Source organism: Bolinopsis microptera, chromosome 5 (assembly GCF_026151205.1).
Source record: "Bolinopsis microptera isolate Bmic1 chromosome 5, MBARI_Bmic_1.0, whole genome shotgun sequence".
NCBI lineage: Eukaryota > Metazoa > Ctenophora > Tentaculata > Lobata > Bolinopsidae > Bolinopsis > Bolinopsis microptera.
In genome coordinates, this window is record NC_087076.1 from 4,886,722 (window position 1) to 4,958,810 (window position 72,089).

The window sequence follows — 72,089 nt, forward strand, 5'->3', positions numbered from 1 at the left end:
ATAGCCTATGCAGCCAAGAAAACTCGTGAGAGTGTGGAAGCCCCCAACCCTGACCACAATAGGCATCCCAGTTTCCAGTACTATTCGGGTGGCCTTAATCCACAATGGCAAATCGAATGTGATTATCATCGGCTCACTGTAGGATAACTTAAGACATTCAACCAGAGTAGCATGTACCGTCGAATAGCTGTCTGGGGGTTGGTCAATAATCTATTGTTTGTTAGTTAACCTTGATATTTGTTAATTGAAGTTATTTCCCGAGTAAGATTTGAAATAAGCGTTAAAAATAATTTGGTGTATTTTTTTCGAAATTTCAATAAAATTGAGAAAAATTTCGAAAAATTCCATTTATTTCGAAAAATAAAGCCCCAATTGTTCTGAAACTATCATTCGCCTGCCATAATGTGGCCATTGCGGTCATTTTGCACCCCCTATGAGGATCTCAAGACCTTCGGGAGCCGAATAACCAATATTAGGGGTGGGGCGTATGGGTTCCTGGAGAAAAATGACTATAAAAATTTTTGCCCAAAAGTTTCAGCTGGACGGTTTTTTTTGTGGTTCCTGGGACTATGGACAACACATTCCAGTAGACAAACCTTTGTTACGAATTTGTTCACAGAAAAATCAACTCTTGCCCTAACTAAGAACACCTCATTCTCCCTGAGGATATCGAGCAGCAAATTGAGCAAGAAATCATGAGTTCATCAGGAGCAAAACCCGCGCTATTCACCCCAAATATTGCTTTTGAGAATCTGGCATCAAATCAGGTTCAAATTTATGTGAAACCTGTACTGTCAAGAAATCTAGCAAGAAATGCTGTTAGAACAGGTTTTCAAGCGCTTTCCCAACTTAAAAAGGGAGGCTCATCACATTTGCCTTTCTCCAGCAGCTTTCTTTCCTCTCTTCCCCCGTCGTCTGGAGTGTGTGATTTTTGTCGATGTCCGAGCTCTTATATTTATCATTAGTTTATGGTTAACTTTCTGTGATTGGACTCGGTATTTTCGTCCCAGTCGAGTGGGACGATGCTTGCTCGCCAGTTAAGCTTACTGCAGTAGATAACACTAATTTCTACAAACTGTAGAATATTAAATATAAAATGTGTCCAGTATGGCGCAAGCCGCAAATGCATAATTTGATTATTTTTCGACGCTGTCGTCGGGGTGAGAGTTATCCGAAATAACTGCATGCCCCTACGATTGCGTCACCACTGGTGAGCAAGCATTTGTTTGTTGTTTAGTTGTGTTGAAAGGGAACATTACTTGATTAATTCATCCATTCGGATTTTAATAACGATGAGCTATGATATATATTATACCGTTCATCTAAGATTATTGGATCAATTTTATTATATTATAAGATTTTATAAACGAACTTGGCACACAAAAGATTATAATGCGGAGGTTGGCTGGCTCTTTTATAATAAATACGACACTCCAATTTACAGAATGCTTGTTATAGAATAAAACAAATAAATATTATCAGACTATACATGCAGCATGAGTAACTAGGCCTCCCCCAGCCTCGGATCTTAGGATTGGATTTGCAAAAATTCCTAAGACAAACTGCTTAAGAAAAGCTAAGACTGCAAAAAAAGCTGAGACAAAATTTAAGCGAACCTGAGATGTCAAAATAAGCTAAGACAGCGAAAAATCTTAAGACAAAATTTAAGGAAACCTAAGACAGCAGAAAATCCTGAGACAAAATTTAAGGAAACCCAACACAGCGAAAAATCCTAAGACAAAATTTAAGAAATCCTGAGACAGCGAAAAATCCTGAGACAAAATTTAAGAAATCCCGAGACAGCGAAAAAACCTAAGACAAAATTTAAGAATCCTGAGACGCGCGAAAAAACCTGAGACAAAATTTAAGAAATCCCGAGACAGCGAAAAATCCTGAGACAAAATTTAAGAAAACCTGAGACAGCGAAAAATCCTGAGACAAAATTTAAGAAAACCTGAGACAGCGAAAAATCTTTAGATACAATTTATACAATAACCACAAGAATATGCATGGATATTACATCTTTTAATTTCTTGCAAAGAATATAATAAATACAATATTACTAGGTATAGTAGGAATGTCAATAAGTCAATAGAATTTGTTTGAAATCTCTATGTGCCTGCTAATGAAGTGAGTATCCCAGATCATATCTTTACAGGTAGGACTGTATAATGGGGGCCCGATGTTATAGCGGACATCATCCCCCCCCCCCCCCCTTACCCCTTCTTACCCCCAGTTCCATAGCGGATATTATGCCAAATTATTGGACGGAGATCGTCAACTAATATTTCTTCGGATATTTCTCCGGTTTGCAGTTCCATAACCTTATCCGGAAACCATCTACGGTAATTTTGGTGATTCTCACTGAGCAAAGTGCAAAGAAACTGCCACAAACTGCTACAATCTCCGAGAAATCTATTTATTGACTAGCTTGCTAAAATTCATCGTCAAATTACCGCTGCTCGAGTTACCTAGCCAGGCCCATTTCAGTTTTGAGTATTGGAGTCGGTTATCTAGTCAAAGCCTAGCTTTTTTGTAACTTGCAAGTGCTTTTGCGGATTGTCGTGGATTTCGGCAAATAGTCGTGGATTTCGGCGATATTTTCAGATTATTCTTCAATGTCCTCAAACCTGAGCACTGGGACTACTTAAGTTTTTGCTACTATCTGAATTATTTGCTCAAGCTACTGGCTCGCTAGGTTCAAAGGTTTATTTCCTATTTATCATGAAAAAATAATTGTGCTGGGTAAAAGTTTACACGGTGTTAACGCAGGTTTGAACTCCCGACCTCGCGCAGAGCTGGCCGATCGCCTAGCCGCTAAGCTACTCCGGTGATGTACTCATGAAATTTTTGATGTAAATATATATTTACCCCTTTTTACCCCCAGTTCCATAGCGGATATTATGCCAAATTATTGGACGGAGATCGTCAACTAATATTTCTTCGGATATTTCTCCGGTTTGCAGTTCCATAACCTTATCCGGAGACCATCTACGGTAATTTTGTTGATTCTCACAGAGCAAAGTGCAAAGAAATTGCCACAAACTGCTACAATCTCCGAGAAATTCCCGGAGAGCTTCATCTCCGTATAATACAGTAGACGGAGCCGGAGAATCATCACCGTAGAAATGGACCTCCGTCTAATAATTTGGCATAATATCCGCTATGGAACTGGGGGGTTAATCTATATCTGATTAAAAGCTACAAAAAAATTCCAGAAATGAGATGGCTGGTTAACACCTACCTTTGGAAAGCTCTGATGAACCTGCCCGTGGAGAAATAAACACACTTAACTTCACCTCAATTGAGCAATAACTATAATTATCGCTTATTACTTCATTTATTTTGGATGTACAGTGTGCTTCTCTCACAAAAAAAGCATCAGCTGCTGCACGCTCCACCTACGACCACTCATTCGCAGTGAGAGCTGGAAGACTCTGGAATGTTCTCCCCAAAATTGTCAATACTCAAAGGACTTTGACAAGCTTCAAGACATCTCTTGGAAACTTCCTAGACACCCTTCCAGACAAGCCCCCTACTCCTGGATACAGTGCAGAAAACTCTAACTCGATAATAGACTGGTGCAGTCAAGGAGGTGGTCCGCAGATTGCGTGATGGCCGTGAAGATGCCTACTTCTAAACCTATCAATAGGTTCAATAGGTAGGTGCTTCGTAACTAATTTATCATTACAAAGTTTACTTTCTAATAAGCTAAAACGACAACTAATCTTTCGTTTTACTCCCTACTTTACTGGTTTACTCGTCAATCCAGGTATATGAGAATGTGTGAGAATGGTCTTGAAACTCTGAAAAGAGGGAAGCAGTTTTGGGGACGGGGAGATTGAAGCGGGTGGGCGACAAATGAAGCCCCCCCCCCCCCATTGTAAGCCCCCCGGCTTACAATTGACCCCCCATGCAATTACACTGAGTCAATTGATCTCAGTATAATAACATGGGGGTTAATTGTCGTACTAAGCCCTAGATTGTATCTGCTAATGAGGTGAATATCCCAGATCATAGCTTCACAGCACAGTGGGCCACCATGCTGTAATTGACGAAAAATTGAGTTCTTTTAAAAGGAATTAAGTAAGTTTTGTATTGCAGTAAAAAATCTTGGCTATTAGATGCAAAAAACCATAGTTGAATTAATTAAATGGCTTTCGCGCAGCGCATCGGCGAATTTACGAAATTTTTTGACTGCCAATTTTTTCACTTTTGGCAGTCAAAATTGGCATAACCCATCATTATATTTCTAAAATTGGCTTAAAACACCGTATATTGACTCCTAATCAAGGTGAAAGTACTCTCTTTGCTTCAATTCATGCAAAAAAACCATGTAATCATATCATTTAAGCTGAATTTTTGGCACGCACTCAATTTTAGGCCTCATTTTTGACTAATTTTTGCTTAAATTTGGCCAAAAAAAGTTTATTTGCCTCAGGTTGCCCCACTAATGCATGGTACCATCTGAAAGCTCAGACGATTCTCTAAACAATGGTAGAAGAACTGCTCTGGGGTTTTTTGGGGCTTTTTCAGAAAAAAATTCCAAAGTTGAAAAAAGGCCCAAATTTGATGGAATTTAGACTTACCTTGCAGATTTGAAAAAAATTATTTTTTCTCAAACAAACCCCATTTTGAACATCTTTCTCACATGGCTCTCAATGTCGTGGCCTGGTGCCATGAGGTTATGGGGTACTAAAAAGTGGTCTGTTTTGGAAATATCATCAAAAAATGCTATTTTTCTGGAATTTTACTGGTATTTTCTGACAATTTCAGAAATTTCTGGCATTCGCGCCCAATTTTCTGGTTTCAATTTGACATAACTTTGGCTACGATCAATATTTTTTCATAATTCAAAAACTAAAATGATCAATAGCCCCAGGACTATCAATTTAAAAACATTCTAAACACATTCAACGATTATCTTTAGCAAAAACTCGAATTGGATGCCTCTAGACCTACATTTCAGCCATGAAAAATTTCTATGGAATGAGCCAAAAAAATTTTCTGTGACTTATAAAGGACCAAAATTTGTTTAAAAATCAATATTCAACTGATTTGAAGTAAAAAATAATGTTTGAAATGATCTAAATTGATCACTGATGGTCTATTACAGTATGACCCCCTATTCTGGCCCACTGTGCACAGGTAGGACTGTATAATGGGGGCCCTGATGTTATAGTGGACATCACTTTCCCCTCCCTTATCTGATTAAAGGATACAAAACAGTCAAGAAATGAGATTGGTTAAAACCTACCTTGGGAAAGCTCCGATGGACTAGCCCGTGGAGAAATAAACACACTTAACTTCAGCTCAATTGAGCAATAACTGCCTATTTATTGCTTATAACTTCATTTATTTTGGATGTAGATTGGGCTTCGTTGTGAGATACTATACCTGAGTGATTACTCCGAACTTTCTAAAAAGCTACAAAGTTAACTTTCTGAAAAGCTACAAAGTTAACTTTCCTACTGTACTGGATTACTCGTCAATTCAGGTATAGGAGTATGTATTAGAACGGTCCTGAAACTATGAAAAGAGGGAATTAGCGGTTTTGGGGACGGGAAGATTACAGCATCAAAAACGGGTAGGATGTAGGAGCCTAGGAGGGTAATTATAATAATAAAGGTACTGGGGGATTGAACAACTTACTTACTTTCGGCGATCCTCGATCGAACTCCCATTCACTGTCTGCCTCCACACGTCTTGATCGCACATAACAGTTCGAAGGTCGTCCAACTGGAGCCCAGTGTCACGAGCTACTACGTCCAGGAAGGTGAGTGGTCTCCTTCCACAGTTCCACGGCCGGACTGGGTAAGTCGCCAGGGGAGGATAGAGGAGATAACTTGGTCAGAAGCTCTCATGCAGTGCCCAGCAAATCTGTTACGCCTTGACGCAAGCCGTTCAATAACGGAGGATATATGTGCAGGTCATGTATACTGTATAGGCGTGCAAAACTAGGGCTTAGTACGACAATTGACCCCCGACAATTAACCCCCATGTTATTATACTGAGACCAATTGACTCAGTGTAATTGCATGGGGGGTCAATTGTAAGCCGGGGGGCCACCCGCTTCAATCTCCCCGTCCCCAAAACTGCTTCCCTCTTTTCAGAGTTTCAAGACCATTCTCACACATTCTCACATACCTGGATTGACGAGTAAACCAGTACAGTAGGGAGTAAAACGAAAGATTAGTTGTCGTTTTAGCTTATTAGAAAGTAAACTTTGTAATAATAAATTAGTTACGAAGCACACTGTACATCCAAAATAAATGAAGTAATAAGCGATAAATAGTTATTGCTCAATTGAGGTGAAGTTAAGTGCGTTTATTTCTCCACAGGCAGGTTCATCAGAGCTTTCCAAAGGTAGGTGTTAACCAGCCATCTCATTTCTGGAATTTTTTGTAGCTTTTAATCAGATTAACCCCCCAGTTCCATAGCGGATATTATGCCAAATTATTAGACGGAGGTCCATTTCTACGGTGATGATTCTCCGGCTCCGTCTACTGTATTATACAGTTATACGGAGATGAAGCTCTCCGGGAATTTCTCGGAGATTGTAGCAGTTTGTGGCAGTTTCTTTGCACTTTGCTCTGTGAGAATCAACAAAATTACCGTAGATGGTCTCCGGATAAGGTTATGGAACTGCAAACCGGAGAAATATCCGAAGAAATATTAGTTGACGATCTCCGTCCAATAATTTGGCATAATATCCGCTATGGAACTGGGGGTAAGAAGGGGTAAGGGGGGGGGGGGATGATGTCCGCTATAACATCGGGCCCCCATTATACAGTCCTACCTGTAAAGATATGATCTGGGATACTCACTTCATTAGCAGGCACATAGAGGTTTCAGACAAATTCTATTGACTTATTGACATTCCTACTATACCTAGTAATATTGTATTTATTATATTCTTTGCAAGAAATTAAAAGATGTAATATCCATGTATATTCTTGTGGCTATTGTATAAATTGTATCTAAAAATTTTTCGCTGTCTCAGGTTTTCTTAAATTTTGTCTCAGGATTTTTCGCTGTCTCAGGTTTTCTTAAATTTTGTCTCAGGATTTTTCGCTGTCTCGGGATTTCTTAAATTTTGTCTCAGGTTTTTTCGCGCGTCTCAGGATTCTTAAATTTTGTCTTAGGTTTTTTCGCTGTCTCAGGATTTCTTAAATTTTGTCTCAGGTTTTTTCGCTGTCTCGGGATTTCTTAAATTTTGTCTCAGGTTTTTCGCTGTCTCGGGATTTCTTAAACTTTGTCTCAGGATTTTTCGCTGTCTCAGGATTTCTTAAATTTTGTCTTAGGATTATTCTGCTGTCTTAGGATTATTCTGCTGTCTTAACTTTTGCACCTGGCCTATAGGACACCAGAAACTAGACCAAAAATTCTTCATAAAAGAGCACACCAAACCGATATTCAAGCATAATAATATTCTAGCTGTACAAAATCTATATACATACCACAGTTACCTGGAGCTCTACAAGATAATGAAATTCCGTGCTCCAATATCCTTACATGAGGGTTACACATGTTCATCAAGGAAACCCTGCCTTCTAATCTGTCAGGCAGACCCACCTGACAATCACAACACTAGATCAACCAAAATTTTTAACATTTTAACCCCAAAGTTCAGAATGACTGATTTTACTACTAGTGTAATGTGCTTGCGAGGAAAGCTAAAACGTGCGCTACTAGCTAATCAACATAACCACGCCCTGCTTGATTGGACCGTAAAAGACTTTGACTGCACAAATATTATTTTCCAAACATTATAACTGGCTGGTCACACACATCTAAATTAAATTACCCTAGGCTACTGTTTTCCAAGTCTTGTCCTGTGAGTAAAGTATGTGTGAGAAAGTTTTAATAAAATGAATGTATATTTTTGAATTTTTAAATTTTAATTTGAGAATGAAGTATAAAGAAATTTTTAATTAGCATTGTATAGTTTAAAATATTTATAGCTTATTATAACCATTGATAAATTTAAGCCATAATCTTTCGCCTGCTCTCCAATATCCACCTTGAAGGTGCATTTTTAATCCTTGAACTACACAATATAAAATCAAACATGTTTTAGTGTAGACTTTTTGTCACAACAAGACTGCAACCTAGATAGTAAAAACTTTAAACAGAACCCCTAATGTCTGCTAACAATTTTTCTTATAGTCCTAATTTGAGCCTTGTATCTAAAAACTTAACTGAACTAGCGTTTTGGTGTGTGCAAAAGCTCCCAGGCACACGCATTCCTTGCCCCGTTAGTAACCTGTCCTTCCAAAACCAAACAAGCAGTCAAGGACAAAAAGTCATACACCAAATGGGCATTATATTTTATAAATTGTTTTACATCTTTTATTCTGTAAAATGTGCTAAAATTAAATTTCTTGTTTCATTGAATTTCTTGTTTCATTGTGTCTCAGGAATTTTTGCAAATCTAATCCTAAGATCCGAGGCTGGGGGAGGCCTGTAACTGGTGGATAAGCCCTCGGTAAAAACGGATCCGGAAAAGTCATTGTGGCACTCGGGTCCTTGGTATTGTCGTCGGTATATTGTCCATAACCTACGTTCTGCTTTCATAGTTTAAACAATAGTGAGTTCTAAACATAAATATAACAGCTTTAAACCGACTAAGTATGAATGAATGAAATACCTGACAATCTACACTCTTATAAAAATTAAAAAAAGCATGAGTAACTCGTAGTGATGTATGATTTCTAAAAACTTTAAATTAAATTTGGCGCCCACAGGTCCTCATGATCATGTGATCGCCGCATGAGGTTCTGTAAATGCGCAGGGCACCTTCGAGCTTATATTATTCACCTTACTGAAGCAGTCAACCAACGCGCGGCTTTATTTTTATGATTTTATTTGATTGTTATTAATAAATACCAAAATTTAAATTTGTTTTCCTAAAAAAAAATTGTTTTCCTCTAATTATGTCAAAGACTCAGGCAGTGGAACAATTCCTTGATAACTACTTGAAGTGTGAGATATGCTACATCAACACAAACCACAAGCTGTTTACGAAAGAAAGGAAAACAAATTTTTTTTTAGGAAAACAAATTTAAATTTTGGTATTTATTAATAACAATCAAAACATATCATGTCATAAAAATAAAGCCACGCGTTGGTTGACTGCCTCAGTAAGGTGAATAATTTAAGCTTGAAGGTGCCCTGCGCATTTACAGAACCTTATGCGGCAATCACATATATTCATGAGGACCTGTGAGCGCCAAAATTAATTTAAAGTTTCTAGAAATCATACATCACTACGAGTTACTCATGCTTTTGGATTATATAAGAGTGCGGATTGTCAGGTATTTCATTCATTCATACTTAATCGGTTTAAGGCTGTATATTTAGAACTCACTATTGTTTAAACTACGAAAGCAGAACGTAGATAATGGACAATATACCGACGACAATACCAAGGACCCGAGTGCCGCATTGACTTTTCCGGATCCGTTTTTACCGAAGGCTTATCCACCAGTTACTCATGCTGCATGTATAGTCTGATAATATTTTGTCTTATCTCTAGCAAGCATTCTGTAAATTGAAGTGTCGTATTTATTATAGAAGAGCCAGCCAACCTCCGCATTATAATCTTTTGTATGCCAAGTTCGTTTATAAAATCTAATCATATAATAAGATTGATCCAATAGTCTAAGATGAACAGTATATCATAGCTCATCGTTATTAAAATCCTAATGGATGAATTAATCAAGTAATGTTCCCTTTCAACACAACTAAACAACAAACAAATGCTTGCTCACCAGTGGTGACGAAATCGTAGGGGCATGCAGTTGGTTCAGATAACTCAATTTCAGATAACTAGCATTGTTGGAGTTGTACTTTTATTAGTTGTACTTATATTAGGTATCATTAAAAATCAGCTTATGGACATTGTTCCAAAAACTGTTATGAGTTTCTTGGTGTACGGCTTTAAAGAGGAACTCCACAAAGAGTTGACGGATGTTACATACATGTTACATGGTAAGGTCTCCTCCTAGTCGTTGGAGTGGCCTGCATCACACACATCGCGTTGGCGGCGTAACATATGTCTCCACTGTACTCGGTTGGTAGCCAAAGCTGCTGTTGTGTTGTTGTCGATGTTTTCAACACCTGTAAACTTAGCAGCATCTTCGAGTACGCAGGACTTCCAGTTCTTACGGGGTCTGCCCCTTGACCTCTTTCCATAATTTGGCTTCCAGTTCAACAGAAACCTCGGTAGTCTAGAGTCTGGCATTCTAACTACATGTCCATACCAACGTAGCCTGGCAGCACTGATGAAAGTCTTAACAGACTTGATGCCAGCCCTCCTAAGAACTTCTTTGTTGGTCACATGAAAGAACCATTTAATCCTAAGGATCCTTCTCAAGGAGGTTTGATGGAAAACCTCGAAGCGTTTCAGAATAAAACAAATATTCAGAATAAAACAAATATTATATTCAAATCTCTTTATTCAACAATATTAAATCATTATAGAACCTAATTTGTGGCTTGATCGTTATGTTAGGGCTATTCTGTTAGCTGATGCTGACAGGCACTGCATGGGGCAGAGACTTAGGACCATTACGCTGGAAGCTTACAATGACCCTTTTTGAACCCCATGGCAGTGCTAGTTTTATTATGGTACAAATTGTAAATCGAAGTTATGAAAACGATCAAGTCACTCCTGTTTTACACTATAATAATAATAATAATAATAATTTAAACTTATAGATTATAGTGGCACAACAACTTAAAATGCACAGGTGTGCCACGAAAACAAGTCAGGATACAAGAAAACCTGAAAAGCAATCCACATTTAGGTTCCAAACCATAGAAAATTGTAAAGACATGATACACTAAATTACAAGGTTAAGGGTATGCACTTAACAGTAGAAACGTTGAAAAAGTAGTAAATTAATTAATATCAAAAGCACGTTTAAAAAGAAACGTTTTCAGATACACTTTAAAAGATTCCAGTGACATGCAATTCTTAATTTCAAGAGGCAGCTCATTCCATAATTTAGGGCCAACCTTCTGAAACGATCTTTCTCCATACTGTGAATATACTCTTGGTTCAGTCAAATAGATAAGATGATTATAAGTGGCATATTTAAACATATCACTTAAATAATCTGGTCCCATACCATTAAGACATTTATAAATGTAGACAAGAAGCAATAACTTATATTGAATTCTGTAACTAATAGGCAGCCAATGAAGGTCTTTCAGAGTGTCTCCTAGATGATCATATTTATATAGTCCTACTATAGCTTTAGCAGCTGCATTCTGAACGAGTTGGAGTTGGTGGATGAGGTTGTCACTAATTCCATAATAAAGAGCATTGCAGTAGTCCAATTTGCAGACAATGATGCTGTTAATTATAAGCTTGAGCTGAGCTTTACTAAAGAGATATTTTCTCCTTACTACATTCCTAAGGAGTCTGAAACAATGCTTTTTGAGGGACATGATTTGAGGCTCAAAAGTAAGATGATGGTCAATTTGAACACCAAGGTTCTTTGTTGTGCTGACAAATCTGATACAGGTATCATTTGATAGCTTAACTCCCCCTATACTGACCTGGTTTAGAACTTGAGGTGAGGCAATGATAAGTATTTGTGTTTTTCCAGGATTAAGTTGAAGGCAATATTCAACCATCCAGCGCTGTATGGTCCTAGCGCAATTCACAATTTGGATGCCCAGAACATTTACCTGATCACAAGGTTTGAAAGTTTTATATACCTGGTGGTCATCTGCATATCCTTGCACATTGAATCCAGATTTCTCGATGGTCCTATACAGAGATCTGATGTATATGTTGAATAGCACCGGTCCTAACACAGAACCTTGAGGTACACCAAATTCTAGAATGATCGTATCACTAGTAGAAGAGCCTATTCTGGTTCTTTGAGTGCGGCCTACCAGGAAACTCTTGAACCATTTAAGAGCAGTACCTCCGATATGGATCTCTTCAGAAAGAATTTTGAGTAATTTTCTGTGTTCCACTGTGTCAAAGGCTGCAGATAAATCGAGCATCATGAGAACAGTGGAGGATTTGCTATCACATGCCAGCAGTAGGTCATTTGTTACTTTTAACAAGATGGTCTCAGTAGAATGGAACTTCTTATAGGCAGATTGCTGTGGAACATTGAGATCATTTTTAGCCAGATGTTCATTTAACCTTTTCAGCACAACTCTCTCGATGAGTTTACCCAGAAAAGAGAGGTTAGATATAGGTCGATAGCTCTTGAAGTCATTTGGATCAAGTTTGTGGTCCTTGATGGTAGGAATAATGTCAGCAGTCTTCAAACCGTCGAATGTGCCCTTAGCTAGAGACTGGTTCACCAGTTTGCACAAGACAGGAATGAAACTTGTGATATTGTCTTTGAGGACAGTTGTTGGAAGAAAATCAGATGGTGCACACTTGATTCCACTTTCTTTGATCATTTCAGACAGCTCATCCTCTGTGCATGGTTCAAATTCATATAACCGACCTTCACAGTTGGAATTGTTCTGTTGATTCATAATGTGTTTATCAACATCAAAATCTTCTATGCTGGGGAAATCTTTCCTAATGTTCTTGATCTTTTCATTGAAATAGTGATTAAAATCACTGCAAAGTTTTGAAACATCTTCTGATTCTGGGAGAGGAGTATTCTGATGTCTGTCAAGCTCACGATTGACAATGCTATATATAGCTTTAACATCATGTTGATTTTTGTCAAGTAAACCTTTATAATACTGTTGTTTTTTAAGATTAGCCATGTTTGTTGTTTCATCTCGGATCTCTTCAAAGAGTATCCTGTTCTCCTCACTTTTATGCTTAGTTCTCTCGGCTTTCCTTCTAAGTTTCCTTTGATCTTTGTACTCAGAATCAAACCAGGGAGCATGGGGAACAAAGCTTATAGTCTTTTGGACCAAAGGTGCATGTTCATCGAGGACACTACCAATGCATTGGAAAAATTGTTCACAAGATTCAACAAAGCAGTCTGCCAATTCATAGTCAGAGGAACACATCAGTAAATCAATCGCCAACTGATCACAATCCACGGTTTTAAGCTGTCTAGTATTGATTGTTTTAGGAGCTTTGAGGTTAGTTTGAAACTTCTTGGTAGCAAATATGATGGGGAAGTGATCACTCAGGGTACAGTTTTTCAGGATTTCAATTGTAGACGTTTCAATCAAGTTACTCTGGTCAAAGAGCAGGTCAATAGTTCCTCCACTCATGTGGGTCGGATTTTCAATAAGTTGCTTGAAACCATAAGATGAGGTGGTCTGCAGCAGTTCAGTTGAGTTTACAGTAATTGACTCTGTGTGAATATTGAAATCTCCTCCAATTATTATATAGTCACTTTTCAGACTTGCAGAACCCAATAAGTCATCAAGTTCCTCAAAGAACTTCTTTGAGACAGGGCCAGTTCGATAGATGCATAGGACAAGGATCTTCATGTCAGGAGTGCACTTTATAGATCCAGCGATGAATTCAAAGGTTGTCAGGTTCGGAACTTTCAAATTAACAACAGAGAAATGTAATGCCATGTTGTAAATCAGAGCAGTGCCACCACCTCTGTTGTTTGCTCTGAAATCATGAACAATACTGTAGCCATATGATTTTATAACTGCTGTTGTAGTATTGGCTTGGTCAGATAACCATGTTTCAGTTACAATAGCAACGTCTACATCATGATCTTGAAGTAAGCACATAATGTCGTCACACTTATTATTAAGACTTCTAGCATTCCAGATCATATATCGAAGTTGATGCAATTTCTTTGGTTTGGAGGAAACTAGTTTTTTGAATAATAAGATAGGGAGGCTTTAAGTTTCTCTTGCTGAACCCGGTAAGAAGGACACTCAGTAGAAAATGCAGCATGTTTACATAAATCATCAGGTGAGCCAGACTTTTTGCAGTTGATACAACAGTATGTCTATCAACAGCTACTTAAAACAACCTAGATTGTACAACTCACTTTGAAGATTAAACTGTTAAGTGATGAGTGATTGGGCTCATTAAACATTTTAGTAGCGGAGACATGCGGATCAGCTTCTTGAGGTTCTAATGGTTCATTCAGACAAGAAGTTTTACTTTTTCAAATTTAGTTGTTCAAGCTGCCTGAGTTCAGAAAGTTTGCCAAAGGGGCCCAGGTATTCTTGTCACCTTTACCCTGAGACGAGAGAATGACTTTTTTTACCTTTGATTTAAATACACCATGAGTGATTTCAAGGTCGTTCAGTGCCAACATCTGACGGAATGAATTCCAAAGGCAACTAGATTTGTAAACGAAACTGTTTGAGGGCATGGTTGTTATAAGAAGAGTTTCTTTGCCGGGTCTTTTAGACAAACAGAAAAGTTCAAATAGTGCAATTGGTGTTCGATACTTAAAGACTTTAAAAAGTTCATTGCAGCAGTGATACGCGTATAAATTATGCAATGTCATGAGTGATTGACGGGCAAAAATTGGCTTGGTGTGCTCTCTCTCAAAGAATTTGCTAGTAAGTTTCTGTTCACTGATAGGTCTAGTCCTAGCACATGTCATAAATTTATCAAGGTATGCTTTTTTTGTCACCAAACATGATACGAACACACTTTTTCTGGGCTACAAATAGTGGTTGAAGTTTATTATTACTTGCACCTCCCCAAACGGTAATGCCATAAGATAGGTGACTTTCAAACAGTGTGTGGTACAGGTCCTTATGGATAGATGATGGAATTTTATCCTTAATCATGTATAGCCTCCCAGAACAGGATGAGAGTTTTCTAACTAGTTTGTCTCTATAGGGATTGAAAGTTAGGCCTTCGTCGACAATTACTCCCAGGAATTTCGTTTCCTGCACCTTTGAGAGAGATAGGCCATTGAGGTAAAGTCTATTTTCAATTAATAAAGATTGATCATCAAGTTTTCTTTTAGCTGTATTGAATTCTATATAGCAACTTTTCTTGGCATTAACATGTAATTTATTAGCCAATGTGTACTCGTGGACTGATCGTAGGACCCTATTAGCATTATTGTAGGCCCCCAGTGGAATAAATTTTAAATATGACTAGGAATCCATTTTGGGAAGAAAAAAAGGCTATATATTTTTCGGCCGCTTTGCGGCCGACTTGTCACTGGTCAGCTCTTCTCCCAGGTCAAGATTAGTTTGAAATGCTTAGCGTATCCATTAGAATAATTACCGGATGAATATGCAATTGCAAATTTTGAAATTAAATAAAAAATTTCTGAGAATTCTTTAATTTATTTGAAACGCAAGGAAATATTTTTTAAAAGAAGTATAGACCCTAGCCCACAGACGTCTCCGTATTATTCTTCATACTAACTCGGTAGATCGAGTTCTATGATCTGTCTCTCATCAGCCTGATGAACGATTCGCTACTCTGAAAGTGGCTTCGACCTTGTGTCGATATTTATGGCCTGACTTTGGATCTGAAGCTTGCTCCTGCCAGGTTAGATACAATATTGGACAATAAACAATGATAAACTTCGGACTTAAAGCGGGATAGGGATGTATAATGGAGGGGGTTGTCTGCACTGTACTCTAGATGATCTAGGATGTGAAGCTTGCTTAAGCCTAGAACACACGAGTTCCCCTGATATAGTAGCAATGGCTAGATTCACTTCCTTCCCACTTGCACTGTTGTTGACTTGTAGCTACAATATTAAATTGATTCGTGGAAATCGGTCTCGGATGTGAAGCTTCCTTAAGCGCCAAACCCTGAGAATACTGTATTACTCGAACTTCGAGAATTTTCTAAATGAATCTAGACTAAGGAGCCAACTTGAATCCATAAAATTTTGAATGCTACATTTTAAAATACCGCTCTATATTTACACCGTTCACCAGTTAATATGGCTGGGAGGATTGGGAGGATTCATATTAAATTGTCGATTGTTTAAGATTAACTTGATATTTTAGCGTATCAGAGCTGAAATTTTGCATGACTATTTCAAATGACTATTTTACATGACTATTTTTTCATATTCCGGGATGTTGAGGAAGGAGGAATGGATAGCTCGCGTTTTCTGCGCGTTTTTTGGTGTCTGAATGCGCAAAAAATAGTCAAGCAATCTTATAGGTAAGAAATAGTCATGGAATCTAGGAATGCGCTCGATTCGAACTTCGAGTCGATAAAATGATGTAACATCGCGTTAGCCCTGAGAGCGACCAATTTTGATTTAATTTTAAATTAATGTGAATATTTTTTCCACAAGAATCTTTTTTACCGGTTATCAACAAATTTTGACTAGGTGTTAAATTCCTGGAAGCCTGACTATAAGGCCTCTGCTCTAGTTTTGGCAACTACAAATATGTTTGTATCATCAGCAAATAAGACATAGCTAGTGTTATCGAGTTGAGAGTTTGTTAAGTCATTTATGTATATTAAAAACAGGAGAGGCCCAAGGCAGCTCCCCTGTGGAACGCCATAGAGAACAGGAAGTCTGTTTGATACTTCGCCCAGGACGGACACACACTGCTCTCTGTCCGACAAGTAACTTTCCAGTAACTTAAGTGGCACTCCTCTAATCCCATATATTTCAAGTTTCATCTGCTTTTTGGTGGTGTTCCAGCAATATATATATTTAACCGAAAATATGTTCATTGGAAATATGTATAAGAAAAATTGATTGACGATCTCAACCCATCGAGATCGTTGCTTTGCGAAGCAAAGCAACGATGGACGGTCGGTTCGATGCAAAGCAAGAATGCTAGATCGCGCGGCGCGTCGAAGCGGCGAAGTCCTCCAAAAGAAAAATTGATTTTTAATTTTTTTGCTGCTCATGCTGGTTGCAACTTATTATATGACATGCGCGGCACTACGCCGAAAGACTCGTAGTTCTGCGCTTAAACTAGTTTGAATATCGTTAAGGAGAACGAAATTTTGTTAGATAATTTAGCATGCTGACCTTGTTATGCGAGAAATTGCAATCATACCCATTCCGGTTCCAGACATTGGTCAGTACTTAAACCAAATTCGCAGTTGGCAAAAGGAGCCAGTTGTAAGAGCTTTACTAGCACCCAATTTACCACCTCTGGGGCACACACACACACAAGCCTAAAACCAGCCGAACACTTAAATTTATTATCACATCGAGTGAGTGGATTGATTCCCAGGACATTTTTCAGCATGCAGCACTAATATGAAGTTTTATATCGAATTTAAATTTGACAGATGCAATATGGAACGTTATTCGTTCTTTAAAAAAACTTGTATTCCTTATACATGGAGGGGGGGGTAGTAGAGGCTCTTACGGGCATTGTCTGCTCGATACGCTAGGGACCCCAGATACACCTTACTAGACGTATTTTTGACCGTAGAATCGATTAAAAGTAGTTTCAAAATGATTGGACTGAGTTAGCATCGTTAAAATTGCCAAAAATAGGCCAAAAAAGCATGTTTTTTTGATAATTTGAACAAGTTAATTTTGTTGGCATTTCGGCAAAATTTGCATGAAGGTAGCTAAAAAACAGCCGCACAAGATGGATAAAAAATTTTAAAAATCCCTCTATTTTAGTGCAGGCAAAACCCCAAAAAAGTGGTAAAAATTTTGACTTTTTTGCTTGAAGTTTGAATAATTTTTTGCAGTTGTATTAAATCAACCCAAAAATAGTCACATCGTGTTTGCCTAAATTTTTCCTTTCCGAGAAGTACCCACTTCATATACTTTATCGAAGTTTGAATATTGTCACTCCGCAAGCGTTTTTGCCAAATTTTCGACGCGCACTACGCACAAAAGCATTTAGTTGTTATCAATTGGCACCCGCGCGTTCATCATAAATTTCAAACAGCTATAACTCAGCGCGATTATGTCCGTTCTGGCTCATATTTTCACACCAAATAGAAAATAATGTCATCTTATTGCTGACAAAATATGAATATAATTACTCTATTTGCCTTAGAGTAATAGACTGTCAAAGTTTAAAACGCGCATTGGTATAGCACGTAACTAATAAGGCCAAATTTATACTTCTTAACATATTATCGATCCTTAGACATCATACTATTGTGTCCAATTAGCGGTTAGGTCTCTAAACTCGTAGCAGAAAACACATCTTTTTGCCCGTAAGAGCCTCTACTAGGGGGGCAAAGTCAGTACCCATACGTTGGGTTGAAAAACAATTCATTTACCATCCGAATATAATTTGTAACGGATGTCTATTTAATTGGGTATAAAAGGTCAAACTGCACATTGTAGTGGGCATAAATTATACTGTTTTGCATCGTTTAAAGGAATGAATTTTTCATCTTAGAATTTCTTTTTAAACATCTAATACAATGTGTATTGTGTAACCAGAATTTGTATATTTTTAATTTTTTTATCTATAGTTTTATACTGTATGCACAGATTTTAAGAAGAACAAATTAGTACAAATTTACAGAAAATAATTACTCTTACACAAATTCTAATTTGAAGTAAAAAATTGTCTTTTCTCAACAATAATTCTAGAATGAATTTAAGTTTTGTCCAAAATGTTTCGTCTGCTGTTTACTTTTTAGAACGGGGTCCATATATAGCATTGGCATGGCAGGGGTAGTCTTTAAAGATGGCCACATATGTTACAGTGATATGTCTCATACACAGTTAATTTATCATTTCTCCAAGATTAAATGCAAATGTCGTCTTATTTAATCAAGGAGGCATGTCACTGCATCAGCCTGCTCTAAAGCCTGTAGCATCTTAGCAGCTTTTTCTCTCTTTTCTTCGATAAAGACATCCTCTTTCATTAAGTCTCCTACTTTCTGTTGGTTGGCCAATCTTTTAATCAGTTCTTTGTGGAGGTCCTCTTTGAAACCATAAACCATAAAGCTCATAACCGTCTTTGGGACAACGTCCATCAGCTGATTTTTGATGATGTTTGAATAAAGTTCCAACAGTGCTCTTATCCTTTTCACATTTTGTTTTTCAAATGGGAGATTTTCGCCGTCTGCATCTAAACTCTCAACCTCAATCCTTTGTCTATCTTTTGCAAAGAGCTTGTGGTTTGTGTTGATGTAGCATATCTCACACTTCAAGTAGTTATCAAGGAATTGTTCCACTGCCTGAGTCTTTGACATAATTAGAGAAAGGCAAATGTGATGAGCCTCCCTTTTTAAGTTGGGAAAGCGCTTGAAAACCTGTTTGCTGAGCTGCATTGTGATTTCTGTAATAGTCTCACAGCATTTCTTGATGGATTTCTTGACAGGTTTCACATAAATTTGAACCTGATTTGATGCCAGATTCTCAAAAGCAATATTTGGGGTGAATAGCGCGGGTTTTGCTCCTGATGAACTCATGATTTCTTGCTCAATTTGCTGCTCGATATCCTCAGGGAGAATGAGGTGTTCTAAATCGGTCCCAATCGTTCTTTCAAACTGTTGAAACAAATGTCTTCCACCAGAAATTTCTTTACCATTAGGCAATTTGATAGATTCTTTTCCATCTATGTTGCTGTCAAAGGTTTGACAAAACTTATATAATAGTTGGATTAACATCTCAAAGGGATCATCAACCTTTGTTCCCAGGGAGTCTAAAATGTTCTGTTGGAGAACCTTCTGCTCTGTTATTCGGATTATTAGTTCAGGAAGACATTCTTTGACATTTTCTAGCAGTATTTTGCACAGCCTTTTAGTAAGGTATGGTGTGCCCATTTCTCCTGAAATGTATTGGTAGTGGGACTTAAAGAAGAGCTCCTCCTCTTCTAGGCATTTATCTATTGGTTGTTCCTGATCTATTTTTGCCTGACTCCGGTTTATGACTCCTATTATCCCAAGCTTTACAGGAATAGACTTTCCCTCCAGCACCAGCCTATTTTCTGTTGTCCTTTCCATTAAATCAGCCTTTGTGATGACTGCTACTGTTCTTCGACTTTCTGGATCAACTTGTCTTGCTATCTTAAGTGCTTCAGAATTGGCAAGATCGACATTACCAGGTGAAACTGCTAAGATAATGCTGTTAGGATTTTGCACAAAACTTTTTACCAGGTTGATTGTTTGTTCTTCAATATTTTCAGGCTGACCATCAACTGGAACTTTGACTACCCCTGGAAGGTCAACGAGAGTCAGGGTTGGCAAATCCGATGAGTAGATCTTCAGTGTTATGGGGTCAGGCAGGATATTTTTGCTGTTGCCACAAAGCCTATCAGTCTCAGCAACTATTTCATCTCTTACTTCATCAAAGTCGGTATACTTTTTATCAGGATTGTGCAGGAAGCATGCCCAGGATTGGTTAGAAATATTTTCCTGTGTGATCTGTATGATAAGAGGTCTTCTTGTCACAATGCCACCTCCTCTTGGCAGAAAGTTCTTTCTAACGATACCCTCAAGGACAGAGCTCTTTCCAGCACTTTGGGAGCCAACCACCACTATTTGGGGTAGCTTTATTGAATCAGGAGAAGATCCAACAGTGCTAAAAACGTCCTGTAGCTCATTTATTACCTTGAGGAAGTTGTCCATTCTGAAGGATTACAAATTTATTATTCTGGGACTACTGAAAATAATCATGCGATTTGCATTCACCTTCAGATTTTAGTTGACATACGTATAAAGTAAACTTATAATCAGTATTTTGGCTAAATTAGTAATCGATTAAAAAATTAGGAAAAATGTTTCAATCAAGTTGTTATTTAAATTGATTTCGATTGTCCGAGAAATTGTGATTCTTAGTAAGTAACTGTCGATGTTCTCAGTCATACTGCTTAGAATGTTGGCAAAATATATTAATCAAAATTAAACTATCTCCATGTTATTAAACTTTTAACCATACCAATTAAATTATCAACCATACCAAAATAAATTAAACATAGCCATGAACTGTCGTACGATTAAAGAAGCAAAAATAAGAGACAAACCAAATGACAACTTTATTTAAGGTAAACAAGAACAGTGAAACGTTAGTGAGATTTTAGCGGATAGAATGACGGGTTTACTTAGCATACTAAGTTAGGGAATAATAATAATGCCTCAATGTTAAGTTATGTCGAGTGATGAGTGATAAGTCAAAAGCTGCTGCTTTTGGGCGATGATTTAAGCATATTGTTATTCTTAATAAACAGATGTCAATGTTTTCACTCCTACTACATATAATTTAGACTAATTATAACGATCAACCCAAGAAGAAACTATTAAGCAGGATGAACTTAAATACACAGAGCCATGAACGGTCATATAATAAAATAAGAAACATGTCAAATGAAAAGCTAGAAAGGAACAGCTGGACGTCAGCGAGATTCTAGCGGATAACTGGTTTACGTTTATGCTATGTTGTGTGATGAGTGATAAGTCAAAAGCTGCAGCTTTCGGGGAATGACTTAAGCAAGGTAAATCTTTATCTTTTTTATCGCACAGCTGCAGCATGAGTCATACCTGCTCAATATATGAAATAACGGATTCGATATCATTATGTGCAACGTAAACCATCTATTGAATTAATAAATCAGAAACTCGATATGCCTTTCAAGTCACCACTACCAGTTACTTATTTTAACGGGTACTCCGCACGACTTCTTATCTTATCTACGCAAAAAAAGGGGGCAAGTCAGATGACTTGCAAAGTAGGAAGTTTGACATACTGCACATTTCTTGGGTTCAAGTTGTCACTGCGTATTACCATAATGTTGTATGAAAATGTATTACATATTGTGGGATATTGTACACAATATTGTAGTGTCTGTGGAATCCTTATTACCAAAATAATTTATGCACGGAGCTTGTTGAGGTCACAACATATTTGTGAATGTATCTTACTAATTATATCTCACCCAGGATAGGTATGAGTGGAATCCTCTCCGCTATAAACCGGACGGTGGGTCCGGTGATGCTGATGATCTACTCTCCTAACATGGTCATGTTCATGTGGTATGCAGCCGCGCACTGTGATGGAAGTTTCACTGAACTGGCCCGGAGGATCCTTGAGAAGGGAGTGGTGACTGGGGTTGCAGATATCTGGAGTAACGTAACTCTAGGTACACCTGTCGTTCTATACGCTATATTTGGGTACATGCTCTTTGCTCTCTTTCTCCAAGCAACATTGCCTGGCCCCCGATCAGAAGGCCCTGTCACTCCCAAGGGTAATGTTCCAGTGTATAAGGACAATGGCTTTCTGTGCTTTCTCGTGACCATAATCTCGTTTATCGGTCTGACTGTCTACTTGAAGGGGATTGGTTTGACCCCCACAATTGTGTATGATAGATTTGATGAGGTCCTGGTCACCCTGACCCTCTTTAGTTTGGTCTTCTGCGCTGTCCTCCAGTTTAAGGGATACTTCTTCCCCTCTTCCAGTGACCATGGCAGTTCGGGTAACCTACTCTTTGATTTTTACTGGGGCACGGAACTTTATCCACGAGTGTTTGGACTTGATGTGAAGGTCTTTACTAACTGTAGATTTGGCATGACGATCTGGCCGTTACTGTGTCTTATCTTTGCACTGAAAAGCTATGAGTTACATGGTTTTGTGGACAGTATGTGGGTGTCGTGTGTCCTGCAGATGGTGTATTTCACTAAGTTCTTCTGGTGGGAGGCTGGTTACATGAGGACCATTGACATCATGGTAGATAGAGCCGGGTACTACATCTGCTGGGGCTGCTTGGTCTACATCACTGGCTTCTACACATCAGTCAGCCTTTACCTTGTCAACAAGCCAGTTCATCTAGGGGGTACCCTTTCTGCAATTATCCTGTTCCTGGGTGTGGTGTCAATAGCTATCAACTTCCTGGCTGACAAACAAAAGCAAGATATCAGAGATTCTGATGGGAAGTCCCTGATCTGGGGCAAGCCAGCCAAGGTTATCCGAGCGAAGTATGTGCTGGAATCTGGGGAGAAGCGGGAGAGTATCCTGCTGGCATCTGGATGGTGGGGTGTTGCCCGACACTTCCACTACGTTCCCGAACTGCTTCTGGCCTTCTTCTGGACTGTTCCAGCTGGATTTGAGAACATCATGCCATACTCCTACGTTATCTTCCTGTTCATTCTCCTGACTCATCGTACGTTCCGTGATGACGAGAAGTGCGGTGCCAAGTACACCTCCTTCTGGGACACCTACTGTAAACAAGTGCCCTATAAGATGATACCTGGTGTCTTTTAAGTAAAGTTTTATATTGAATTATTTTATATGGGACTTTCTGGGAACAAATAGTGACCCTTATATTTTTTGTACATCGGTTTGGGCTACTCAATTTTTACTTTTTAGTACAGTTCTATGTTTATATGGCTGTGGAGATTTCCGAATGCTATCGTTTTGAGAATGTTACTACATTTTGTACTTTTTATTACTTTTATATCAAATTAATATAGTTGTAAATTAGTAGTAGTAGTTATAGTACTATTAGTGCGTGGTGAAATTACATCAAATATAATGAATGTGATTTTATCTTCTAGCCTCTAGGGTTTACTAGTAGCAACTCCTTTTATCGGGTCTTGATCACAAATTCATGTGTATGCAGTTAAGTATGTTGTTTCAGAATTTCTTGTTATGATTAATGATTAATGCTTTGATTTAGTTGATTTGAAAAAAGCTGTTTTATTTTTCTAAAAAACGGTTTTTTGCAGGTTATCGCCCCATAAATAATATTAATAAAACTGAAGCATTTGAATGTACTGCTTCAGTCTGTTATCTTCAGACTTACAAGGCCATTGTCGATTGGAACTTTGCATCATACAATTAATTTTTTCGACAAAGTAGACAAATTCTGCTCATCATAAGTATAACATGACGGATAAAGAGTAAATAGTAAAACCAAGTTTTTATTCTACTTGATGGCACATAATGTAGGGGATCACGGCTGTCACGTGCACGGGACGATTACATTTATTTCCGACACCTCTTACCCAGCTATGTGGTAATAGTGCTATTACACACAGAATCACCATTTGGTTGCGGCTGTTGCGGAATCGCATAATTTACTGCACAGTTTCCACATTTGTCTGTCATTATGTTTAAGCCGCACATTTGTTTGACAACAGCCAATAACTTGAAACTACTTATAATAGTTATAACCACTAATTTATTTATAACTTATAACTAATTATTTATTCATAACTTAATAACTACCAATTTATCTATTTAACTACTAATTTATTTATAACTTTACTAGAAAACCCGTGGTCACAGGGAGGACGCTAATAGTATTTGTTGTTAGTAAGTTTAAATCTCGTCAAAAATTATCCTACACTACCGAAGATACAGCCAATTAAAATATTTTTCGTACTAAACACAGTGTAATATCAACAAAACGGATCAAAATTACGTTAAAACAATCATTGCACGTACACGTGCGTGTAATAACCCTCGTTACCATGCTTACTTTGCAACTACCTATTTCTCATCTTATTTGCACGTGGGCGGTCGTACAGCATACAGAAATAATTCTTTGAATTATAGTAGAGACTAGAAAACCCGTGGTCATCAGTAATCGACCGGGATTCCCGGCGCCGTGAAATCTCGGCACCGGGGGAGCTATTTCTTCCCGGCCCCGGCCGATTTTCAATTTTTTTGCCGGGAATTTGGCCGGGAATTTTTGATCGAAATCGGCCTAAAACTTTCATATAAATCTTAAAATGGATTTTCAAAAAATGGATTTTCAACATTATATTGTCATGTAAAAATAAGTTCAGATCCTAAGTCCTGAAAAGTTGTAACTTGGCCGTGAATTTAATGGCCCCGGCCCCGGCCAAATTCCAGAACGGCCAATTCCCGGCCCCGGCAAAATTTGGACATTCCCGGCCCCGGCCAAATCCTACCCCCGGTCGTTTACTGATATCCATCCCAACCGAAGATACAGCCGATTTAAATATAAAACACTTTAGACACAACGTAATTACCACAAAACCGACGTTAAAACAATCTTTGTACGTGCATGTGTGCATTAAAACACCGTTGCTATGGAACGTTTTGGTTGTTACCTAAATTCCTATTTTTCGTTTGATTTGCACGTGGGCGGTCGTACAGTACATATAGAAATAATTCTTTGAATTATAGTAGAGACTAGAAAACCCGTGGTCACAGGGAGGAAACTAATAGTATTTTTTGTTAATCATAATGAGTTTAAATCGCGTCAAAATATCCTACACAACCGAAGATACAGCCGATTAAAATGTAGCTCGTACTGAACACAACGTAATTACCACAAAACCGATAAAAATGACGTTAAAACAATCATTGCACGTGCACGTGCGTGTAACGAAACCGTTACCATGGTTACTTTTCAACCTTTTGCTTTTTGCCGAATTTGCACGTGGGCGGTCGTACATACAACATCAGAAATAATTCTTTGAATTATAGTAGAGATAACTACTTATTTATTTATAACTACTTATAACTAATTATCTATTCATAACTTTATAACTACCAATTTATCTATAACTTTATATAACTAATAATTCTCCAGCAGGCATGTTTGGATGGCTGATAAGACTGATTGTGTCCTTGCTGGACATGTTGAGAGAAACATTGGCTCCTGTTTCAGGGGAGTCAGCAGGTATGTTGGAATTTTAATCTCATTTCTTATTTTCTGGGATCATCTCCCGCTCAATTTGAATTTTATTGGTATACATTTTGAAATGATAACAATAATAATCTTTTTTCCACTTTTTATGATTGCTCTCAGGAAAAAACTGTCATAAGTTACATAAAAAAATCAAATTTTCAAAATAAATTAATGATTTCACTTGGTCTATGATTGATTCAAAGAATAGATAGACAAAGTTAATTAAGTTTTGTAAGAATCAAGCATCGAAAATACAATTTTTAATAAATAAAAAAGAAAACAGTCAAAAGAACATACAAGGTCACGGCAAGGAGATAATTTCAACTTATACGTCACGTTGGAAGCACTTCGGACCTTGTTACCTTGAATTATTATGCATGCACATATTATTCACTACTGTAAATAAATACTATATTATATGTTGTTTGTTTATCTCTCATCTCAAATGATAAAATATTTGCTGTCTACTCTGTCAGTTCGTAGTTACAAGCGCACAGTTCACAGAGATGTTTGTTAGCTTTCATTTCTCTCACCGTCACATATAGATTGTGAGTCGTCCTTCCGTAAATCATCTTGTTGCCCTTCTAAGGGATTGAACTAGTTACGATTGCAATGATCTTTTTCAAGATCTCAGATCAAAAAAGAGTGTTCCAAGATGTTAAACTATCTTCTTAGTCCCGGTATAAGGATCTTAGAGAACTGGAGGTTCCATTTCTTGTGTTAGCAGCTTCACTGATCCATTTTTTTACTCAAAATAACAGTAAGTCTTCCATTTTATACCTTCTCTCTTTTCAACTGATTGTCATCTTTATCTACCATAAATAAACTCAAACTAAATCAACAACTACAACTTCATGCAACTACACACACATTACTTAAACTGATAGTTGACTAAGAAATATGTGTAATAAAAGAACAGTAACACAGATAGTCGCAATATTTCCCGAGTTGTGTCTACCTTTACTGCAAGGTTCAGAGAGCTGGGTGTAGGAGAGCTCCCAGTTTGGAGGTTCCACTAACAGGAAGTCAAAGGTTTTCAGGTTGCCTGTATTGTCTGCTGGGTGTATTCCTGACCGGGATTATTGATCGGTGAGAATGAAATAAGAAATAAGATTTTAGTATGTCAGAATACTGAGTACCCTACTAAGCTACTAGTTTTTAGTCTATTGGAGAGGCAATTGTGGGGTTTTTTTCTCGCCAACTAATATTACAAAATATTTGACGCTTTCCAGTTTCCCATCATACATGATATATGGCATATTATGTAAGGAAATTTATTTTAGATGAATCACAAAGAGATGATCAGCTAAAATTAGAAAGCAACTCACGAAGTAGGGAGCAGAAGAGGTTGTAAAGTTCTGTGTTCATAACCACGTGGTCGGTCATGTGACCAGTTTTAGCCTTCTCGTTAAACCCCGGACCGTGTACTCTCACGTGACCTTGCATTTCAGGCAGCTCGTTATCGTACCTGTTTACAGGTCAAACCATTATCGTTCTAGTGTAATTCTAATACTTTAATTAAGCATAATTTTGCGTCTTTAAAATGACAAATTTTGATTCTTGAACTGTTATTTTTCAAACACGTAGATTACATGATATTATACCGCACCCATGTCCACTTTTAAAATGAGATGGGTACTGGTTCTGTACCATGGCCTCATTATCCACCATCAGAACAATCTCCGGCAACCCCTCTTTTTCGAGCCCGCACAAGTTGAACCTGTAGAGGGATTGTTTGTTGGAATTAAATTGGCTTCTATGAAACAAGAAGTGGCATACGAAATGACCGAAATATGATCAGCATAAGACAAGGCTAGCATTTTGCAAGCTCCTCCTAGAAATAATATTGGTTATATCCATGCCATCCTTATGAAAGTATGAGATTGTGTTGATGACATGTAATGTACCTGCTCGGGAGGGAGGCGGTGTCGGTAGCTACAACACCCTCCATTCCGTTATCAACAAGATATTCATTTAGATCCTCAACAACATTCTCAATCTCGTCTCCCTCCCTTATGTACCACATTCCAAACGGACCTGGTAACAGTTTACCAGTCTCACCCCATAAAGCTACACATTTGAAAATTCAACTGAGCTCTTTGTCCGTATTATTATTTTGGGTTTCCGTTTAAATCAAGCATTTTCAATAACTTGAAGCTACGTTTTAAGATTGTCTAAAAGTTCATAATTTTGTAAATTAGGTTCATTTGTATGCTTAAAAGTACAATGTTAGACACGAAGCCTACCTCCAATGAAGAGTTGAGCACGATCCTCCAGCTCCTTACTCAGCGAGAATCTCTCCTCAAAACTAGCCATCCCGTGATCTGATACTACAATTATATTGTAATCTCTGTCTCCTGATGTTGTTATTGTAATTATTTGCGAATAAACCATATTGGATTATATATAATTTAGTTTAGGTAACTCTTAAATTCATCTTATTTGTGATTTGGAACTTTTGCCAGGTTGTTAACAATATCTTGGTATGTATTGGCTATTTTGTCGCACAAATATTTGGCATTTAAGGTGAAGCTGCAGCCTGCAAGGTTTGTGCCAACAAAATACCATACAATTAAGGAATTAACAGATAACAACAGTATCAAGAAGTATTAATGATATTCTAACCCAAAGAAGATAAGAGTTGTGATATCTGTTCCTCCACCATATTGTGAATTCTCTCTACCTCGGCTCTGTCACTCAACCTTGTAACATGTAACGACCTGTCTGGTTCGTTAGAGTACACCATATATAGGTCACACCTAATAAAATTAAACATTTGAATTAAATCTAATTATGTTAATTCACTTTGTAGTTTAAGGAACTTTTTATTGCAAATCTCTGTATTGATCAGATCACGTCATGCTATTACCTTGTTTTTTCATCGTCTATATTTGAAATAAGGTCTTTAGTTTTCTGTTGGAATGTTTTGGTAGGGTTAAACAAAGAGTAAAAGTCCGGTTTTATACCGCTATACGAAGCAGATGCTCCAATCCACATATCCGTATAGACTCGCAGTCCTGACTTCTTAGCCGTTATCCAAATCTGTATTTAAATGCTGTAATCATGTGATGCCCATATATGGTAGTATAAGAAGTTAACAGGTTGATATTGTGCTGTAATCTTATTGATGTGAAGAGGGGTATGATTTATCAATCACCTCATTTAGCGCTACATCCGGAAGAAGTTTAATTTTTAGACTTTTAACTGTTATTAATATTACAGTTTGATTTTTACTGATAAAATTAAATAAATAGTCGATATCAGCGCGGATATTGTACATTTAAAAGAAGCACAATGAAACTCACCGGTTCTCCCCTGAACCAATCAAACTGATCGTGTTGTAAGTTGTTAAAGAGAAATGTTGCGTTTTTGTCTTTGTTAAGGAATTTGTTGTTTATAATGCCGTGTTGTGTCGGATACAATCCCTGATATGAGGGTAAACACACATTAAGTATCAAAATAATTGAAACTATGCAGTTTGTTATGTGTCAAACGTAGTTTGAGCAATTCAATTATCAGTTGATTATTTTATGTATTTGATGTTTTGCCCAAGGGATGATCTCGAAAGTTTTTAAAGGTCATGTAATTATACCGTTGCGATAGAGAGAAAGTTAGGGAAGGTTGCAGAGGGAAAGACTGGCTTGATGGGAAACGCTAAGAAATTTTCATCAGTTTTGTTCTTGAACTTCTCGTATGCCTGGTATGCGTACCCATCAACTCCCAGTATTATTAGAGGTATCCTGGAATTAGTCGTGTTGAGAGCATCTGTTGATCTGTTTGGAGTTAATATTTTACCATAATTTAACAAAGAGTAGCATGCAAAAGAGTATAAGAATGCATGAAGTAGTTGTGAACATGAAATTTTAATATTTTCGGGGAGGCCAGTTTAAAATTAAATTTGCTAGTTAAAATTCATTTCGCATAAAAAAGAGGAGTGCAGGAACCTTTTCGAATAGCTGCGATAAACAGTCGCTAAGATGAAAACTACAGTCATAAACCGAACCATATTTCCGGGTTGAAGTGTCTTCTCCTACTTCATAGAACGAGAGTAAAGGATTGAATACAGAAGTGAAGACGAGAACGATAAAATGTTTTTTATTTTTATTGACAGAGGTATTTAAAAGAATTGATTAATAATTAAGATATCCGGGTTTTGTCTCCTGTAATCCTTCAATCGAATCTAGACCTTGCAATTTATTGTAACCCTACACGATACGTATATATCGCCTGGTCACGGACAGTAGCACGCTAGGATTAAAAATGTAAACCTAGGTACACAAGGTACCGGGGTAGGTACACAAGGTACCGAGGTAGGTACTAGGCTCTAGAAGGCCCTGGCCATTGAAGGATGGCCATTTGAAGTCCAGAGAAGGAGGAGAATGTTAAGAAATAAAAAACGCAGTGAAGTCGAAAAACAAAACAAAAATCGATATCAGCTTCTAGGAAACGGTGCTGTAACGAAAGGAGATACAATTTCACTGAGGTGATAAACACTGTAATAGAATTAGGAATCGTATTATCACAGCTAATAAGCTATCGTTTTCCTCCTTTCCTGGAAGATACGGCTTGTTTTCAGATACAGTTTACTGATAATTATCAGCCACGCACTTGCAGTGAAGTCAGTGGCGTGACACTGCACAGTTACACGGTACTGGTTATTTCACAGGAAACAGGAAATGTAAAACGGGAAATGCAAGCCGTGGAATGAAATGCTAAGGGTTTCTATTATCTTATAGGATTGAACACGTCTACCAATTGTTGAGAAAACGAAAAAATAAAAATAAATTATTTTGAATAAGCAGCAAAGGATTATAAGGAGCATAAACAGGGATAAACAGTTTGGTTTAATTCTCGAGAAATTCGCTATTTTGTATTATCTTATACAAACTATTTTGAAAAATATGCCATTATTTCAGAATATTATCTCCACCGGTACCGGGTACTACATGACAACCTCGTGTCCTAATAAACATGGTAACCGCGTGTCTTAGCAACACGTGATAACTTCGTGTTCTAGTAACCTATATTGTAGTAATTTAGATGCCCCAGACTATTAAAGTAAGCTTGAGTGAGTGTTTAAAGAATGGTTTAAAAAACTAAACTTTTATAACCCGTTCATGTAACCCAGGTTAAAATTGAACAATATGGTCGCTATTTGACAGCGGTTGGTTACGCCACTGCAAAACATAGACTGTATTGGAGCTTCTTATCTAGAATGGAAACAGATTCTTCCTATTATGGAGCTAGAGTGTGGACTAGCTAGACCTGGTTAAATTTCCATCCCATTTCATAATACTCAAATTATTAATATTCAATTGCAGAAATATTTGACGGAGAAAATTGTAAAATGATCGTAACAAATCCAATCCACAGATGAGCTGAATATACATTATACGTGCACCAACAAGCCCGCAAACCTGCGTGGTTATTGTTTTCCCTGAATTATGAATCCATTTGTTGGCCACCTGGTCATAATGCCGGACATGTTTGACAAAGTCGAAGTATCACTCAACAAACCAAACCGGGTTAAGTGAATAAGGAGTAGGATTGTTAAAACTGTGCAGGGATTCTTTACAGAATCACGCCGCAACTTATTCTCTATCTCGTTCCTTAGCAGCAAATTGTAGTGATCAATTGTCTCAATCAGCTCCTGTTAAGATTACATTTACAGAGTTTATTAAGAAAATCATTCCTACACCCCTGATGTGACAAAATACCAAATAAATAACTGATCCTCGTTCATCAGAAAACTAAATCTCATACCTGTAATGTTGCTGGTACTGTTCTTGAAATATTTCACTGAAAAATGTTGAGTTAACCCATTTTGTTTTCACAAGCGTCAAATATTTTGATATAAGTGTTCGGCATTAGTTGACCATGAGAAGCATGTGATTGATTTCATCTGTTTTAATTTGTACACATCTTCTGAGTTAATCTGTATCTGGATTAGCTCATGTGATCTAAGTTGTTCTCAGAATGAAAATTCTGGAAAATTGATTTCTAGGAAATCTATTTTCTAAATTTCGTACCTGCAGGTAAGTTCCTGGATTGGCTAAGTTGGAGGATATCTGGAACACACAAAATACAACGAATTTCATCGTCTTACAAAGGTCTAGATAAAATGCGACGAATTGAAGAATGCCTAGTTAATTCTAATCATCAAGAATTACAGGTAATTTTATTTTCTCCCACTTAAAAAAATCAAATTCAGACATTCAGTCTGCTCATGATGGTGCCAATCCTTGCGTACAGCAGGATGACATAATTATTGGCGCGTAGACAATTTTGCGTGAAATTTTAGCTTACCGAAGCTTTTAAAAACGATCATTATCCTCTATACTACAGTTAAGTCTAAAAACGAAGTCTGAAAGAAGGTATTATTGGACTTGAAGCCTTCGGCTGCTTCCCCTGATTTCTGGGATGCATCCGCTCGACTAAAATGTATTTCATAAGTTAGGGGAGAAAGAGAGATTTTATAAAAGCTATATTTTTCTATATGTTTCGCTATCGCCTGAAGAGCTGTACACTTTAGTCTAAAGAAAAAGTTTTGACAATTTATAATTATGAGGTGGTCACATTTCACAATATACAGATATATATTTAATATGAAATATGAATATTAGCAACTTGATGAGGTGGTCCCTGGCTAAACTACAAAATTCAGGGAAACGTCTTCTGGCCCGGCTAGCAGTATTGCGCGAAAGTAAGATTTGTAGAGAAATCAGCGCATCACGTATGTTTATTTCGCGCGCGCATGCGTCGCGTATATATATACGTACTGGTATATTAAATTACGGGGTTTGCATGCCATCTACTCGGGTATTGAAACCTACACAATCCCCGGAGAATTAAACATTTCATTTCTAATAACAATAAATAAAGTTTTATCACCATTCACTGCTATGAATTGTCGCGAAATGTTGAAGGATTGTCCTTGGAATAAGGATTAAGGGTCGCCTATTAAGACTTTTTTCGAAGTTTCGAAATTGTTGTACACTAAACTTTCACTTGAAACATACTAATCCATGTAATGCAACAACTTTCAGAATTTCAGAAACTATACAAATGTTTCTGAATTATCGGCTGCTATAATTAACGCAAAGGAGATTGTTCCTTCAAAAGACCCGGAGTTTATTGCAAGAATAGACACAACTTTCCATCCGATGTGCGAGATAAACAAACTAACCAAAGAGGCTACGACTTTGAAAAGGTAACAGAACATGTTACAACTTTTATTCATTATATTGACTTAAAATACCGATAACCAAAAACTAGTTAATACCATCGAAGGTCGTTCGGGACCGTTTTTTTGGCCCGTAAAATATTACCCAGCCCCATTCAATTGATGGCTAGTTCATATGCATGTATAATGTATAATGTATAATTTATAATGTATAATGTTGTTATAATGGTTTAAACACAATTTATTATCTTAGCGTTTTGCGGTTTTGGTTTCAGTCATATTTTTAGCATCTTGGTTGATAAGAATACTCTAGGTTTTATTTTGTTGGCGTAAAAGTTAAAACACCGAGAATACACCGATTTACACAGGAATAGGACTAAGCAGAAATTCCGGTCCATCCACTAAAATTCACTTAAATTGTGGACAAGACAGCACCAAAAATCTGACACGACCCCCATTATCCAAACTCTACTGTAGCTGACTTTAACATAGTGTGTATCCCAGTATCCGGCTAGAGAGACCACCATATTCTCACTGCAGATCACCTTGTTGAACAATTTTATGATTTGTGAGTGATCAAAAAAACGTTTCTGTCTCAGATGCTCGTCCTTTGAATCTAGATATTTCTGAACGTTATTCTCTACAAAGGTCTCTCTTCTCCCTCTGGCTGGAGGGCCGCAATATTTAGATTTTTCTGGACAAAAAGTGCTCATTCTGGATAACAAAGTTTCCAAATTATTTTTGCCGAGCATGTAAGTCGCAGCATTCGATACCCGAGCCAGAAATTCATCTTGCGTATTTTCTAGACTGAATTGAATAAACAGCAAGGTATTCTTTAGATTCCATACATTGTTTGTTCCACAAAAGTGTTCATAGATCTGACATCCTGCCTTGCTTTCCAAACATCTCTCAGTTTTTGTATCCATGGCTGATAGCAATTGTGGGGTTGCACTCATAATCGCATTCAACATACCATTTCTGTATTCTTGGTTGTCTGGAAAGTCCCTGATCTGATTACATATCAGAAAGTGTGATATGATCACTGACACCCTGAAGATGTGTCCGTCCGTCCTTCCGTCCGTTTCGGAGAGGGTAAGAGGCCAATTAGGATCACCGGTGCACAGATAAGCTTCCAGAACTTTCGATGTAGTTTCAGGATCAATTGATGCCCTGTGAAAACAATTCAAAATATAAAAATTATTCAAAATAAAAAATCTGACTATCTAAATCAAGATCAAAATCAGAGTCACTAAATTTGAATCTGTAAAATAATTCTAAAAGTGAACTACCTGGAGACTGCAATCATCATCAGAACAACTGTCAACATTGCAGGAGACACCTTCTTCATTTTGTTGTTATAAGCTCGAAACTATTATTAAACTGAATTAAATATTGTGTGACTTGTCTAAACAGTAATCAGGGTGCCTGGTATGGTAGTTTCAATCTTCAAGATGCAAAGTTTGGTGAGCGATAACAAACACACTGCTAATAATTCATGAAATGGTCTTACTCTGAACTGAGACGGCAGCTGGCGAGCGCTGGCAGATCATTTTGTAAGACATACCGCTAATCGAAATTATCAGCTTTACCAATCGTTCTAACTAAGAAGGCAGGTGTGACTCGTGTTAATTAATATTAGTGGAAAGAAAGAGGTGAGAGTGCGAAAATGAGAATTATAGACAGGGTCCAGAGGCATCTGGTGAGGTTGATCAGTTAGTGCGGCTATATTTAAAGATAAGTTGAGCAAATGAGTAGTTGAGCTGTACTAACTTTATTTTACGCACCTGTCCCTTTATAAAACTATCTTATCTTATATTAGTAAATTACTGTGAGAGAGACTGCAGAGAAAAGCTCGCTGAGCATGTGTATTATAATTATGAGGGATACAAATCCTTGCCATAATTAATATGTAATGTATCACGGTTGAGGGTTCAGTGTAATAAGTTATTACTTTTTATCCACATTTTTCTAGCATTATAAATTTTATTTACCTCAGATGTCCTTTCTAAACAAATTATGAAATGTTTAAATGTTCCTATCCTGAACAACCTGATATTTTATTGGTATCTTTCTCTAAAGAAATAAACATGTTTGTCCTTCACAAGTTGCTCTCCACAGGACAGCGTACGATACAGATAATGAAGAGCACGAGATGATGTTGCTCAGCTTATGGAACAGTTTAAAGCCCGACAGAGAGTTGGAAGACAGAATCTCGGACGATTGGGGGGATATAGGGTTCCAGGGAATGGATCCTGCCACTGACTTCAGAGGTCTGTATCTAGAATACTAGCTGCGTTTTAGTTCATACCAAATTTACATGTTTTTAATGTTTTTTCTTTCTTAAAAAGTTAAGATATAGCGAATTGCAAAGGTAACACTAGGCACAGATAACACTTTTTTAAAGACTCTTAGCTGTATTTTACCCTCACGTAATCCATCTCAGGAATGGGGATTCTAGGCCTGCAAAATTTGCACTATCTGGCGAAATACAAGAAAACTGGCGCGCAGCTGCTCTTAGCTTCAAACCACCCTAACTACGGATTCTCTCTCGCTATCACCTCAATAAATCTGACTGCAGTCCTGATGCAGATGCTTGAATCTGGTCTTCTTAGGTGACATGTTTAATGCCTTGTTCTACGCGTTTAATGTTAGACTTTTAAATTGTACGATACTGTTTAGCAGAATTCAAAATTGTCTTGAAATAAAGCTTTACAGCTTTATTTAGCATTTTTGTGAAAGGTTACGAATGGAGGTTTTTGCAGAAAAACGTGGATTTTGGAGATTGCCGTAGGTGGGTCTGAATATGTCGTCAGTCCTTCCTTACTTCCGTTAGTAACCATGTCAACGGAAAAGCCGCGCGCGTGCGAGAGGATTGCTTGCGGAGATGTGATGTATAGATAGCCTGTGATCTATGAATGCGCGGCGCAACAGTGTTTTAATGTATACGATGTAATGTATAATATTAGGTTATAAGCCCAATTTGTACGTGGCACGCGTAGTGTATTGATGTGTACACGAGTATAGTTTACCTTTGCTTACAATTTAAGTTATTTGCTTTACAAGTTAAGTTCTTTGGCAATTGAACTAAATTTCAAGTGTTTCCTGTACTTAATGCATAATTTATCAATATTATTATCATGAAGTGAGCTGATTGGAGCTTATACTTAAATTTATAGTAAATGTGAAATGGAAATCTAGCGTCCGCCAAAACGAAACAACGGGCGCAATTCTTGTTGAATATTTTGATTTACTAATAAACATTTAACAGATCAATTTTTATGGAAAAGTAAATACAATAACAATCCCAATTCTCAGGAATCATTTCTACTACAAGTGTTGTCACGGTGGTTCCAGGTGTCTAACCATAAAGGATCTCCACGAAGCTTATTGCTCCATCCTCTCCGACTTCGTTAAATTTTACCAGGACAGAAAACCTGCTACCATTATGGAGTTCAACAGTCATAAAGCGGCGTATACTGAGCTTCTCAAAGAGAAACTCTTGTCTAACAGTCCAGTTCTTGAGGCTGTCGAATAGAAATTGAATTGTTTAAGTTGCTTTTATTTTAGTCGAGAGGATTGTCATATGATCAATGAGGAAGAACTTTTTCTGCATTTCCTTTTAAGTTTTGTCATGCTAAATTAATGTGAATTGTGTATGTAAGCCTCTGCACACAATACTTTTAATCTAGCATATGATTTAAAACTCCTCAATAAACATAGTGTCAGGGAGCTAGTGCTAGTTAGTTTTTTAGCTTTACATTTACCATTTTGGTGGCATACAATTCAAACGTACGATTATATTGTTCGTCAATTATAGTTCTCCCGTTATTGGTAATATGGTTTACCTAATAATCATGGTAACTAATTCTGTTACTCACTTGCAACTTGTAACTGAGTAAGTCAGAACATTAAGTTGTCTAAACTTTATTGACTAATTTTAGTGCAGCGTGAGGTGTTGGCCTTTCTGATAAGGTTATTTGGTAATAGTTACGAATTTTATGTTGTTAATATTTTTGTTTTGTTTGTAATACTGGATATTACGGTACGTGTAGAATGTAGAATGTAGATGATTAGAAAAGTTTGAAATAAAATTCTAAAAATGTATCAATTCGTTTACTTTTGCTCTGTATAGTTTTTCTGGAGACAAAAATGTCCGGTATATAAAAGGTCAGAAACTTTTAGATACACATGCGCTTTCATGCTCATACAGGGGGGGAGGGGCCAATGGCATAAAATGGAGAATTACTCGAGAGTTTTTCCATTTTCTCCATAGAAAAAGTCTCCATTTTATGCCATTTAAAAATTTAAATTGAAACAATACTGTAAAAATATTTCCGAGATTTATAAGTTTTCTATCCCGATTTCGAAGTCTCCACCTCACCCTCGAGGGTCGGGGACTTAGCCTTTATAATACATATATATGTCTGAGCTTTGGTTGCTCTCATCATCACATCATGATACTAAATACTGAAATAGGCATCGATCACTATCACGGACAGGATCCTCGATGCGGATGATAGTTGCGGATGATAGTTTAATGAGGAAGCATTTCACTATAGCTGTCCTGTTTTCCCGTTTTACTTTTAGTATTATAAGCTCTGGAGTTCTGTTTTCCCTGGAGTTTGTGATAACTGGATCAGGAAAACCACATTATTTGACAAGAAGACAGACTAGCAGAACTATAACATTAAACATTCCAGCAGTTCCCGCCCCCACCAGCGTGGGCACCTCGCTACTCCTACTGATGGTCAGACCCGACATCACAGTTCCAACAACTTGCGAGAAACATAAACTGATATTAAGAACCTTGCTGCTCCTTTCTCCCAGCCCTTTTGTGTCAAGACCCCAATTCTTATACAGCTCAAACTTGCTCATCACAGCCAGGTTTATAACGGGGGCGTCCCCAAGTCCAACTAACACAGATCCTAGCTCATATAAACCTGGGAATGCCAAGAACTCTGTGGTGGATCCAAACGTTATTATAGCCCCGGTGTAAAAAACCACGGTACCTACTAGCATGACTAGCAAAGCGGGAAGATTACGACCTGTGATAAAACTAACAACGAGGCTGGAAAAAAGGGCGAATATAGGAATAAGAGTACTGAAAAGTACTGCTGTCCTCAGAGACTTGCCAGTGTACTCTTTTAGTCTGACTGGAAGAGAGAAAATCAAGAGAATGAACGTTACGTTTGCTATGAAAACTGTTAGGTCTGGGATGAAGAACGCGATATTCTGCAACGGAGTTGCTTCTTTCTTTTTTGTGTCAACAACTGATGATTCATTAACCGAATTCGAGTTCTTATCGGCAGGAAAGTTGGAAGCTGTCACTTGCACTCCATAGTCGTCACTTGCACTTGTTCTCTTCTGCACCTTACTAATAAAGGGCAGGAAGAACAGAGGGACTATATCGAATGCGGGTATGAGGAGTCCTGTTAAGAGCCACTTTCCTTGGATGTAAAGCTCTGTCCCAACCACGAAGGTAATCAATCCAAAGAAGTGCATCGCACTGCTGATCACTACCATCAGGAACTTCTTGTCTGCTAGGTAAAGATCCACTATTTCCCCCTGTAAATGTAATCATGGATTTGAATTTCAACATGACATGCCTTTCAAACACATGACATTCTTTTAAAAAAGTTGTATGTGAAGGCAACATACAAATTTGTGCAAATAGGAGTCGGGGCGAAACATGCAGTGTCAACCATGCCTGTAAAAAGTTCAGATTATGGCAGAATAATCGTCAACCGAAAGCTGCATCAAATATTCATTAGCAGAAGGATAGCAATCGCGTACAGTTCGCCGTAGGCGAGACATATTCGAAAATTTTGGCAATAGATATATTTCAAACAGTGAAACACAGTTTCAAGACTGGTTTAAGTAATTTGATTGTACAACCTCACGGTTCACACATTCCGATGAGTGAACGAGCGGCAATCGTACTGCGGTAATCGTACTGTAGTGCGACACGTACTTTACACTTTAGTGCGACACGTACTCTAGTGCGAAGTCCGACAAAAACACCCTCTATCGCACACCCTCAGTACGTGTCGCACTACGATCCAGGTAGCGTACTCTAGTGCGACAAAATATTCTGTTTTATTTCCAAGTTCAGGTTACATCTTATCCTTCTTATAATGGACCATTAAGTGATTCGTCGGGTCGGTTCACGTCTTGCTCTAAGTCTAACCAGAGCCCTTTCGCTGGCAGTACCAGTAGCGCGCGACCGCCGAAGGCGGCACGGGAAGTATTACTATTATATATGTATATTTTACTTGTGCGAAACAAGCGCGTCACGCAGTACGCGACACGCGTATAGTTATACAATTACAGTCCAGGTAGCGTACTGTAGTGCGACAGTGTCGGCCTTGAAAATTCTCTGTCGCACTACAGTACGTGTCGCACTACGATCCAGGTAGCGTACTTTAGTGCGGCAGTGTCGATCTTGAAGGTGTCGCACTAGGGTACGTGTCGCACTACAGTACGGGAACCCTAATGCCTAACGAGCAGTATTGGCTATAAGTATAAATTGACTATTGTAAGCAGAGGACATACCTTATCGGACCTCATTTGAACGGATATCGACCGCTGCATATTCAACTAACGTTCAACTAAAATTTCGAAATCGTTGAAATTAATTCCTTTATAATTATATCAATATGCAATAGAAGTTCTCAATTTTCCATTTTGACTTCGTAAAGAGCCCTGAAATTAGCCAAGAAGAGATGATATTTTTTGTCTAAACCCAAAATTGGGTTGAGTGAACCAATTGTCATCTTTTTTCAAACAAATAAATATAATATCAATTTTAATAACCGTTCTCAAATGCAAAATGTTATAAAGAATGAAATCGGTCGCTCGCTTTTCTTATTCATCGTCAATGCAATTGATGCATGGATGATTCATTCAGGAGCACCACCCGAAGACAGTACTCGGCACTAACGATGCGATAAACTTGTCAGCTTATTGGACACATGAACTTCCGCTCTTATCTCAGAGTACGCTAGGAAAGCAACTAAATGAGATTTCTACACAGTGTGATTAATGTAACAAACCTAAACTCATTACAATTTGCAGGCCGTGAAAGAATGGGAAAAGCGAGCGATCGATTTCATTCTCGGTATCATTTTGCATTTGAAAACGGTAATTCAAACTGATAGTGATAGGTATATTCATAATAAATAAATAAAAATGGTTACCAAAAAAATAAAATAAAATCTCTCAACGGAATCTGTAAAATAAGGAAAATTGTTCAAGAATTACCTGTACGATAACTGTTAACAAGCCGGCACACAATCCCTGCACTGCTCTAGCTATTCCAATAACAATCAAAGCCAGACTGCCACCTGGGTCAACGTTCATCATCACATCAACTTGAGACATGATTAAATAGCAAGCCATGTTCCCTAAAAGAAGGAAAAAACATCTTTTTGGCAGTGATAGTTTCTTGAAGCGGGGAAGTAGATGAATGATATAAGGGCTGTATCCTTGCGTTATTAGTAGCGTAGATATAGAAAGCGTACCTGTAAATTGTTCGGTTAGAGAAAATACAACTATATCTGACCAATAGTTACTGGGCCGCGCTCAGCCTGTAATTCCGCCGAATCTCTATTCTATCATGTTAATGAACCAATAGTGGATATGGGCATCCTTAATCACCATAATTAAGTCGAAGATTTTAACGAAATTTTTTAGAATCAAAGATGGAAATGAGCAATTTGTGAATTCTATCATTGAAAATGAATGTGCCTATCTCCCGCGAAAGTACTGCTAACACATGGGCTGGTACCACCGCAAAAAACCTCGTACCGCTTTCAAAGTATGCCATCGATAACAAAATGCCGCTGATTATAGAATGCGACACTAACTATGGACTGACAGCTAGGAACCAACCGGAACATCCGGTCGGTTCTTAAATAATGCACAAGCTATCTCCTCGCTTTCAACTAGAACTACTCGAGACTGCTATGACTCCCTCAATATACTCGGATCCACTAACACTCTAGAGATCCTATGGTTGGCAGCGCACATCGGATTGTGGGGTAATGAAAAAGCAGATGACCTGGCCGGTAGGTTTGGCACAACCAGCGAATCCACTTTGAAGTGTCCAATTCCACAATCTTACATTAAACACGCCTGATCGACGACAAAGTAACCAGACAGAATCAGGAAACCTGGTTAACTGATGATCCCAGACACACCAAAATGACACTCGACACCAAACACGTCAAAATTATCAAAAACCTCGACACTATACTACACTCAGCTACAACAGACAAAAATACAAAACTGCAGTGCATCTTATCAGTTTTGACGGGACATTGTGAACAAGCACCTCCACACATTCGCAAATCAAGCACCAGTGCGTGTCTTATGTGCGGCAACGAATAGGAGACTGTCTCACACTTTCTTGGACAGTTCCGGCTATTGCCCAAATAATGGGGCGATATTTTCAGGACTATTAGTATTAGTATTACTTCTTCGTTAATGACATATTTGACAACCAACATAATATTAATATCACGATTATCACCACTATTGTAATTTTCGGAAACCGCACCGAACGCCTAATTGTTCCCGAGGAGCAGGACCAGACCGGAGTGACATAGTTACTACTCACATAAGTTGTCTTAATTCATCTTGCTGTTTCACAACCAGCTGGCACTTAAGCGTCCCTTCATGACTCATCCCCCCTCATAACATTTGCCACCATCCTCCACTATACACTTTGATATCTCCGGCAACCCCTCCCAGGGTAGCCACACCCCAGAGATAAGCACTCAGGCATAGCATCTTCTTGCTATCCTCTCGTGGGCCATTCAGATCCACTGTCCAGCCTGGCCTCTCTTTAAAAAAAACAAAAGGTCCGTCAAATATCACAAATCAGTTGCTCATTAATTCACCTAAAACCAGGTTGAGATCTTCCTGTACGAGGAAGTCAAGGTAAAACCCAGTCGAATAAGTTCTGGGAATCCAGGTGGATCCGTTACCAAGTGTTGCGAACAAAACCACGATTACCAGCTCACACGTAGTCAGCTTGTAGCTTGTATCTGAGGAATTTAATTGGTTTTTAAACAGGTTATTGTCAAAATGCTGTACCTCTCAGTACATGACCAAGCATTCTCCGTCGACGATGCTACACTTTACTTCTAGCCGACTAGGAACCGACCAGATATCCGGCTGAATCTGGATCCGGCCGGATATCCGGCTTCAATATCCGGTTCCGGCTCCGGTCCGGTTTCAGAAAATTTTGCCGGATTTTTGCCGGATATTTCTTCAAAAAAATGTATTTCTAAAATCTTGAAATGCATACTTTTCTTCCCTTTTTAACTCAAATCTTTTGAAAAATCAAAAATGTTTTGACTAAGTGCGGAATTCAAAAAACCGAACAAATATTTTCGGATAATAATGAACATGGTAGCATGAAACGTGGAGAAAAGTGATTTCCAGAAAAATTTGAAAAAGTTTTGACTTAGAAAATTTTCGGTCCGAGTCATTCTCGATACGTACCTCCTATATCGAGAGCTCCCGCTTCCGACATTGTGTTGCAAAGGGGAGGCCTGCCTTCCGAGATCGCATTACCAGGGGGAAGCCTCGAGTCCAAAACCTATGTAGTATAGAGGAGAACCGAACCTTATTACGAACATTAGCTCTAGTAATGCTCTTTATCACAATTTATTATTATGATCCAGTTTTGGCTCCGAGTTTTGTGAAACACTGGCAACGGTCCACTCTACCCAATTATGGGGTTTGGTAAAATATATAATAATATGCTACAACATGCAAGTTTAATTACTCATAATTAATATGCACGTGCGACGAGCGGGCTACGGACATAACTTTAAATTGCTTATTACTTTATTATTATAGTTATAGAGAGATAAAAACAATGCATGTGCAAATCAAGCATGTGTTGCAGACCTCTACGATCTGGAAGGGTCAATCAACAGTTATCACTGTAATCACTGCCTAGTGCCTAACTCAAGCTGTAGCGCGTGGGCAGCTGTTCTTAACTTTTTAAGATCTTAAACCCTTGGGAAATTCATTCGCCAATAATAAATTATTTGTAGGCCGTGAATGAATGGGAAAAGCGAGCGAGCGATGTTAGTTCGCTAATTAACAATAACAGTGATTATACTTATAAATATTTTAAGTAATAATCTCAATAAATCTGTGTGTGTGTGTGTGTGTGTGTGTGAAATCTACAATTAAATTCTACTGAAGGATCACATCACTAATTATACGTCACTAATTGGTGACATGATCTGATCACCGAGGGACCCCTAATAATTGGGGGTCCCCTAAGTCGTGCAGCCCAATCGCGCTCAAGGGGTCTGTCAAAAAGAAGGATACAAACTTCCCACAGAATAGAACAGTGACTAAAGCAAATGAACAAATAATGAGCATACTAAATGATGAGATATCATCGAAAGAGGTTGTACATGCGGTGAAAACACTTAAGAACGGTAAGGCAGTTGGACTAGATTGTTTACTCAATGAGCAGCTTAAGTCTGCCGCCCAGAACCACTGCGCTCTCTCAGTGTTAGTTAAGCTCTTTAATGGTTGCTTGGACCTTGGTGTCTACCCATGGAACACTACGATTGTGAGCCCACTCCACAAGAAAGGATGTATCTACGACCCCGATAACTACAGAGCCATTGCGATCGGGAGCAACCTTGGTAAACTTTTCGCGACAATCCTATTGGACCGTTTGCTAAAATTCAGGAAGGAACATTGCCCGGACACAGTAAACCAGCTTGGCTTCTGTAAGAATGCTAGAACTGTGGATCATCTGTTCACCCTTTCCACTTGTGTAGAAAAATACGTGAATAACAAAGGACAAAGACTCTATTCTTGTTTCGTGGATTTTCGCAAAGCTTTCGACTCCATCAGCCGTGAAGCTCTTCTGTACAAGCTCTCAACCCTTGGTATAGATGGAAAATTCCTAAAATGTCTAGAACATATGTACAAGAATTCCAAAGCTAAGATCAAGCTGATCGCTAAAATATCAGACTCATTTGATATTCTTGCAGGTACGGAGCAGGGCCACCCAATGAGCCCCGAACTATTCAAAACTTACATCCATGAACTTTCGGAACGACTGAACAGTGTTCAAGACATCTCAAGTCCATTGCTGAATGAAACTATTCTGACCCACCTCTTGTGGGCAGATGATCTTGTCCTCCTCGCACTTTCGAAAGAAAGTCTCCAGGTCATGATCTCTGAACTTGAGTCATTCTGCAGAGAATGGGGGCTCACGGTGAACACCAAGAAAACCGCCATCATGATTTTTAATAAAAGTGGAAGGCAACTCAAAGAGAGTTACGGTTTTCAGTACATGGGAGCAACAATCCCATCAGCGAAAACATATTGCTATTTAGGGATCACCTTCTCACTGTCGGGCAGCTTTAAGACAGCACTAAACCTTCTACGACAAAAAGCTCTCCGGGCATACTTTGGACTGAAAAGTGAAGTAGACCTTAACAATATATCCAAGGTCGCAGTTCTTAAACTGCTCGACTCCCTCATACTGCCAGTTGTATCGTACGGAGTGGAAGTCTGGATCAGCAGTAGCTCAGGAATTAAGGCTTTTGCCAGCACAACTGACAATACGAAGCAATCCCCACTGGCAGGCATTGCAGCTGACCCATTCGAAAGAATGCACCTCGCCATCCTTAAATGGACCCTTGGAGTTGGCAAATCTACATCCAACGCAGCTGTTTGGGGAGACTGCGGAAGAACCCCTATTGTAGTCCGATATGTTAAACAAGTCACCGATTTCCATAATCGCCTTGCAAGACTTGAACTAGAAGACTCACCAGCCCTAGCCAGGCACGCTTTTGCTGAGCAGAAGAAACTTGATTTAGGTTGGTTCAGAGCACTGGAATCAATGCTAATGATACTCGACGAGAACAAACTTGAACATCAACTTTACAACCCATTGTTATGTCAGGAAAGGGCACATAACCGATTTATCAATCTATGGGAAACAGAAAGACAAAGCAATAAGAAGCTTACGTTCTATAATAAAGTTAAAGGTGCTTTCGAGCAGGAGCCGTACCTCACGCTACCGTCGAGAACTGGAAGCAACTTAGTGGCTAGGATCCGAATGAGCGGACATAAGCTAAACGTAGAAACTGGAAGATATGGGAGCAGAACTGGAAGTCAACATCACAGAATTTGTGAATTCTGCAGCGAAAAGTCCATGATGGAGCTCTTTGTTAATCTTCCCTGTGTTGATCCGATAATAGAAGATGAAGAACACTTCCTTAGAACATGTCCCAGGTACCATTCTAGTAGGACTAACATGAAGGAGCCCACAAAGTCATTACTATTTCATGACATGAAGAGCCTCTTTCTACCGGAGCACATAGTGGAATTCACCAAGTTCGTCGCTCAGCTGTGCAGAACACGATTCCCTATAAAGAAGAAACACGAACATTAATGTCTCAGTACGGGATATCACATTTCCTCCACAGCCCCTTCATTTTCACTTTTTCTTTACACTCATCAAACACCTTAATGGTAACGGATTTTCTATTTGGATTTCGGACTTTGACCTTTAGCTATGCTGATCTGACATTATCTCACTGTAATATAGATCTATTTTTTGTAAACCTTGTAAACCTTGTAAACCTTGTAAACCTATCATTTCTGATAATAACTTGTCTACTCTTGTTACTTCTTGTTTACTCTGCACTGATTACAACTTACTGCTTGTTGATTTGATATTTAAGCTATGTGAATGTCTACTGCTAGGCCTAAACAGGAAATATCACCGGTGTGGTTGTATTAAATTGCTCTTAGGAATGCAGAACTTATCGTGTAATTACAAACTATTGCTTAGTAGAATAAATATCATAGTTGATAACGACAAAAGCCCAATAATGAGGATTAATTTAAATTTTCCGGCAAGTTCCGGCAGCCTTATATTTGCCCTTCCTAACAACCGGTTCCGGTCCGGCAAAATCCGGCTAACCGGATAATAGATTGATATCCGGCAAAATCCGGTCCGGCAGCCAAAATCCCATCCCGGTCGGTTCCTATATATAATATATAATAATAGCCGACAATACGCTTCACTTTTGCAGCGTTATAAATAGAGAATGAGTTATAATAAAATAAACTATGGATACCGTTAGTTTGATATTCATATAGATTATAGAGTGCAAATGACGTTATTGTCCTACTTTATAAAATTAAAATTGAATGTTAAAAAAGTAACCTGCAGTGATCGCCCTAATTTTCGTTTCATTAATTTCTCCCTGGCCTGTTGCTGGTCTAATGTCATCTAATGTTTCTTGTTCCAGCACACCAATTGACATCCTTGAGACGTAACTCCCCCGGCGGACTGTCCCAGAGAATGCATTTTGTTCCATGCCTAGTTGCTCAGTTGGTCAGTTTTGCTCCGAAAAGTTCGCGAACTAGGGTCTTGGCGAAAAGTTCGGCAAAGTTCGCCTAAATTTAAAGTTCGGCAATTTTATTAATCGAATTATTATATAAATTATTATGCCCGAAAACGCCTAGAATTAAATTTTTACTCAGCTTAGTTGTAATGGTAAAACATGGAATTTAAGGCATAAGGAAGCATTCTTTAGTTCTGAAACCAAGTTAACTCGATTTCTCGTGCAAATAAGTTAATAACAAGGTCGATATTTTGGTAAATTTCTAGCTTACTGCCAGAAAATAAATCTGGGCTTCTATAAGTCTATAGAAATATATTAGAAATATACTATACACTATACACTATCTATACTATAATTTAAACTTGACGAAATTTCCCCGGCAACGGGGACAAAGCAAAGAAAAAACACCGAAAATCGACCTCAAAATGACCCTCTGGTGATGCCAAACCCAGCTCGCAAATGGAGTTGAAACCTCGCCATTTTTAGCAGGGTTGTAGAAAAAGGATAGGAATAGGCTATAGCATTCTTAGAATTTTGATTTAGGCTTTAGATTTTTTATAATTAACGTCGGAAGTGAGGTAAAATAACCGTTAGAATAATGTCGTTATTTTAGCAAAGGTTTACTGCGCTGTTGCGTAGCAACGTTAAAATGCACGTGCGCGAGCAATAACATCTTAACTACGCGCGTTGTTATGCTGTATGCTACGTTATAACTTCAAAACTAGCTCACATTTACGCTCACGCTATGACTTATATCCATAACTTTGGTTGTGATTGGTATTTTTTGATGCGGTAAAAAGTATCGTCTTGGGAATCCGAATACTAACAACGCTGTCGCCATTGTTAGATAAATTCCATTATGTCTACTGTATTATAACAGAGCTGTATGATGAAGAGAAATTAAAACATAACTGATTTTTAAAATTTCCTCGAACAAAGCTTTCGACTAGCGGGTTTCTAGTACACTATACACTATACACTATACACTATACACTATACACTATACACTATACACTATACACTATACACTATACACTATACACTATACACTATACACTATACACTATACACTATACACTATACACTATACACTATACACTATACACTATACACTATACACTATACACTATACACTATACACTATACACTATACACTATACACTATACACTATACACTATACACTATACACTATACACTATACACTATACACTATACACTATACACTATACACTATACACTATACACTATACACTATACACTATACACTATACACTATACACTATACACTATACACTATACACTATACACTATACACTATACACTATACACTATACACTATACACTATACACTATACACTATACACTATACACTATACACTATACACTATACACTATACACTATACACTATACACTATACACTATACACTATACACTATACACTATACAATATACACTATACACTATACACTATACACTATACGCTATACGCTATACACTATACACTATACACTATACACTATACACTATACACTATACACTATACACTATAGAAGACTTACATCCACATTCACAAGCATGCCAGCTCACCTAGTGGTCCAACTCCAATAAGCGGGAACCGTAGAAGTTAGAACAAGCTCTGGTGACGTCACCTCATACCCGATCAATCGGCTTCTGGCCTGGTCAGCTCCCTAGGTTACCTGATCTTGAGGTGACGTATGACACCTCGTTAACCCAATCAATGTCTGGAAGGCTGCAAATTTTCACATTAAGATTCTTAAAGAGTTGTGATTGATTGATTGATTGAGGAGCACTACCCGAAGGCATTACTCGGCACTAACGCCTTAAAATCTTTAATTACAATCAAATATAAATATATGCACACAATGTATAAAATATTAACAATGTATAAGGACACGTTCATTTGAGTTTGAGGATATTGGTAAATATAAGTGACCCTATTAAATGGCACAGTGTAGTTGAAATTGTCACACTATGAAATTACATAAACCCTTGATGGTTAGGATAATCGTATCATCCTCTAGGCTAACTTTGTCACATAACGATATCTTAATCAGGTGATAAGATATCGCTTAAATAAGGCCGGCACGGAAATGGTTACATTGTCACACTATAAACATGTGACGGAGTAAATATGGACCCCTTGCTGCCGTTTTTGACCAAATTTTTGAGTGTCCAGTTGATTGGATGGGTACATATGACCATTACCTACATATTTGACGACTTTTTTCGTTAGATGGTGCACTCAGGTTTACTCTGTCACACATTAAAGAAAATATGTGATGAATGTTTAGGGCGCCCTGATAAGCAATGCTGAGTAGTGTAGGTTTATTTGATGGCATGAAAGTGCTGGGAATTGTTATTATATCATATAGTCGTAAGGAATTAAAACACAGAAGGCACAACAAAGTTTACTTTGTCACATAATCTTGATGAAACCTGAACATGTGTGAAATTGAACAAATAATGATATACCAGCTTAAACCCCTTATATTACATACCATGGATCAAACAACACTGCTAGTACCATGCACCAGTCACATGAATCATTATCAGGTGGTAATATGTTAACAGTGTCACAATTAAACTACCACAACATGGTCAAAAATAGGGTAATTTCGTCACACAAAAATTATTATAACTCTGTTAGCTCCTTGCTGGCAAAATAACAAGTTTATCGAAAAATGTTTGATGATTAAGTTTCATAGTATTCTAATAGAGGTATAGTTCTTCAAAATAGGGGCAAGACATGTTTACTTTGTCACATCAGTTATTATAAGAGTTAGGTAATCGTCATCAGATTAAAAGATATTTTTCGTAGTTTGGATCGATTAATATACCTGTAATAAAGCACCCTATGCCAATTTTAACGTGCACTATCTTGATATTGTTGGGGCAGGGAAAGTTAATTTTGTCACATTTTCAGTGTCATTGACAAATTAATCTAAAATTGTTAAAATTGAGCTCTGATGTTCTGGACAATATTCTTCCAATCGTTTCTGAAAGAATGTTGAATTCTAATAGAGTTATAGATCTTCAAAATAGGGGCAAGACATGTTTACTTTGTCACATCAGTTATTATAAGAGTTAGGTAATCGTCATCACATTAACATATATTTTGTAGTTTGGATTGATTTATATAGGCAATAAAGCATTCTAGTATGCCAATTTTAACACACTATCTTGATATTGTTGGGGCAGGGAAAGTTAATTTTGTCACATTTTTAGTGACTTTGAAAAATTTAACCTAAAATTGTTAAACTTAAGAATGTTGAATTCTTATAGAGGTATAGAATATAGATCTTCAAAATAGGGGCAAGACATGTTCACTTTGTCACATCAGTTATTATAAGAGTTATTATAAGAGACTATTTCATTCTATAATCATTGTTTTTAATCTATTTACGATTTCGTATAATTTTTGTGACAATGTAAACATCAACTGATCTGAACTTGCATCAACTACATTGTCATCATATAAAGTTTTCCTGCCTTTCAAACCAAAATCAAATATAAATAATTCGCCCAAAATTTAAAATTTCATATATTGTGACAGAATTAACCTCATTTCCCAATAACCAAGTGCCTGTATTAGCTAACTATTCAAAACGATATATTTTAGGGCTATGATTGGTAGAGCAACCATCAAATAATTAGTTGAAAGGGTTTTTAGGACACCTCACATTAGAATAGAGGTATGGTATCATGAGTGTGACAAAGTTACCCAAATATTGCCTTGTAACCGTTCGATCCGTGCCCATTAACCAATGTTGTATCATAATTGTAAGATTGACCTAATTTACTATACTTCAGACCAAGGAATGATAATTAGACAACTGCAGTTAACTAAGTCACACAAAATGTGACATTTGAACCATTATAGTGCCTAACAACAATAGATTTTCTTTCTGAGCGGTGCATATGGGAGTATGGGTTACGTGGCTAATGTTCAGAACTTCTGAACATGCTAGGTTAATAGATGTCAAAATTAAGCCACTATCGTCGAAAACGCTATTATTTTTGTTTACCAATATCCTCAAACTCAAATGAACGTGTCCATAAAATATGATTATGCTATTAGCAAATTTAAATAGTACTATTAAGAATTTTAAATAACTTTTATCTCTTGACATAAATTTAGAACAGCGATACACGGTCTGAAGAATGCGCGGTGATATTTTTATCTTTTGAAAGTTGTAAATGACAGTGAAATTGCGCGATATCGATAGCATTGTAAAAAATGCTCGAAGATAGTCATATTTCGTTATGAGGTTAAAGTTTTGTTGCTCGTTATTATGATCAACGTATGTTGTACCAAATTATTTAAATTTCTAAAAGTACGAAATTTGAGTTGTTCCAGTCCTTGTCATCCGGGTTAAGTGCTTGTGCAGTAAGCACATGCTTGCTGACTGTAGACTTGAATGAATTTAGGAATTTGTCTTGTAGGCAAGTGGTGACGTATTTTATGTCCTTGTTAATAATGTTGACTGTTTTGTTATATAACTTAGGCCCAATGTAAGAAATGCTCTTGTCTGAATTACATAAACGGTTAAATGGTACTGCAAAGAACTCAGGTTCTCTTCTAGGTGCGTTTAAGTTTGAAACAGTGAACATTCTTATAATATTTGGTGGTGCAGTGTTAGAATAAACTTTGTGCATTAAGCATAATATACATTAAGCTATCACGTTCGGTAAAGCTAACACTTCTAGTTTATTGAAAATTTCCTTTGTGTGTGAAGGTGTGCTATTCAGATCTTTGTCATAAAAATAGCGGTGGTATTGGTTATCTGCAGCGCGAATGCCCTTTTTCTGGGCCGAGAAGACTCTTTTAACGGAGTTTAGCGATCTTGTTCCCCAAACTGTGCAGCAGTAGTACAAGTGAGACTGAACAAAGCTGTTGTATATCAACTTGAGTGCTTTGTTAGGTACTGAGCCTTTGAGTTTGTAGAGAACGCCCGCATTTCTAGATACTTTAGTGGCTAAATGTCTAATGTGGTGGGCCCAATTTAGCTTAGTATCAATGATCACGCCAAGAAACTTTTCGTGATAACTTTGCTTTAGTCGCTCACCTCCCATGTAAATTTCTATATCGTCAGTTTTCTTATTTGTAAAGATCATATATTTAGTTTTGCTAGCATTTAATTTAAGCCCGTTGTTAGTAGCCCAATCAATTATCAAAGTCAGAATCTCATTCAGTTTCACTATTGCATTAAGTTGTTCAAATGTATTTGTACTTATTATTAGGTTTGCGTCGTCAGCGAAATAAATATGTTTAGCTAAATTACTAATCTGAGGAAGGTCGTTGATGTAAATTATGAACAGAATTGGTCCGAGAATGGAGCCCTGTGGTACTCCGTAGTTAAGTTTGAGGTGAGAGGACTTGCAGTTGTTGACGCTCACGTATTGCTCTCTATCGGTTAGATATGAGTCAAACCAAGATAAAGCCAACCCCCGAACTCCATATAGTGCTCAAGTTTTCTCAGAAGAATACTGCTGTCAACCATGTCAAAGGCCTTGCTGCACAGGAGGAGCAAAGCGCTGTAGTCCAATAAAAGCAGTGCTGTGACCTGCTTTTTTTCTAGTGCCCTGTGAATATGGTTTTGGGCTTCTAGTAAAGCATGTTCGCAGCTATGTCCAGCCCGAAATCCGTATTGAGAGTCAAATAGGATTTTTTCTGTCTTTAAGTGATCTGATAGTCGCGCTTGCATAATTTTTTCAAAGATTTTTGAGAAACATGAGAGTAGTGAGATAGGTCGATAGTTTGAAACTTCAGCACGTGACCCACCTTTGTGAAGTGGAACTACTTTCGCGATTTTCAATTTATGTGGAAACTTCCCCTGATGTAGAGACGCAGAGACTAGGCAGCTAAGCACTGGTGCAAGTATATTGCTCACTTTTTTCAGGGGAAGTATACTCATATCAGAAGTCGACTTAATCTTCATACTAGGAACCGACCGGAATGGGCTTTTGGCTGCCGGACCGGATCTTGCCGGATATTAATATACTATCCGGTTAGCCGGATTCTGCCGGACCAAAACCGGTGTTTGGAGGGTAAAATATAAGGCAGCTGGAACTTGCCGAATCATTTTTGAGAAACATGAGAGTAGTGAGATAGGTCGATAGTTTGAAACTTCAGCACGTGACCCACCTTTGTGAAGTGGAATTACTTTCGCGATTTTCAATTTATGTGGAAACTTCCCCTGATGTAGAGACGCAGAGACTAGGCAGCTAAGCACTGGTGCAAGTATATTGCTCACTTTTTTCAGGGGAAGTATACTCATATCAGAAGTCGACTTAATCTTCATACTAGGAACCGACCGGAATGGGCTTTTGGCTGCCGGACCGGATCTTGCCGGATATTAATATACTATCCGGTTAGCCGGATTCTGCCGGACCAAAACCGGTGTTTGGAGGGTAAAATATAAGGCAGCCGGAACTTGCCGAAAAATTTAAATTAATATCCTTATTTTTAGATATTTGTCATTATCACGTGGAATCGCACAATAAGATAGTGTTTACAGTCTAACTAACAGTTCTCGTGCCCCAGCCTAAATTTTCGTATAATTTTTAGCTAATTTTCGTACAATTTTCAACCAAATGAAAGTCATAATTGAAATTCTGATAGGCGAGCAGCAAGCTGCAAGTTGACTGAGCACTTGTTGCAACGTGCATACGGGGTTCCGCATTCCTCTGAGTAGTATGACCAGACCGATGATGTTTTCTGGTTAGCAGTAGACATTATAGCCAAGGGTAATATATCAAATCAACGATCTACAAGCAGTACGTAGTACTAGTATCGAATTTTGAGAGCAGACAAGATGTAACAAGAGTAGACAAGTTATTATCAAGAATGACTTGCAATTGGCATATCCTACCAGACCCCTTGAGTGCGATTGCCCGTGTGAAACACAGTTGTTCCCTTTTTGTCATGCAGGCCTGAGTATCAAAGCACAATAGTTCCCGATTCACGACACAACTGTACCTTTTTAGCATGCAGGCGCACTTAATCACTGGTTAATTCCAATTAAGCGATACGGTACACAGTAGTACCCCATTCAGGGCACGGGGGGGGGGGGGGGGGGGGGGGGGGGGACTCGAGGCTTCCCCTGGTAATGCAATCTCGGAAGGCAGGCCTCCCCTTTGCAACACGAGCTCGGAAGCGGGAGCTCTCAATACAGGAGGTAAGTATCGAGAATGAGTCGACTGTCGGACCTTAGAAAATAAGGCTCCTAAAAATAAGGCTCTCAGATAATAAGGCTGGACAATTAGATTACCAGTCTGCAGGACTAGGACTATATCTCATTAAACTATATAAAAAATAAGTATAAAGAATAAGGAAAAGGAACGGGAATGAAGCCAATACCAGAAGTGAAACCCCACCAAAGAATAATTGATCCTTAGGTAGACCTGGTGAAATAAAGTAACTGAACTGTAAGTATGAGAAAAGACGGAAGGAATAAAGGAGAGAGGAAATAATGTTATGTGAACATCATCAGCAGATACCTGTAACACCTGTACCGGTTTAATGTGCCAAGACCCCCTAGCAATCACTCGTCATGGTGATCACCTGTCCACGTTAAATGTGATGTCAAGGATGTCGCTGACATCAAGTATACTATATAGTGTATTTGTACAGAATACTAGGTCGGTCTTTCAGAAGCTTTCTGAATTTACTCTTCAGGAGTCTGTCATTATAACATCTTGTAAGAAGTGTCCTATAAAGGGTGTAATGTTGGTAGAACACAGAAAAGGTCAGAGATAATGGAAGAGTAACGAAGGACCTGACCGTAAAAAACATTATAACCAACAGAAGAGGAAATATTACTGTTAGGAAAGGTGTACATGACCACAGGAAAGTTGAAGTCATCAAGTTTGTTGTAAAGCTTGGTGGCGACGTGTCCGGAGTTATTCATCGAGATGTTGAAGTCGAGATAGTAACCTAATTGTAAAGGCAATAAACACATACCTTTGCTGTGACTCAAGGCAAATTACTTACGAGTACGACCTTTTGATTGTTGAATTCGATTAAAAATTCCTTTGAGATCCTTGCACCTCTTAATATCGCTTCTGCGGAACAATCCTGGATCGATATTAGTAGAATAATCTAATATCCGAGCTAGGTACATGTTCCTAGATCAGAAAACACATACCTTCGCTGTGAGTGTGACGCAAGTGACGTTAAGTGACCCAATGAGCCCCACTTCTAGTTCTTGTCAAATTAGCTTTTGAATTACGACCCAATCATGAAGTATACAGTATAAGGTGTAGGTTAACGGCGAAATACAGCTACTTGTAGTTCCTTAAAGTCGTAGGTTTGGAGGAACACGGCTACTTTTAAATAATGAGATGGTTTTCTTAACTTACGTACCGTGTAAAAATGTAACAGGATGAAGTGATATATATGTCTTTCTTTCCCAAACAAAATTAAATGATATTAATTTGAATAACCGTCCGCAAATGCAAATTGATACCGAGAATGAAATCGGTCGCTCGCTTTTCCCATTCAATAAGCTTTATTACATATGTCCTAAACATGCTTAAAAGCATAAATTCACCAACACTGATCTATAAAAACCATTTTTCTCCAGAATAACTAAACTATTTTCCCATCCGAATTGGACTTAATGCCTTTTCTGAGGGAATTGCGGACTTACTGCCTTTTATCAGGATTGAATTTAACCGATTCCTCTCTAAAAAGGCAGTAAGTCCATTTTTCCTCAGATAAAGTCAACCCAGAAAATACAACATTTCTATATTTTTGATCATATCTTTGCAGTATGATTATGTGAGCCTCCTGTGCATTGCAAGTATGTAATATTGACGAAAAATGGATAAATTTCTTCTTAAATATCGAATATATTGAAATAATTTTTACAGCATCGCATTCAGTCAGACGCATTAATTAAATGTTTCAATAATTCACACAAGAGGGGACCCTTGTGTTCAGGTTCAAAAATGTTGAAAATAACATTTATTTAAATTTTTAAATATTGGTACCAAAATGTTTTGCTTGCTGAGCTGATAACGACCACATAAAAATCTTTTCGATATAACTAAAACTGTGGAAGTTATAGACCAAAAACTACAAAAAACTGCAAATAAAGTGGACATAACTTGATTCATAGCTTAAGTTGTAAAGAATCTTCTCCTGAAAATTTTGGTACTAATATCTCAAAATTTCGTAAAAATGGACTTAATGCCTTTTCTCAGCGAACGGCAGTATATACTTCACGACAATCTGTTGTAAGCCTTCCCTTTGCAACACAAGCTCGGAAGCGGGAGCTCTCGATACAGGAGGTACGTATCGAGAATCACTCAGACCGAAAATTTTTAAGTCAAAATTTTTTCGAAGTTTTTCTGAACTTTTTTTCTGAACTTTTCTCCACGTTTCATATGCTACCCTGTTCATTATTAGCCGAAAATATATTTTTTCAAAGTATAGTGAAAAAAGTTTTGATTTTTAGGGATTCGAGTTAAAATGTGACAAAAAATATGCATTTCAAGATTTTAGAAATACATTTAAAAAATGAAATATCCGGCAGAAAATCCGGCAAAATTTTTGAAACCGGAGCCGGAGCCGTAACCGGATATTGAGGCCGGATATGAGGCCGGATCCGGATTCAGCCGGATATCCGGTCGGTTCCTACTTCAAACCCTTAACTATTTCAATTATTTCTGATGCGGACGAATCTTCTAGATTCATGCTCCGCTGGCATTTGCTATCTTGAGTTTCTGTTACGATAGTCCGGCCCTCAGAGCATACGAGACCATTTTCTCTCTTAAGAGTCTCAGCTATATTGCAGAAATAGTCATTGAAGCTATTCGCAATTTGCTGAGAATCTGTTATCTCGCTCCCATTATAGTTAATTTTGTTTATCTTAATTTTGCCTTTTTTCTTTCTGTTTAACAAGTTATTAACCATTTGCCATTGTTTTCTGCTGTCGCTAGAATATTTTGTAAAGTACGCGTTGTAATATTTGTTTTTGGCCTTATCCACGTGTTTATTCACAAATTTCTTCATTTTCTTGTACCTAATATCATTTTCAGTGGTCGGGTTTGTGACAAAATCTTCATAAAATTTATTTTTGCGATCACATGCGCACCGTAACCATTCTTGGATCCACGGCTTTGTGTTTTTACGGCGGCCTGGTTTACTCTTTTTTGCCTTAATTGGGAAATTTCGGTCGTATAGTTCACTATATTTTTTATCAAAAGCCTCAAATTTTTCAACTACAGAATCATAGTTATTAACCAAGTTCCAGTCTACCGCAGAAATGTCGTTCTCGAACTTTTTGATACTGTCATCGTTTATTACACGAGAAGATGTTTCTGTTGTATCTTCTTGAAGTTTACAACTGAGCCTATTCTGATCAACCATAATTGTGACAAAAGTTGCCAAGTGGTCAGAGATTGATTCAGAAATTACTCCCGATTTTGTAACAGCGTGGCAATTATTGACGAAAATATGGTCAATGATAGTCGCACTGTGATCTGTGACTCTAGTTGGTCTTGATATCACAGGAGCGAATCCATGCTCTGCTAGAGTGTCCACATACTTAGTAACAGAGTCTATTCTCCCGTAATCTAGTAGGTCTATGTTAGTATCACTGGCCAGCATGATATTTTTGTTTCGATGTCTTGCTAAGTTACGGAGAACAATTTTTAATTGTTCAAGGAAACCATTCAAATCCCCACTTGGAGAGCGATATATATTACAGATTAACGCGTTTTTGTGCCCTTTCAAGGTAAGTTCTGCAACCAAGAATTCTCCTATCTTAGGATTATCGTGGCAACATAGAGCGCTCTAAACGTTTATGTCAGATAATTCACATAGTTTTTTGTTAACATATATGACTAATCCTCCACCACGATTTGACGCTCTGCAGCGGGAGTCTGAACATACGGTGGATAGAAACCGTCTAGTTCGAGCTCCTCTCCCTGAAAAGGCAAACATTCCGTGTTACAATTTGTTTCATTGAAGCAGAGAACGTCGTATTTTGTGTATTGATCTATATTCTCCCGAAATTCTTCAATGTTCCCATTAAGTGACCTAACGTTTAGCGAGAAAACTTTTAATTCATACTCCTTCGTTTTTTATCGCTTTCGCGGTATAATATTTGCAGTTATTTAGAAGACTAGACGTTGTTTCCCATGGATTCAAATCAGCATCAGTATCATCACGATCACCTATTTGATTTGATAGGTGGTCGCGATTAAAGGGGTTAAACCTAATAGTGTTACTGAAATTTATCATGTGAAGTTGCCTAATGGAGACATCATATGCTGGGAAAATTTTTCTCAAGCATTCTTTGCAGCCTGTTGAGCCAGCAGAACATCTTGTGTGGGATAGGTTGTCACAGTAGCAACATTTGGTCATTTGTCTTATATTCCCAATTTTTGTGCAAGTGTGACATTTTTCTCGTTTATTGGAGACTGGGATTTGTATAGGCCGTGATGGTAATAGAGGCATGACGGCGCCCACTGGAAGAATTTCTGAAATGCATCTGTAGCAAGACCATTCTCCAGTAAGTTCAGTTATGTCGCTAGGTGTTAGGTGAGCACATTTTGGGTGATATGTCATATAACAAATACTACAAGTGATGCTTATCTTGTGTGAGACTAGGCGCTTTGTACAGGCCTTACAGCTATTTTTACTACTTCGGATAACTACCATTTTTTGGCTGTAAATGATACTCTTTCTTAAATGTAGATATAGGTTTGCTACTGTATATTAATATATAATAAAGTACACGGAAAAACAGTCACTGAAAGTATCTACTCCAGATGAGTGAGCCAAGAAAATGGGGCCAGGGAAGAGTGAGAAAACGTGCGAGGTTTTGTGAACACTCTGTCCGGGTCCCTAATTTCAGCTCCTAACTAGAGAAATCAATTCAGTTAAGTGTTGTTCTGTGGGAATAAGTTTAAAAAGTTAATCGAAGTATGTGAAATGTGAATGTGACTTGTATTCTGTATTTGTAACTTGTAAGTGTATGTACTTAGTGGTCTGATTACGTGGTTCAACTTAGTAAAGATAAGATTTCGATTAGCCGTAAGCTGGTGCAGATAAGACATGGTTCGTGTACTGTACGATTCTTAGTAGATTAATAATTATGTCCAAATTTTCGATGTAGTATGTTTGTAGATTGTATTGCTGTTCTAAGGTCTGCCCAAAGAAGAAACATACTCCCGTCTTAGCAGTCAGTGTTTTCGAATTAAGTAGCTGCGCCCCATAAATTCTTTGTCACAGGTAGCAAGAGAGCGAGCTATCTCTCTCTTGGACAGTACTGTTAGGTGAATTCCGTTTCCATCAGGATCTACAATGACCTCTCTTCTCTGGTATAAAACAGTACAAATATGGTGCGAGTCAAATAACCATAGCTTGGACACTCTATTGCTTAGTTCAAAAATAAAGCTGTTAAAATGCTTAACCTCCTCAGTCCTCATTGAGCCACGAGAAACGTGTGAGAACTAAAGAATTAAATATAAAAGTCGTGTTAGGATATTTCTCAATTAGATAATCAATATTTCTTTTAAAATCACACGAAAGGGAGTGGTGGTGGTGGTCATAGCGAGATAAATCGTTTATACCAGAAGAAATGATGACAATTTTAGAGCCAGAAATATACTGTTCGTGATCTAAAATTTTGTATAACTGGTACATTTCGCGTTTGATGCAGTGTACATTAGGAAGGTCGAAAGGAACATCTCTGAGAAGCGAGTCCGTCAAGAATAATAGACGCTCCTTAGGTTGAGACTGCTCAGTAGCCGTAGGCTTATGAATCGGTTCGTGGATCCTCGGGATTTTTTTGCGAGGGGGGTATTTTGAGAGAGGCGTCTGAACGTAAGCGATATTCTGCAGTCCTGAGTTTCTGGTTGTGGCAATATACCATGCTCCCAGAAATTCTGTGATTCACGTGTCATCACATACACACATCCATGATCAAGTTTGTGGATCTCTGTTTGACCGGACCGACTTTGCTACGAAATACCAGGTCTCTAGAGGCCCCAAGACTGAGTGTAATGATGTCACCAGTGACCTCATTTTCATCATCACTGTGGATTAAGGGTATATGGCACTTGCCGTTTTCATATTTGGTGATTAGACAAGTTACCTGCTCCTTATTAAACGTAGGGTCATCTAATGCATTCGAAATGTTTGTAAAAATGTGGTCAATAACGGAGTTCTGAGGATAGTTTCTGGCATGATGCACGGTCGACCCATAGCGGTAATCTGTTGCTCCAAAGTACTGTACGGATCGGGATGCGATTCTGCGGAAGTTCATGCTCTTGCAGATGTCCATCCAATTAATGTCATTAAAGTTCACACTTAGATTACATACCGGAGTAGGTAGAGCTGCGAGATACATAGGGCTACCAGGTCCTGGTGGAACCTAACTCCTAAGCGATCCATGATATCACGACAGGCTCTACAATATGAGTACATGTACTTAGTGATGTAGTTGTACGGTTCTAGGAACCGACCGGAATGGGCTTTTGGCTGCCGGACAGGATTTTGCCGTACCTGTATCAATCTATTATCCGGTTAGCCGGATTTTGTCGGAACGGAACCAGTTGTTAGGAAGGGCAAATATGAGGCTGCCGGAACTTGCCAGGATGTGCCGGATCTTGCCGGAAAATTTGAATAAATTCTTATTATTATTGGGCTTTTTTAGTTTTGTCATTATCAATTATGATATTAATCCTTATAAGCCATAGTTTTTAATTACCTTAAGAACGATAAATTTAGTCTATCATAAAGTTAGCTAACTAAAATTGTTGTAAACCAAATTTCATGAGACTAGCTGTTCCAGCGACTAATTTTAAAGGAGACCAAAATTTCATTTTTAATTAATATAATGACATCACCGTTCCTACTGCTGAACTACTTTGTTGGGAGGAAAGACTGTTGTGAAACTACGAAGCACAAAACTGTACCAAAGTCCCATTGCACTTAAAGGGTTAGAGCTCCTCATTTTTAATCGATTCATGACATCCCAACATATGTTCTGTTGAAACAGCTGAAGGATCATAATATATCGACATAAACTAGGTCGTACCGACAGAAATGGTAAAGTTGAAAAAGGGTGACAAAGAAACCGAACAGCGTACTGATTACTGAAGAACTTAGTCACAGACTCTGGATCTGATGTTATTGAAATTCCTGATTGATTGAGGAGCACTACCCGAAGGCATTACTCGGCACTAACGCCTTAAAATCTTTAATTACAATCAAATATAAATATATGCACACAATGTATAAAGTATTAATAATGTATAAAATATGATTATGCTATTAGCAAATTTAAATAGTACTATTAAGAATTTTAAATAACTCTTATCTCTTGACATAAATTTAGAACAGCGACACAGGGTCTGAAGAATGCGCGGTGATATTTTTATCTTTTAAAAGTTGTAAATGACAGTGAAATTGCGCGGTGTCGATAGCATTGTAAAAAATGCTCGAAGATAGTCATATTTTGTTATGAGGTTACAGTTTTGTTGCTCGTTATTATGATCAACGTATGTTGTACCAAATTATTTAAATTTCTAAAAGTACGAAGTTTGAGTTGTCCCAGTCCTTGTCATCCGGTTTATGTGCTTGTGCAGTAAGCACATGCTTGTTGACTGTAGACTTGAATGAATTTAGGAATTTGTCTTGTAGGCAAGTGGTGACATATTTTATGTCCTTGTAATAATGTTGACTGTTTGGTTATATAACTTAGGCCCAATGTAAGAAATGCTCTTGTCTGAATTACATAAACGGTTAAATGGTACTGCAAAGAACTCAGGTTCTCTTCTAGGTGCGTTTAAGTTTGAAACAGTGAACATTCTTATAATATTTGGTGGTGCAGTGTTAGAATAAACTTTGTGCATAAAGCATAATATACATTTAGCTATCACGTTCGGTAAAGCTAATACTTCTAGTTTATTGAAAATTTCCTTTGTGTGTGAAGGTGTGCTATTCAGATCTTTGTCATAAAAATAGCGGTGGTATTGGTTATCTGCAGCGCGAATGCCCTTTTTCTGGGCCGAGAAGACTCTTTTAACGGAGTTTAGCGATCTTGTTCCCCAAACTGTGCAGCAGTAGTACAAGTGAGACTGAACAAAGCTGTTGTATATCAACTTGAGTGCTTTGTTAGGTACTGAGCCTTTGAGTTTGTAGAGAACTACCCGCATTTCTAGATACTTTAGTGGCTAAATGTCTAATGTGGTGGGCCCATTTAGCTTGTATCAATGATCACGCCAAGAAGAACTTTTCGTGATAACTTTGCTTTAGTCGCTCACCTCCCATGTAGATTTCTATATCCTTAGTTTTCTTATTTGTAAAGATCATATATTTAGTTTTGCTAGCATTTAATTTAAGCCGTTATAGTAGCCCAATCAATTATCAAAGTCAGAATCTCATTCACCAATGCATTAAGTTGTTCAAATGTATTGTACCTTATTATTAGGTTTGCGTCGTCAGCGAAATAAATATGTTTAGCTAAATTACTAATCTGCGGAAGGTCGTTGATGTAGATTATGAACAGAATTGGTCCGAGAATGGAGCCAGCTGTGGTACTCCGTAGTTAAGTTTGAGGTGAGAGGACTTGCAGTTGTTGACGCTCACGTATTGCTCTCTATCGGTTAGATATGAGTGAAACAAGATAAAGCCAACCCCGCGAACTCCATAGTGCTCAAGTTTTCTCAGAAGAATACTGCTGTCAACCATGTCAAAGGCCTTGCTGTAGTCCATAGAAGCAGTGCTGTGACCTGCTTTTTTTTCTAGTGCCCTGTGAATATGGTTTTGGGCTTTTAGTAAAGCATGTTCGCAGCTGCTGCCCAGCCGAAATCCGTATTGAGAGTCAAATAGGATTTTCTCTGTCTTTACGTGATCTAATAGTCGCGCTTGCATAATTTTTTCAAAGATTTCTTGAGAAAATGAGAGAAGTGAGATAAGGTCGATAGTTTGAAACTTCAGCACGTGACCCCACCTTTGTGAAGTGGAAAAATTTTTCGGGGTTTTAAAATTTATGGGGGAAAACTTTCCCCGGGGATTGGGGTAGAAAAGAGGGGGATTTGGAAAGTAAGCATGGTGCAAGTATATTTCCCCTCATTTTTTCAGGGGAAGTATATTTCATATCAAAAGTCGACTTAATTTTTAAAAAACCCCATAACTATTTAAATTATTTCTGATGGGGGGGGAACCTTTTTGTTTGCCCCCGCGGGCATTTGTATTTGAGTTTCTTTTCGTTACCCTCCCCTAGGGGGAAACCCCGGGGGAATTTTCTTTTTTTAAAGAGTCTCGCTATTTTGCAAAAAATTTAGTCTTTAAAGTTTGAAATTTGTGAGAATTTTTTTTCTCGCCCCCTTTTTAGTTAATTTTGTTTATCTTTTTTTTTCCCTTTTTTTTTCTTTTTTAAAAAAAGTTTTTAAACCCATTTGCCTTTGTTTTCTGCTGTCGCTAAAATATTTTGAAAAGTAGGGTTTGTAAAAATTTTTTCCCTTGGGCCCTTTACGTGTTTTTTTTCACAAATTTTTTTCTTTTTTCTTGTACCAAATTCTTTTAGGGTCGGGTTTGGGGAAAAAATTTTCAAAAAATTTTAATTTTTGCGATCACATGCGCCCCGAAACCCTTTTCTTAGATCCCGGTTTTTTTTGTTTTTTACGGCGGCCGGGTTTTACTTTTTTTTCCCTTTTTTGGGGAAAAATTTCGGTCGTTAGTTCACTATTTTTTTTTATCGAAAGTTAAATTTTTAATTACAGAATATTAATAGTTTAACCAAGTTCCCCCGTCTACCGCGAAAAAGTCGTTTCGAACTTTTTGGGTACTGTCATGTTTAAATTTTGAGAAGACATTTCTGTTGTTTTTTGAAGGGTTTCAAAGAGCCCATTTGTTTAAACCCTGATTGTGGGCAAAAGTTGCCCAAAATTTTTTTTTAGGATTTAACCCGAAAATTTCTCCCCGATTTTGTAAAAGGTGGATTATTGACGAAATTGGGCAATGATTGTAGGTTGATTGTGACTTAGTTTGGGCTAGTATCAAGGAGGGGAACCCTGCTCTGCTAGGGTACCTATTAGTGACAGAGTTTTTCCGTAAACAGTAGGTTATGTTAGTATTTACCCGGCCCTTATGATATTTTTGTTTCGATGTTTGCTAAGTTTGGAGGGAAAAAATTTTAAATTTTTCAAAGGGAAAACCCTTTAAAACCCCCCTTGGAGAGGATATTTTTATTAAAGAATTAAAGCGTTTTTTTTCCCTTTAAAGGGAAGTTCTGCAAAAGAAAATTTTCCCACTTAGGATTTGTGGCAAATTTTTAGGGCTTAAAGTTTATGTAGTAATTACATAGGTTTTTTTTTAAATATATGACTAAACCTCCCCCAAAGATTTGAGTCTGGGGGGAGTCTGAAAAATACGGTGGATTTGAAACCCTTTAGTTCGGTCCCCTTTCCCCCGAAAAAGGCCCAAATTGTGTTACAAATTTTTTTTCATTGAAGCGAGAAAGTTGTATTTTGTGTTTTGATCTTAAATTTCCGAAACTTCAATGTTCCCCTTAAATGGGCCCAAAAGTTTAGCGAGAAAGTTTTAATTTATTTCGAAATTTTTTTTTTCTTTCGCGGTTAGTATTTGAGTTATTTAGAAGATGGCTTGTTTAAAGGATTCAAATCGCATCAGTATTCCCCGATCAAATATTTTTTTTGATAGGTGTGCGATTTTTAAAAGGGGTTTAAAACCAATTTGTGTTAGGAAAAATTTTTCATGTGAAACTGTCTAAAGGAGAATATTTGCTGGGAAAAATTTTTTAAACATTCTTTGCAGCCTGTTGAGCCAGCAGAAAAATCTTGTGTGGGATGGTTGTTCCCCTAGGGAACATTTGGTCATTTGTCTTTCTTCCAATTTTTTTGCAAGTGGACATTTTTTTAATTTTTTGGAGATGGGGGTTTTTAAGGCCCTGATGGTAATAGAGGCTTGGGGCGGCGCCCACGGAGAATTTTGAAATGCAGCTGTAGGGAAGCCATTTTCAGTAAGTTCCCGTTATGTCGTAGGGGTTAAAGGGGGACATTTTGGGTGATTTTGTCATATTTAAGGGTACTAAAGTGTGGTTATCTTGGGGTGGGTAGGGTTTGTCAGGTTACAGCTATTTTTACATTGGGGTAAATACATTTTTTTTTGTAAAAGATACTCTTGGGTTTTAAAAGTAGAATAGGTTTGTTTTGGGATTTAATATATAAAAAAGTAACGGAAAAACAGTTGAAAGTAAATTTTAGTTTAGTGGGGGCCAAAAATGAACCCGGGAAAAGTGAGAAAATGCGGGGGTTTTTTTAAAACTTTGTGGGTCCCCAAATTTTATTCCCAACTAGAGAAATAATTTAGTTTAAATGGTTTTTTGTCGGGGAAAATTTTTAAAAAATTAATCGAAAAATATGTGGAAAAGTGAATGTGACTTTTAATTTTGTATTTGTAACTTGTAAGTGTATGTATTTGTGGGTTTATTAGTGAATTTTAAAATTTTAAAGATAAAAATTTGATTAGCCCTAAGTTTTTGAGATAAACCGGTTGTTTTTACTGTACGATTCTTTTGTAGATTAATAATTTTGTCAAAATTTTTTTTGTGGTATGTTTGTATTTTTTATTTGTTCTAAAGGGTTTCCCATGAAGGAAAAATTTCTCCCCTCTTGCGGCCCGTGTTTTTGAAATTTAAAAAAAAAATATTTTTTAAAAAACAAATATTTAAATTTTTTGGCACCCAAAACAACAAACCCAAAAATAAAAATCGGGGAGGGTTTTTAAGAGGGTTTTAAAATTCCCAAGGGGGGGGGATGCCCTTTTCTTTAGGATTTGAGATGCTGTTTTTGAAACCCCTCAAATCCCCCAAAGTAAAATTTCTAATTTCAGTATACAAAAAATAGAAAAAAAAAAATTTTAAAATTTTAAATTTCTTATTTGGGTTTGGGGGTGAAAAAGGGGAGCCCCGTTGGTTTAAATTTAGCTTTAGGTTTTTGAAACCAAATTTAAAAAGGGTTTGATGTTTCCCTGAAAAGAGAGAAAATCTGTGTGCTAGTCTACGGATGTAGAGTTTGGAAAATTTAAAATAGATTTGTTACCCTTTAATTGGGTCATTTTCGATTTTGGGGGTACAAGTGTTTTTAAAGGGTTTGAAAATTTTTTAAAACTGACGAAATGATAAGTTGAATTTTTTGGAAAAAGGGTTTCAAACCCCCTCCCACATTAGCTCCCCTTTTCGGGTAATGGGGGTGAGGGCATTCCCCAAAATTTTGTAGAGGGGTACAAAAAAATTTTTTTGGGGGGATACTAAACCCCAGTAAAGGGACAATCAGACGAAATTTTTCATTTCTAGGACAGAACTTGAAAAGATTTTTAAAACGACCCCGGGGGGCATTTAAATTTTAAAAATTTAAAAATTCCCTAAAAGTATGGTACATTTTGTTTCCAGGTTCTAATTTTTTGCCCCGGTGAATAGGGTTTAGTGTGTTTAAAAAGTATTCTTGCTTTGCCAATGTTCTTTTTAAGTTCTTGAACGTGCACAGGTAAAAAAGTTTTCTTTATGGAACAAAATTGGGGAAAGTTACCAATTAAACAGTTTATAAAATTGTTTTTAAAAAACAAAGTTTTTTTTTCCGCTTATGTTTAGGGAAACCCCCCCCAGCAATTATAAAAAAGCTAAAAATGTGCCCAAAAAGACCCTTTTATGTTAAAAAATTTAGAAAATTTGGGGGTGAATTTTCAATTCTCTTAATCGATACAATACTGGGTTCCCCCCCCTTTTTTGATAAATGATTAAAATGTGGGTTCCCCCCCTTTTTTGTTGTTATTAAAACCCCAAAAAATTTTTAATTTAATTTTTTAGGTTTTTTTCATTAAAAAATCGTTAGATTTGTTAAAGGGCCCTGTTTTTGGAAAAAGGGCTGTGTTGCTCTTTACAAATTTTCCCGAAAAGCATATAACCTTTTTTCCCGCATTTATAGTAATTTGTTAGACTCCCTATAGTTACTGACTTGTTTCATTAATGAAATTTTTTTAAAAGTTCCCCGTGCGAACTACCTTTTACAAAAAAATTTTTTTATCTTTAGAAAAAAGGGCGAAATTGCCAAACTTGGGGCTCAAAATTTTCTTTATTTTTAAAACAGAAATAGTAGAGGTCCTAACCCCTGACCCTGGGGTAACCATACAATGAAAAATTGTCCCTTTTCCGTTTGAAAAGAGTTACTTTGGGTAGGTTTGTTGATAGTTTTGCAAGAGTTTTTAGTGCAAAACCTCTTAAATCCATTTGTGTTTAAATTTATGCAGGAGGTTTTTCGTGCTAAATTTTGTCAAAAGCTTTACTTAGATCAATAAAATTTCCCAAATTTAAAAGATTTTTTTGTTCCCAAATTATTTAAATATTTTTTTGTTGTTTTCAAACCAAAATTTTCGATCATAAATCACGTTTTTATAGCCTTTAGGGTTAATTATATACCTATTATAGATTATTTTTTCAAGGGGGGAATTTTTTAAAAATGGTAATGTAGGGAAAAGGTCGATAGTTATCAAGGCATGTGAGTCTCCTTTTTTAAAAATTGGTGTAAAAGAGCCCCTTTTTAAGCTGTTTTGGAAAAACCCCCGTCCCAAAAACAATTAAAGAATTTTAGGATATTTAAACCCGCCCGATAAATTTTTCATTTTTTTTAAAATTTAACAGAGATATCCTTGCCTTCCATTTTTAAGGTAAAAATGATTTTTTCTTTCTTTTCGTAAGGGGCTGGAAAAAAAGAGTTCAATCTTTCTTGTTGGGGATTGTTTTAAATTGTCTTAATTTAAAAATTTCCATCAGTTACCCTACGAGATGGGAAAAAGGTTTAAAATTTTGAATTAAAATTTTCGAGCAATAGACGAGAAGTAAATTTAAATCCGTTAGAAATTTTTCCCGGGGTTTAGTTACAATTCGGAATAAATTTAAAAATGATGCTTTTATATTTTTTTAGATTTACCCCCGAGTTCGTTTAAACAATTTCCCCGGTTTTTTTTAAAATTTCCCTTTTGCAAGTTCAATTTTTTTTCCATATTTGGGTTTTTTCGCGATTTTATAGGGTTTGTTTAGGATTGAAAGATATCCTTATATTTGATTTTAAAATTTTACCTAATGGGTTGTTTTTTGGGAACGAACCCCCATCGCTTGTAGTGAAAGCCTTTAGTAAACACAGATTTAATTAACGCAGAAGTTTATCCATGGGTTCATAATCTATTTCGTTTTGGGTTGGGAAAACCCCGCAGTTTGGTCCAATTTGAAATTTGTTCGGGTTTTTTTATGGACAGTTTGGGAAAATTTTTTAAAAAACCCTTTCCCTATTTCGAAAAGTTCGGGTCGGTAGAATTTCCAAATCCATTAAAGGGAAATTTCTAATTAGACCACAATAAACATATTAGGTTTAAATTTGGTTATTTGGAAAACCCTTTTGTATTAACGATATGAAAAAGAAAATTGGGTTATGATTTGGGAAAATTTTGGGTTCAAGAAATTTCCCGATCCAAAAAACCCCGCTCATTGAGTTTTACTAAAAAAATTTTCAATTTTAAATTTTGTTTCAACCCGGGTTGGAGGGGGGGCAATCGAATTTTCAAAGGGATTAAATTTTTACTGTAGATGTTTGGGAAAACCTTTTAGCTTTGTTTTTTTCCCCGGGCCAAAAAAAATCAAATTTTAAGTCACCCTTTTAAGGCTAATTTTTAGCGGTAGGGGAAATTTATCCCCACGTAAGTCAGCAAGTGCATTGAAAAAAACACCCCCTTTGGGGGGCCCGTAGAAAAGGGCCCCCCCAAAATTTTGGAACCCCTGTGTTAGTGAATTTAACAAAAGTGGGTTTTAAGATTTTCAGGCTTTACATAATTTTTTAAAATGCTGCGCCCCTAAATTTTTTGAACAGGTAGCAAAAGGGAGTATTTTTTTTGGAAGTTTTGGTTTGGTGGATTGTTTATAGGGTTACAAATTTTACCCCTTTCTTGGGATAAAACAGTCAAAATATGAGAAAAGCATTGAGCTTAATCTTTTAAAGTACAGGGTGCTCATTGGCGAATTTTATAGATGCATTTTATTTTTAAAAAAATTTTTTTTTTCTTTCTTTATTGCGCAAAACATTTAATCAAAATTTCCTAAGTTAAATATAAAATATGATTTTATATGGAAATGAAAAAAAGGTAAAAACATGCAAAAATAAAAAATGGGAATGGGAAAATGGTTCAAAAAATCGAAAAATGTGACTTAAATTTTTGTAGACTAAAAATTTGGGGAAATTTTTCGACTAAAAATTTTAATTTTTGTACTTGAAAAAGGTCTTCAATCCTTGGTGGGCCCGACCAATTAACTGGGTTTTTGACGTATAACTCCCCCAAGTTTGCGGTATAGCCATTCCCCTCGCTTTTTTAGGTCATGTCAGTGTTTCCCGAAAAACTACATTTAAACAAGAGTATCTTTTACAGCCAAAAAAACTGGTATTATCCGAAGAATAAAAAAAATAGCTGTAAGGCCTGTACAAAGCGCCTAGTCTCACACAAGATAATTATCACTTGAAGTATCTGTTATATGACCTATCACCCAAAATGTGCTCACCTAAACACCTAGCGACCATAACTAAACTTACTGGAGAATGGTCTTGCTACAGCTGCATTTCAGAAAATTCTTCAGTGGCGCCGCATGCCACTATTACCATCACGGCCTATACAAATCCCAGTCTCCAAATAAACGAGAAAAATGTCACACTTTGCACAAAAAATTTGGGAATGTAGACAAATGACCGAATGTTGCTACTGTGACAACCCTATCGCCACCCAAGATGTTTCGTGCTGGCTCAACAGGCTGCAAAGAATGCTTGAGAAAAATATTTCCCAGCATAAAGAGTCTCATTAGACAGCTTCACATGATAAATCCATAACTCTATTAGGTTTAACCCCTTTAATCGCGACCACCTATCAAATCAAATAGGTGATTTGTGAAGAAACAGATGCTGATTTGAATCCCTGGAAACAACGTCTAGTCTTCTTAATAACTGCAAATCCTATACCGCGAAAGCAATAAAAATTACGAAGGAGTATGGGAAATTAAAACTTTTCTCGCTAAACGTTTAGGTCACTTAATGGTAACATTGAAGAAATTTTTCGTGAGAATATAGATCAATACACAAAATACGACGTTCGCTGCTTCAATGAAACGAATAGTAACACGGAATTTTTTGCCTTTTCCCAGGGAGAGGATCATCGAACTAGAGTTTCTATCCACCGTAATTTCAGACTCCCGCCATAGCCGTCAAATCGTGGTGAGGATTAGTTATATAAGGTTTAACAAAAAACAATGTGAATTATCTTGACATAAACGTTAAGAGCGCTCTATGTTGCCACGATAAATCCTAATATAGGAGAATTCTTTGTGCAGCACTTACCTTAAAGGGCACAAAAACGCGTTAATCTGTAATCTCTATCGGCTCTCCAAGTGGGGATTTGAATGGATTCCTTGAACAATAAAAAAATTTCCTCCGTAACTTAGCAAGACAGGCTGAGAGCAAGAGAAAAGCATGGGGGGAGGCAGGCCGGGTTGGAGAAAGCTAGACAATAGACCTAGCTAGGATGTTAGCGGATGATATGGGAGGGGGGGGGAGCGGCTCTGTCACAAGTATGTTGGAAGACTCTAGCAATCATGGTTCGCTCCTGTGATATCAAGACCAACTAGAGTCACAGATCACAGTGCGACAATCATTGACTCATATGTTTCGTCAATAATAGCCACCGCTGTTTACAAAATAGGGATAATTTCTGAGTCAATCTCGACCACTTGGCAACTTTTTGTCACAATCATGGTTGATCAGAATTAGGCCACAGTTGTAAACTTCAAGAAGATACAACAGAAATGTCTTCTCAGTAATAAACGATGACAGTATCCTCCAAAAGTTCAGAGAACGACAATTTCTGCGGTAGACTGAATTTTTTTTCTTGGTTTAATAACTATGATTCTGTAGATAAAATTTGAGGCTTTCGATAAACAATAATAGTGAACAATACGACCGAAATTTCCCAATTAAGGCAAAAAAGAGTATACCAGGCCGCCGTAAAAAACACAAAGCCGTGATCCAAGAATGGTTACGGTGCGCATGTGAACGCAAAAATAAATTTTTTATGAAGATTTGTCACAAACCCGACCCACTGAAAATGAATATTAGGTACAAGAAAATGATAAATTTGTGAATAAACGCGTTGGATACGGCCAAAAACAAATATTACAACGCGTACTTTACAAAATATTCCTAGCGACAGCAGAAAACAATGGCAATGGTATAATAACTTGTTAAACTGAAGATAAAAAGGCAAAATTTAAGATAAACAAAATTAACTATAATGGAGCGAGATAACAGATTCTCAGCAATTGCGAATAGCTATCAAGACTATTTCGTAAAAAAATATAGCTGAGACTCTTAAGATAGAAAATGGTCTCGTATGCTCTGAGGCAGGACTATCGTAATCAGAAACTCAATTGACATAGCAAATGCCAGCGGAGCATGATCTAGAAGATCGTTCCCCGCATCAGAAATAATTGAAATAGTTAAGGGTTTGAAGAATTAAGTCGACTTCTGATATGAGTAAACTCCCCTGAAAAAATGACACTAACTTGCACCAGTGCTTAGCTTCCTAGTCTCTGCGTCCTCTACATCAGGGAAGTTTCCGCATAAAATGAAATCGCGAAAGTAGATCCACTTCACAAAGGTGGGTCCACGTGCTGAAGTTTCAAACTATCGACCTTCTCACTACTCTCAGTTTCTCAAAAATCTTTGAAACAATAAGCAAGCGCGACTATAGATCACTTAAAGACAGAGAAAATTCTAATACACGTAACTCCAATTACTGATTTTCGGGCTGGCACAGCCAGGCGAACATGCTTTACTAGAAAGCCCAAAACCATATTCACAGGCACTAAAAAAAACCAGGACCACAGCTCTGCTTCTATTGGACTACAGCAAGCCCTTTGACATGGTTGACAGCAGATTCTTCTGAGAAAACTTGAGCACTATGGAGTTCCGGGGGTTGGCTTTATCTTGGTTTCACCATATCTAACCGAAGATAGCAATACTGATCGTCAACAACTGCAAGTCCTCTCACCTCAACTTAACTACGGAGTACCACAGGGCCACCATTCTCGGACCAATTCATTCATAATCTACAACAACGACTTCCTCAGATTAGTAAATATATCTAAAAATATTTATTTCGCTGACGACCGCAAACCTAATAAATAATACAGATACCATTAGAACAAACTTTAATGCATTGGTGTAATGAGATTCTGACTTTGATAATTGATTGGGCTACTAATAACGGGCTTAAATAAAATGCTAGCAAATCTAAATATATGATCTTACTACAAATAAAAAAACTAAGGAAATAGAAAATCTACATGGGAGGTGAGCGAACTAAAATTATATCACGAAAAGTTTCTTGCGTGATCATGTTACAAAGCAAATTTGGGCCCACCACATAAGACATTTAGCCACTAAAGATTGTAGAAATGCGGGTATTCTCTACAAACTCAAAGGCTCCGTACTAACACGCACTCAAGATTGAAATTCAACAGCTTTGTTCATCTCACTTGTACTACTGCTGCACAGTTATGGGGAACAAGATCGCTAAACTCCGTTAAAAGAGTCTTCTCGGCCCGAAAAAGGGCATTCGCCGCTGCAGATAACCAATACCACCGCTATTTTTATGACACAAGATCTGAATAGCAACTCCTTCACAACAAAGGAAAAAAAAAAATTTTCAATCAAAACTAGAAGTAGTAGCTTTAAACCGAACGTGATAGCTAAATGTATATTAATGCTTAATTCACAAAAGTTTATTCTAACACTGCACCACCAAATATTATAAGAAAGTTCACTGTTTATCAAACTTAAACGCACCTAGAAGACACCTGATTCTTGCAGTACCATTTAACCGTTTATGTAATTCAGAACAAGACATTCCTACATTGGGCCTAAGGTAATATAACAAACAGTATCAACATTATTAACTAGGACATA

At 37.5% G+C, this 72,089-nt stretch overlaps 3 protein-coding genes across 3 annotated transcripts; 1 reads left to right on the forward strand and 2 right to left on the reverse strand.

Annotated features, from left to right (window-relative positions):
- Positions 1–290: 290 nt before the first annotated feature.
- LOC134815155 (ELMO domain-containing protein 2-like) lies at positions 291–36,733 on the forward strand. The gene is made up of 7 exons (XM_063823659.1): positions 291–296; positions 25,348–25,437; positions 31,482–31,618; positions 32,493–32,656; positions 34,748–34,899; positions 35,073–35,241; positions 35,945–36,733. Exons 2-7 carry the CDS (start codon positions 25,353–25,355, stop codon positions 36,162–36,164), a joined length of 927 nt encoding a protein of 308 aa, XP_063679729.1. The 5' UTR covers positions 291–296; positions 25,348–25,352; the 3' UTR covers positions 36,165–36,733.
- Positions 18,369–20,419, reverse strand: LOC134815268 (dynamin-A-like). Its single transcript, XM_063823781.1, has one exon. The coding sequence runs from the start codon at positions 20,417–20,419 to the stop codon at positions 18,614–18,616; it is 1,806 nt and encodes a 601-aa protein (XP_063679851.1). The 3' UTR covers positions 18,369–18,613.
- LOC134815642 (ectonucleotide pyrophosphatase/phosphodiesterase family member 3-like) lies at positions 25,544–29,535 on the reverse strand. The gene is made up of 11 exons (XM_063824195.1): positions 29,391–29,535; positions 29,039–29,186; positions 28,752–28,871; positions 28,316–28,488; positions 28,072–28,205; positions 27,693–27,803; positions 27,354–27,483; positions 27,056–27,166; positions 26,775–26,914; positions 26,405–26,515; positions 25,544–26,030 (listed from the first exon to the last, which is right to left on the reverse strand). Exons 1-11 carry the CDS (start codon positions 29,450–29,452, stop codon positions 25,960–25,962), a joined length of 1,311 nt encoding a protein of 436 aa, XP_063680265.1. The 5' UTR covers positions 29,453–29,535; the 3' UTR covers positions 25,544–25,959.
- Positions 36,734–72,089: the final 35,356 nt, after the last annotated feature.

Coding starts and splice junctions, on each gene's coding strand:
- LOC134815155 (XM_063823659.1), top strand. CDS start 25,353: ATGTTTGGATGGCTGATAAGACTGATTGTGTCCTTGCTGGACATGTTG. Junction 25,438..31,481: donor TGTTTCAGGGGAGTCAGCAG/GTATGTTGGAAT, acceptor TCGTACCTGCAG/GTAAGTTCCTGGATTGGCTA. Junction 34,900..35,072: donor TCCTGCCACTGACTTCAGAG/GTCTGTATCTAG, acceptor AATCCATCTCAG/GAATGGGGATTCTAGGCCTG.
- LOC134815268 (XM_063823781.1), bottom strand. CDS start 20,419: ATGGACAACTTCCTCAAGGTAATAAATGAGCTACAGGACGTTTTTAGC.
- LOC134815642 (XM_063824195.1), bottom strand. CDS start 29,452: ATGGTTCGGTTTATGACTGTAGTTTTCATCTTAGCGACTGTTTATCGC. Junction 27,167..27,353: donor ACCGCCTCCCTCCCGAGCAG/GTACATTACATG, acceptor ATCCCTCTACAG/GTTCAACTTGTGCGGGCTCG. Junction 26,516..26,774: donor CCTCTTCTGCTCCCTACTTC/GTGAGTTGCTTT, acceptor AATCCCGGTCAG/GAATACACCCAGCAGACAAT.